Consider the following 72,089-nt stretch of genomic DNA (forward strand, 5'->3'; position numbering starts at 1 on the left):
CAAAGCGGTAATAGCCAATTACACTATTCACCGCGTATTTGTTGACACAGGGAGCTCAGTCAACATCATATTCAAGAAGGCGTTCGATCAGCTGCAAATTGATCGAGCCGAGCTGTTACTCATGACAACTCCGCTCTATGGTTTTACGGGAGAAGAGCCGCTCAGGAGGACAAGGACAACAAACTTCGTGGTAGTCGACTCTCCCTCGTCCTACAACGTCATTTTAGGACGACCGGCGCTCAGCGAATTCCGAGCGGTCTTCTCAACCTTCCATCAGAAGATCAAGTTCCCCGTGGAGGACAAAGTGGGAAAAGTACGAGGAGATCAGCTAGCAGCTCGACGATGTTACATCGAGATGGTCCGAGCAGAGGCCAATTCCGCTCGGAAGGCGCCCCGGATCGAGGTAAACGCCATCACCGAAAAGCCACCCTCTTTAATTTATGAAGAAAAAGAGGAAGCGCAGATTCACCCAACCCGATCGGAGGCCACGACTTTTATTGCATCCGATCTGGAGGAGAAGTAGAAAGAGGAGCTGATCCAATGCCTCCGAAGAAATCATGATGTCTTCGTCTGGTCGACACATGAGCTGCCTGGAATTTCGCCTAGCATAGTGCAGCATGAGCTACATGTCCGACCAGACGCATGGCCGGTGAAGCAAAGAAAAAGGGACTTCAGCGCCGAGCAGAATTCCATCATCCGGGCGGAGGTGGAAAAACTTCTGGAGGCCGGCCATATACGTGAGGTGCAGTTCTCGAGCTGGTTGGCTAACGTAGTGTTAGTCTCCAAGCCTGGCAACAAGTGGAGAGTGTGCATAGATTTTCGGGATCTCAACAAAGCTTGCCCGAAAGATTTTTATCCTCTGCCCCGGATAGATCAGCTGGTGGACTCTACGGCCGGCTGCGAATTAATCTGTATGCTTGACGCCTACCAGGGCTATCACCAAGTGCCGCTCGCCCGTGAAGATCAAGAAAAAGTCAGCTTCGTGACGGCCGACGGCACTTATTGCTATAATGTGATGCCGTTCGGACTGAAGAATGCGGGGGCCACATATCAGCGCTTGATGAATAAAGTTTTCAGAGAGCAGATCGGGCGGAATTTAGAAGTTTATGTGGACGACATTCTCATTAAGTCCGTCCGAGCGGCCAATCTCTTCAAGGACATGGAAGAAACCTTCCGAACGCTACGCAAATATGGAGTCAAGCTTAATCCCCAGAGGTGCCTGTTCGGAGCAAAAGGAGGGCATTTCTTGGGGTACATAGTGACTGAGCGGGGCATTGAAGCAAATCCCAGCAAGGTGAAAGCTCTGCAAGATATACCGCCTCCAAGAAATACAAGGGAAGTGCAGCGTTTGACCGGTCGGATAACCGCTCTATCCAGATTCATCTCCAAAACCGCCGACCGGAGCCTTCCTTTTTTCAAGATCTTACGCAGGGCTACAAAATTTCACTAGGATGGAGAATGCGACCGGGCGTTCGAAGATTTAAAGGCATATCTGAATTCGCTCCCGGTATTAGCCAAGCCGACTATTGGTGAGCCACTTTGTATTTATCTATCTTCGACCGAGCAGGCAATCGGCTCAGCATTGGTGAGGGCGAGCGGAGAGGAGCCTGTGTATTTCCTTAGCCACATTTTAAAAGATGCTGAATCTCGCTACACTGGACTCGAAAAGCTAGCCTTCGCTCTGGTCCTCGCCGCTCGGCACCTTCGTCCATATTTCCTGGCGCATACCATCATTGTCAAAACCAATAGTCCGCTCGGACGTGTTCTACTAAATCCAGAGGCTTCCGGGCGGCTCATCAAATGGACGACGGAGCTAAGTGAATTCGACATCCAATACCAGCCCCACTCGGCGATCAAAGCGCAATCATTGGCCGATTTTGTGACTGAGGTGCAAAGGCCGGAGCCGGAAGCTATGTGGAGAGTATATGTGGATGGGTCGTCCACTCGTCTCGGAAGCGGGATTGGAATATTGCTGCTCTCCCCACAAGAAGAAAAGATGCACCTATCCGTCCGGCTGGATTATAAAGCTACCAACAATGAGGCGGAGTATGAGGCTCTCATAGCCGGCTTGCAGGCAGCACGGCATGTAGGAGCCAGTCGGGTAACGCTTCATTCAGATTCGCAGTTGGCCGCTCAGCAGCTCGCTGGTACCTTCGAAATCAATAGTGTTCGGCTCAAGCTCTACGCTGAAGCCTTCGAGAAGCTCAAAGCCGATTTTAGAGAAGTTATTGTTCAGAAGATACCCAGAGCAGAAAATCAAGCGGCCGATGAGTCAGCCAAGCTCGCGAGCTCAATAACGCCGATCGCCATTCAGCAGCCAATTGAAAAAGTACTGTTGGTGGCCCACGTCGACCGGATGGATGGACTCACGTTTCCAAGCGACTGGAGGACACCCATTATAGAGTTCCTCCGCTCGGGCGCCACACCATCCAATGAGTATGAAGCCCAGCTGCTAAGGAGAAGAGCCGGTCGGTTCACACTCATCGGCGATCAGCTTTACAAAAAGGCTTTCTCACGCCCGTTGTTGAAATGCGTGAGCTCGGAGGACTCGGCTTACATCCTCCAAGAAGTACATCAAGGATCGTGAGGAGGGCATCCGGGCGGACGATCGTTGGTCAAGAAGATCCTCTTGGCCAGGTACTTTTGGCCGATTTTACAAGCAGACGCCGCTCGGATCGTGTCGACATGCCTTTCATGCCAGAAGTACCATAACTTCAACCACCGACCGGCAGAGGAAATGAAGGCATCAACAGTTTCATGTCCGTTCGATCAATGGGGAATGGATATTATCGGTCCATTCCCGATGGCGACCGGACAGCGGAAATTTTTGCTCGTGGCAGTTGATTATTTTTCCAAGTGGGTGGAGGCCGAGCCGCTGGCAAAAATCACCGAACAGATGGTCAAAAAATTCATCTGGCAACACATCATCTGTCGGTTCGGCATCCCTCGCCGATTGATTTCCGACAATGGGCGGCAATTCACAGGGAAGGTGCTAGAGGATTGGTGCAAAAGCTACGTCATCGAGCAACACTTCACGTCCGTGGCTTATCCCCAAAGCAACGGTCAAGCCGAAGTAGCCAATCGTGAAATTCTTCGTATTCTGCGCGCTCGGCTCGACCATTTGGTAGGAAGTTGGCCGGATGAAGTGCCGGGGGTCTTATGGGCCATCCAAACGACTCCTAAGGAAGGGACGGGCATCACACCGTTCCATTTGGTGTATGGCGGCGAGGCGGTTATTCCGGTTGAAGTCGGCGTTGAGTCCGTCCGGATCCAGAGCTATGATGATGGCAACGCCGAACGGAGGAACATAGAGCTGGATTTGGTCGACGAGGGGCGAGCCAAGGCATCCGTTCAGCTGAAGGCGTACCGGCAGCGGATGAAGCAAAATTACAACCGCCGTGTAATCCCCAGATCATTCCAGGTCAGCGATCTTGTCTGAAAGAAAGTCAAGCCGGTCGGTGACGTCAGCAAACTGGAGGCACCGTGGGCAGGCCCCTTCAAGGTTATTGAAAAGCTCCGATCGGGAGCATATTATTTGGAGGATGAAGACGGGCGGCAGCTGGATCGACCGTGGAGTGCGAATCATCGACAGCCTTATCGAGCGGGGTGAAAGGTGCACGAATGTAAATCATTTTTGTATATGTTAGTCGCCCATGTCCTTGTAATGCAGGAAGCGAAATTAATTCAAAGGATGGCCAAGGGTTCCGCCGATAGGCAGTATCGAAGTTAGCCGTAAAGGCCGTCGAGCTCCGACGTTAAATATCGAGAGACGAGCCGGCGTCTATAAACGTCCGAGCGGAAGACCGTCGAGCTCCGACGTTAAATATCGAGAGACGAGCCGGCGTCTATAAACGTCCGAGCGGAAAACCGTCGAGCTCCGACGTTAAATATCGAGAGACGAGCCGGCGTCTATAAACGCCGCGAAGGAAACCGTCGAGCTCCGATAAATATCGAGACGAGCCGTCTATAAACGCGTCCGAAAGACCGCCGAGCTCCGGCGTTAAATATCGAGACGAGCCGGCGTCTATAAACGTCCGGGCGGAAGACCGAGCTCCGACGTTAAATATCGAGACGAGCCGGCGTCTATAAACGTCGAAGCGGAAGACCGCCGAGCTCCGGCGTTAAATATCGAGAGATGAGTGGCGTCTATCGTCGCCGAAGCGGAAGACCGTCGAGCTCCGACGTTAAATATCGAGAGCGAGCCGGCGTCTATAAACGCGCCGAGCGGAAGGTCGCCGAGCTCCGACGACGTTAAATATCGAGAGACGAGCCGGCGTCTATAAACGTCCTAGCGGAAGACCGTCGAGCTCCGACGTTAAATATCGAGAGACGAGCCGGCGTCTATAAACGTCCGAGTGGAAGACCGTCGAGCTCCGACGTTAAATATCGAGAGACGAGCCGGCGTCTATAAACGTCCGAGCGGAAGACCGCCGGCGTCTATAAACGTCCGAGCGGAAGACCGTCGAGCTCTGACGTTAAATATCGAGAGAAGAGTCGGCGTCTATAAACGTCCGAGCAGAAGGCCGTCGAGCTCCGACGTTAAATATCGAGAGACGAGCCGGCGTCTATAAACGTCCGAGCGGAAGACCGTCGAGCTCCGACGTTAAATATCGAGAGACGAGCCGGCGTCTATAAACGCCCGAGCGGAAGACCGGCGAGCTCCGGCGGTAAATATCGAGGGACGAGCCGGCGGCTATAAACCCTCCGAGCGGAAAGCCGTCGAGCTCCGACGTTAATCGAGAGACGAGCCGCGTCTATAAACGTCCGAGCGAAGACCGTCGAGCTCCGACGTTAAATATCGAGACGAGCCGGCGTCTATAAACGCTTCGGGCGGAAGACCGTCGAGCTCCGGCGTTAAATATCGAGACGAGCCGGCGTCTATAAACGCTCCGAGCGGAAGACCGCCGAGCTCCAGTAAAATATCGAGCCGGCGTCTATAAACGCTTCGAGCGGAAGACCGCCGAGCTCCGACGTTAAATATCGAGACGAGCCGGCGTCTATAAACGCGCCGAGCGGAAGACCGTCGAGCTCGACGTTAAATATCGAGACGAGCCGGCGTCTATAAACGCCGAGCGGAAGACCGCCGAGCTCGACGTTAAATATCGAGACGAGCGGCGTCTATAAACGCGTCCGGCGGAAGGCCGCCGAGCTCGGCGTTAAATATCGAGACGAGCCGGCGTCTATAAACGCCCGAACGGTAGACCGCCGAGCTCCGACGTTAAATATTGAGAGACGAGCCGGCGTCTATAAACGCTCCGAGGCGGACCGAGCCGGCGTTAAATATCGAGACGAGCCGCGTCTATAAACGTCCGAGCGGAGCGACTGAGCCGGCGTTAAATATCGAGACGAGCCCGTCTATAAGCGTCCGAGCGGAAGGCCGCCGAGCTCCGACGTAAATATCGAGACGAGCAGCGATATAAACGCCCGAGCGAAGACCGCCGAGCTCCGGCGTTAAATATCGAGACGAGCGGCGCTTATAAACGCCCGGCGGAAGACCTTCGAGCTCAGGCGTTAAATATCGAGAGACGAGCGGCGTCTATAAACGCCGAAGCGGAAGACCGTCGAGCTCCGGCGTTAAATATCGAGACGAGCCGGCGTCTATAAACGTCCGGCGGAAGACCGTCGAGCTCCGGCGTTAAATATCGAGACGAGCCGCATCTATAAACGTCCGAGCGTAAGACCGCCGAGCTCCGGCGTTAAATATCGAGACGAGCAGGCGTCTATAAACGTCCGGCGGAAGACCGCCGAGCTCCGACGTTAAATGTCGAGACGAGCCGGCGTCTATAAACGTCCGAGCGGAAGACCGTCGAGCTCGACGTTAAATATCGAGACGAGCCGGCGTCTACGTCCGAGCGGAAGACCGCCAAGCTCCGACGTTAAATATCGAGACGAGCCGGCGTCTATAAGCGTCCGGCGGAAGACCGCCGAGCTCCGACGTTAAATATCGAGAGACGAGCCGGCGTTTATAAACGTCCGAGCGGAAGACCGCCGAGCTCGAGTTAAATATCGAGAGAGCGGCGTCTATAAACGTCCGAGCGGAAGACCGCCGAACTCCGGCGTTAAATATCGAGACGAGCGGCGTCTATAAACGCGTCCGGCGGAAGACCGTCGAACTCGACATTAAATATCGAGACGAGCCGTCTATAAACGTCCGGCTGAAGACCGTCGAGCTCGACGCGTTAAATATCGAGAGTCGAGCCGGCGTCTATAAACGCGCCGAGCGGAGACCGTCGAGCTCCGACATTAAATATCGAGAGCGAGCGGCGTCTATAAACGCTCCGGCGGAAGACCGTCGAGCTCCGGCGTTAAATATCGAGACAAGCCGGCGTCTATAAACGTCCGGGCGGAAGGCCGTCGAGCTCCGACGTTAAATATCGAGACGAACCGGCGTCTATAAACGTCCGGCGGAAGACCGCCGAGCTCCGACGCTAAATATCGAGAGACGAGCCGGCGCTTATAAACCGTCGAAGCGGAAGACCGCCGAGCTCCGACGTTAAATATCGAGACGAGCCGGCGTCTATAAACGTCCGAGCGGAAGACCATCGAGCTCCGACGTTAAATATCGAGACGAGCCGGCGTCTATAAACGCCCGAGCGGAAGACCGCCGAGCTCCGGCGTTAAATATCGAGACGAGCGGCGTCTATAAACGTCCGGCGGAAGACCGCCGAGCTCCGGCGTTAAATATCGAGAGACAAGCGGCTATAAACGCCCGAGCGGAAGGCCGTCGAGCTCCGGCATTAAATATCGAGGGACGAGCCGGCGTCTATAAACGTCCGGGCGGAAGACCGCCGAGCTCGACGTTAAATATCGAGACGAGCCGGCGTCTATAAACGCTCCGAGCGGAAGACCGTCGAGCTCCGACGTTAAATATCGAGACGAGCCGGCGTCTATAACGTCCGGCGGAAGACCGTCGAGCTCGACGTTAAATATCGAGACGAGCCGCCTATAAACGTCCGAAGCGGAAGACCGCCGAGCTCCGACGTTAAATATCTAGAGACGAGCGTATAAACGTCCGACGGAAGACCGCCGAGCGACGCTAAATATCGAGAGACGAGCCGGCGTCTATAAACGTCCGAGCGGAAGATCGCCGAGCTCGACGTTAAATATCGAGACGAGCCGGCCCGAGCGTAAGACCATCGAGCTCCGACGTTAAATAGACGAGCCGGCGTTTATAAACTTCCGAGCGAAGACCGCCGAGCTCAACGTTAAATATCGAGAGACGAGCCGCTTTAAACGTCCGAAGGATCGAGCGAGCGGGCGTAAGAAGACCGCCGAGCTCGACGCAATATCGAGACGAGCCGGCGTCTATAAACGCTCCGAGCGGAAGGCCGCGAGCTCCGACGTTAAATATCGAGACGAGCCGGCGTCTATAAACGCCCGAAGGAAGACCGCCGAGCTCCGACGTTAAATATCGAGACGAGCCGGCGTCTATAAACGTCCGGGCGGAAGACCGTCGAACTCCGGCGTTAAATATCGAGAGACGAGCCGGTATCTACCGTCCGAGCGGAAGACCGTCGAGCTCCGACGTTAAATATCGAGAGACGAGCCGGCGTCTATAAACGTCCGAGCGGAAGACCGTCGAGCTCCGACGTTAAATATCGAGAGACGAGCCGGCGTCTATAAACGTCCGAGCGGAAGGCCGTCGAGTTCCGACGTTAAATATCGAGAGACGAGCCGGCGTCTATAAACGTCCGAGCGGATAGCCATCCACATGATATAATCAACGATAGCCTGGTCGTTAAGATCAACATACGGCTGAGCGGCTCACTTATCAAAAATATAAGGAAATCCCCTTTGGGGTAAGGCACAAGGCAAAAGTTGGTCAGTAGAAGTTAAAGATATTAGCGTGTAAACGCTGAGCGGCTTCGTTAGAACGCCGAGCGGCTGCTCAGTCGCATGATAAAAGACATTAAAGACAATCGACTTGTCTGGTAGAGCGTGGTGCCGAGCGGAAGAGTTTTAAAGAACACTTCAGTCGTGACGAGAGAAAAATTTCTTGCCAAAACAGAAGTTGAAGGAACAGAAAAGATTATCTATTATGCACTGGGTGAACCAAAAAAGTTACTACAAAAATAAGTTGGGCCGAACGGCTGGAATACAAAAAAGTTCATAAAAAGAAAAAACGCTTATCACGCGTCAAAGTCAAAAAGAGTGTCTGGGATGGCGCCCATCACGGTCGTGAGGTCCTCGGGGGGGATGGCCAGCTCGGCGGGCAGGTGGCCCACCGCCGCCTTGATCGCTTCCTCGAAAGTGAGGGATATCTTGTCGGTAAACTTCTCTCCGAAATCTTCCAAGCGGAGATACGCCTTCCTCACTTCGTCAGAACGGGCCGACTCCCCCTCTTGATATTCTTTGAGCGCGGCGTGGGCAGCGTCGCTGGCGGCTTGGAGATCCTTCAAGTCTCCATCAAATCTTTGGAGATCGGCCGAGCGGCTCTCCTTCTCGGTAGCCAGCAGAGCATCCAGATCCTTGATGCGTTGCTCCAGCCCTCGGATCTCCACCTTCATCCGGTCCATATCATCGATGGCCTGGAGCTTCCAGGTGGTCGCCGTCTTGATCTCCTTATCTCGTTGCTTGATCATCGCCTCAAGCCGAACGACCTTGCTCGCCAGATCGGAAGCCCTTTTCCGTTCGGCTTCCAGTGATTTTTTGGCCTTCTCCAGAGCGGCCGTCGATTGTTGGTTGTCCCCGGCGGCTTTAAGTTTTCTCAGTTCGTCCTCCAGCTCGGCCAACCGATTGCTAATGGCAATCTGCTCCACCCAGTTCTACGAGCAAAGGTGAATAGGTTAAAAACTTAATTCAACTACACGAATAAAGAAGAAGAGCATACCCCGGTGGCCTGTTGGAGGTTGCTGTCGCCGAGCTGCCCAGGAGTCATCGCTTTTATGCGGCGCCGAGCGTCCTCCCACGCTTTTGCAAGAGGGCCCGTCAAGGTGATCTGCTGCTCGGGGACCACTGGCCGATCAGCAGCAGCCATGTATTCCTCTGAGGGGAGGCGCAGAACGGTCTTAATTAAATTCGAGCCGCTCGGCTCGCTCTGAGAGGCATCGGCCTTACCGGTGGACGAGGAGGGAAGCTCGCCCAAACGCCTGATACGGCGCAGAGTTCTAGAAGGGCTGGATGGCGGCACCTCAGAGCTGGCCCTCGGAGAGCCATGTGGGGTCGGAGTACTCTCGAGGGAAACCGTCCCGGACAACATCGAAGCATCCGCGCCCCGCTCGAGCTGTGGCTCATCAAGTGGAGTGGAGGCAGACGCAGATTCCGGTCGGCGACGCTTCCGAGTGACTAGCGGAACATCGTCGGCCGAACGGCCCTCCACCTCGGCTTGGGTAGGAGGTTTTGTGTCGCCCGCTGCCTCCTCGTGGGAGGTAGTAGCTGCTACGGCTTCAGGGGCATTTTGAGTCCCCTCACTTGCTTCGCCGGTCGGATCAGCTAGACCAAGGCCCCGCTCGGCGACCTCCTTGTTCTTCACCGCCTCAATCTGAGCGGCTTTCAATTTGAGCTTCTCGGTCACCTTAGCACGCCACATGACTTTAGCTGCGGAAGCAAGAAATAAATCAGTTAGAACAAAATAAAGGGGAAGATAAGGGAACTTACTCATGCTGCAGGGCAGATCGGCGGGGGTAGAAGACAAGCCGAATATGTGCATGACTCCCGGGAGGAGCAGCTTGTCAATATGATAGCGCTGACCAACTAGCCGTTCGGCTGCATGAAGGTAGGCCGCGTCGCCTCTAAATTTGCCGAGCTCCGGTTGCGCCGGCATCGCCGTCTGCCACTTGGTACGAAAAGTTGGCCGCTCGGGAAAACGTATATAGAAAAAGTGCTCCTTCCAATGTTTGTTGGAGCTCAGCATGCTATCGAAGAGGACGAAACCTATCCTAGATTGAAAAACAAAAGTTCCCCACTCGGCCTGCTTGGGATAGTAGAAGTAGTGGAAAATTTTTGGGTCTAAGGGGATGCCGTTCAGTTTGAACAAAACTATCACTCCGCTCAGCAGCCTAATAGAGTTGGGAACTACCTGGCCGAGCGGAATGCGAAAATAATTGTAAACTTGTAAGAAAAACTTGTGGGGTGGGAAGCGTAGCCCGGCCAAAAATTGGTCTCGGAAAAATAGAACTGTGCCGAGCGGCGGTTCATGAGGCCGATCGGTCAGTGTGGCTAACACTATTTGGTGGTCGGTCGGCAGGTCATAGGTTGGAGTGAGGCGCAAGGCGTCCTCCTCGTCGAACCGGCTTTCCATGGTCGAATACCAAAGACCCGGAGCACCGCCGGTCGACTGCGAAGTACTAGTCATGATCGAAAGACAAGAATGCGGGACAAAAGGGGAAGGTTCAAGCAAGGAATGGATGGAAACCGACTGAAGGAGACGATTAACAGAAAGAAGAAAACGTTGGGAGCAAGAAAAGGGGTCTTACGAGCAAGGAAGATGGTCTGAAGAAGCTGTAGGGTCGCCGGAAAGCCGAAATGCAGGGTCGCCGGCGAAAGGAGGAGCAGCGGGATGTCTGGAAACTAGGAGGTCGAAATGCGGCGAAGAGCAGGGGTCGGGAGCTTTATATGGGCGGCCGCCATCAATTTTCACCGTCCGATTCAGGTCACCGATATCAAGGTCGTCATCCAGCCGTTCATTTCAAACGGCGGCTGTCCCATCGGAAGTGACGCCACCGCCATACGCTGACAAACGCACGATCGCCACGTGTCAGCGGGATACTGGCCGCATTTAATGAGCTCCCCTTACCGTGCGCAGCACACGTGATGGATAGTAGGGGAGAGAAAGGCACGGACAAGATACCGCCGAACGGACGAGCATCCTTATGCCTGGTCGAGCGGCCCAATGCAGCGATCATTGCTCAATCAGATCGGCAGTCCAGTCAGTCGGACTTCGCCTCCTTCGACTAGACTCGAGGGGAAGGCAAGTGATCCGGTTGTAAGAGCCCGGGACCCCCTAACGAGGGGTCAACGTCACGTGGAGGTCAAAGGGCCAGGGGGTCCGTCGAAGAAGGGTGAGCCGACCGGACGCATGAGAAAAGGGCAGGCCGATCGGTCTGCCCGTAAACGTCTGATAGTAAAAGACGCCCTGACAGGGGTTGGGGTTCCGACGCTCAATGAAACAGTAAATAATAACCGAGCGGAAGGCCTAAGAGAAGGCAGGACATAATGGGCGCACCGGCCGACCGGCGCAGGGAATTAAGGTCGTCCGGACGACGCTCTTCGCGTCGGCCGGCCGGACGGATGTCCCGGCCAGGCGGTGGGTGAAGGATAGGAACAGCTTCTGACAGCCGTCAAGTCCTAGGGCTAAGCCATACTCTAAGTCTGACAACAAGGTGTTCTCTTGTCCCATCGAAGACATGCTTGGACTGTAGCAGTATGGCGTCAGGTAAGCTCTCTGACAGGTGCATACCGAGGTATGGGCTGCGGACACGTATGCGCCTCGGTGGACGTGCATTAGTTCTTTCACCGCTCTATATAAAGAGCCTCTTACTTCGCCGGAGGTACGCGTTCGGCGAGCTTTAAAGCCACTCTTTCCACCACTCGCTTACCTGACTTGAGCGTTGGAGGGTCACCGCCGGGAACCCCTTCCCGGCCTGACTTCTGTGCAGGTTCGCCGGAGATTCGTGCGACCAGACGGAGGCCTACACCATCGACTAGGAGTGTGCCACGTGCCCAGCGTCCTTTGGTTCGGCGATTCGGACAGGATCATATGCAATGCTGTGTACGAGACCGGATATCTATTTTGTCGTGGGTATGATTAGCAGATATCAAAGTAACCCTGGACAAGGACATTGGACTGTTGTAAAACATATATTGAAATACCTGAGAAAGACTAGAGATTATATGCTAGTTTACCAAGTAGATGATTTGCTCCCTGTGGATTACACGGATTCAGACTTCCAATCAGAGAGGGACAATAGTAACATCAGGCTATGTGTTTACTTTAGGAGGTGGAGCCATTGCATGGAGGAGTGTTAAGCAGAAATGCATTTCAGACTCAACTATGGAAGCTGAGTATGTAGCAGCCTCTGAGGCAGCTAAAGAAGCAGTATGACTCAGAAACTTTCTAATGGACTTAGATGTGATTCCTGGTTTGCCCAAAATCATCACAATTTATTGTGATAATAGTGGTACAGTTGCAAACTCGAAGGAACCACAAGCCCATAAGGCGAGTAAACATATAGAGCACAAGTACCACCTGATACGAGACATCGTGAAGCGAGGAGAAGTTGTCGTCGCCAAGATTGCATCAGTAGATAACCTAGCAGATCCTTTCACTAAGGCTCTTTCGGCGAAAGCTTTTGATCGTCATGCGAAGGGGATGGGAATCAGATGTATGGCAGTAGATATGGCAACTTAGTCTTTTAGTATAAGTGGGAGATTGTTAGAGTGTATACTAAAAGCCTAGTTTTTGTAAACATTTATTTTAAAATAAAGAATCACATTGGTAAAAAATGTCTACATTTATATGCTAAGTGTAGTTGTTTAATTAATTTATATTATAGATAACATGGTGTGTGGTGTCACACACAGAAGATCATGTTATCAGTTCCTTATAAATTATAAACAGTAGCTCACGACCGAGATGGAAAGGAACAAACCATCAGAACAATCGTAGTTTAATTAGGTGTTAGTTTATCTTGACTATCTAATTACACTAGTACACTTCGAGTGTATTGAGTAGGACCATTGAAGCAGTTTCTTTTTACACTGACTAAATAAAAGAACAAGACCTCGGTTATTATGAAAGTGTGTGCTCTTAATCCTAATATAATGACAAGCACATATATTTAATATTTATTTCTTTAATTTATCAATGAGTGAGATTTAGTTCGATAAATCAAAAGGCCCGATAAGTTGGGAAATGATATTACTTATAGTGTGTGTTATTGATTATAGAAGGAAACTGTGTACTAGTAATCTAGGTTGATAATGTCCCCAAGAGGAGCTCATAAGGATTATCATGTTAAACCCTGCAGGTGGACTTAGTCCGACATGACGATGAGGTTGAGTGGTACTACTCTTGGACTAAGACATTAATTAAAATGAGTTGTCAATAACTCAATTAATTAGTGGGCATTCGATATCTTAAACACAGGGAGATTAACACACTCATGATAAGAAAGAGCCCATAATGTAATTTGGGATTGGTGCGATAGTGCAATAATAACTCTCTAGTGGAATGAGTTGTTATTGATGAACTTGAGTTATGTGTTCGGGGCGAACACAGGATACTCAAGCTCGTCGGGAGGCCAAAACCAATTTCTCCTCTAGGTCCCTGTCGTAGCCTGATTAATGCCTCATATCCACTCATGAAAAGCCCATCTTGGTGTCCAAGAGGGAGCAGGCCCAAGGCTTCTTGACCAAGCCAAGGGTCGGCCACTATCTTCTCTAAAGGGGTCAGCCATAAGTTTTGCAAAGGGGGTCGACCACATAATTCAAATTATGAGAGGTGTTTTGAATTTTTAAAATCTTCTCTTTGTAGATATCTACAAGTTTTAAAAGAGAGATTTTAAATTATAAAACTTTCACTATTTGAATTAGGCCACGTGGTTTAAAAAAAAGTTTAAAAGTTTTAAAACTTTCCTTTTTTAACCATCCTCATGGTTTTTAAAAAGGGAGTTTTAAATTTGAAACTTTCCTTTTTTGTCACCATGTTAAAAAAGTAAATTTTAAATGAGAAGTTTTAAATTTTAAAAATTATTTTAAAATAAAGAAAACTTTCCTTTTTTAAACAATCCACATTTGGAGATTAAAAGAGAGCTTGTAAAATTTTATAAGAGCTTTCCTTCTTTTCTTATAAAATTTTTACAAAATTTTATTTCCTTCCTCTTAGGGTCGGCCACTCTTGCTTGGTGCCCAAGCAAGGGACCGGCTAATCAATTGAATCAATCAAAGAGGAGAAAAAGGAATTAAAAAGGAGGAAAGGAAAAACAAGAGGAAGATTTTAATTTTTTATAAAAATATTTCCTTGTATGCCTTGGGCAAGTATTATAAAAGAAGGGGAGGAGAGGCCTCATGACACATCAATTCTTATTCTTTTGCTTATGCTCCCTCTTGTGGTCGCCCTCTCTCCTTTCCTTTCCCCTTGCTCTCTTTTATTTCTTTGTGGTGGTGGTGGCCGAATTTTAGAGAAGGAGGAAGAAGCGTTTGGGTGGTGTTCATCTTGGAGGTTCATCACCCACACGACGTCCAAGAAGAGGCGAGGAATTTGGCAAAAGATCTCTAGGTTATTAGCATACAAAGAAAAGGTATAACTAGTAATTATTTTTCGTATCATGCTAGTTTTTCTTTGTATGAATTTCAAACACAAGAGGCATATGATTCTAGAGTTTCAAATTTATGATTCGAGTTTGTTTTGTTGTTTTTCGAATTTGTGATTCGATTATTCTTTTTGGTTAAACCTAGAGTTATATAAGGAAATTAAATATTAGCTTTCCTTAAAAGGCTTTGTCTAGGTGGTGGTGGATGATCTCATACCCAAGAAGGACTAGTGCCTCGCCATGTAGTCCTGGAAGCTAATTTTGGAAATTAATATTTAATTGAATTTATAACATAGGTGGATTTGGATCAATAATGTTAAGCATCGTTTGTGATACAAATCTAAACCATTAAGAACAAATAAATTATATTTGGAATCAATAATGTTAAGTTCCGTTTGCAATTCCTAATTTAATTTCTAAAGAACACAATAGGTTGTTTAGGAAAGATTCGACACTTGTACAAAATTTTTGTACAGTGGAGCCGGTATGATCTTCCTAGGACCAACCAACAGCTGATCATCTAATGACGAGTAGCTTCTACATTATAAAGAAATTAGTGAGGGCTTTAGGTTTACATGATTGTTGTATAAACAACTGTTTGATATTTTTGAATGAAAATAGTAAATTGATTGAATGCAAAATCTATACTCATCTTCATTATAAGCATCATAGTTGTATACTAATGTGCATATATTATATATGTTTCTAGACATTCTTTGACGCACATCTACGCAATTCATGAGTATAATCTATGTTTATTGCAACCTTTTTATTATATTATCATGCTTATACTCCTTTCATTCGGAGATTTGCTATTTCCTTATTTTCATTGATAAGACATGATTTGGGGTGAAAATGGAGTAGAAACGAATATAGGAGCGACTTCATAGGAGGCGCCAGCCACATCTCAGCACTTCACACGACCATGCCATGCCAGAGACATGGTTGTGTCTCCCCAGAACCACGCTCAGAAGTCCACACGAGCAGGTCGTGCCTCATTCCAACCAAGACACAAGACCTGGTCATGCCTTAAGGCACGACCCTACCTTTCTTCTCATCTAGACATATGGCACGACTATGCCTCTCATTTCTAGAAAATAACATGGCCCGACCACGCCAAAGGGCATGGTCATGCCTCATCTTCTAGAGAGGTATACGGGCAGGCCGTGCCTTCAGGCACGGCCATGCCACCCTTTTTTACAGGCTGCACTCCCCTGCCATGCCTCCAGGAACAATCGTGTGGCAGAGAACACGAGGGGGGCATGACCCCCAACCTATAAAAGGGGATTTTTCTTCCCTTTTGACCTATCTTTAGCTTGGGGATCCGCCCCCATTCCTTAGGGAAGGGGTTTCCCTCTAAGGGAACCCTAGAGGCTTCATCTTTTCCAATCCGTCCACCTTCAGAGCAAGGAAACATTCCAAAGACACCAACAATCTCCTCGATAAGCATGTCTTCTTCTCTTTCTCATGTTTTGAATGTAAGAATGCTTTATTTTGTATCTTTGGTTTGTAAATCCTTTGTAATGGAGTAGACCACTGATTCTTAGGATGTAGAGAGTAAATTATGATGTGTTGATTGATGTATGAACTATGTTTATGTCATTTCCTTATTCAATGAAGTATTTATGTCATGTTCTATATGTGTTGTGCCTTGTAAATATTGGTGCAGTTATCACTAATGGTCAAATCTAAGTTTTGATGAATGATAAATGGATTAAAATTAGGTATGATATGATCTAAACTTATTACCAAGTGTGTAAGACTTGACGGGTATGGAGGACCTAACACTAGGCTGAAATCTAGTTAGGTCTATTGAACCTGATAGTTGGTGGAAAGTCCAAATAGGTTAATAAGTTGCCCAATATCTAGAGGGAAGGCTGGCTGGGTCCGCGGGACCTGACAGCTGGATGAAGACTAGTTGGGTCTGTAAACCTAACAACGGGTGAGAATACCTGGTGGGTTAAAGGAGAGTCAAGTGATTTTACATGATAAGTAAGGTAAGTCATTGAAGGAGAGTAATCTAGTGAGGTCGAGTATTAATTAGGGACTTTAGACGCTGGTCTAGTTTTGGTCCATTTTGAAAGCTTAAATTGAAACCATGACTATATCCTAGTCTTGGAAAGATCGAATTTAATTAATAATGCCATTTTATTATTGTGTTAATTTTATTTTGTAAGTTACACTTTGTTTTTGGACTGACGTATTTTACAGGAATAAAATAGCAAAAATCAGTCTCAAATGAACAGTGCCCGAGGTGCCTCAGAGTTGACTAGAGATGCCTCGGAACAGGCCAGGAAGCGCCCTGGTACTGTTGGAGGTGGCCTTAAGGAGATAAAATTTGCGTTGTGGGGAGGCACCCTAGAATGCACTAGAGGCACCCCTGATGTGTGCTCGGAGGTGCCTTGGAGTGCTTTGAAGGTGCCCTCAAGTGGATAGAAGCTGAAGTCCACGCTGTTTATCATGACCATGGTTTAAGGGATTAAACTTAAGGTTGGGAGCGACTCCGATGAGCTTAGAGGTGCCCTCAACACTCTTTTAAAGAAGTGTTCAAGCAGCATAATGAATTAATCCCTTCTACGAGCTTCAATAACTCTTCTGATGCTTCAACTACACTCTACTACTGTGCTACTACTCTAAGACATCCAACCGTTGCCGTCAGACTGACATCAATACACGAGCCCGTTTAGATTCTACATTTCTATAATGTTGGTAATGATTTAATATTCTTATACATATTTCATACTTCCAAAAGGAAAGTGTAGGTTGTTTTGTACTTGTATTTGATTCCCTCTTCTGACGGTTCTGGAATAGGTGTATAGTGGATTGCTCGTCAATACGATCTAAGGATTTGTGAGTCTTTAAGTAGGGGTCACTGAAGACTCCGAATCAAGTAACTCCTCGTGGTCGCATTCTGTTTTCCTTTACTCCTTGTTTTTATTTTTTCATTGCGCACTTTGTTTTTAAAAGATTTAAAAGACAAGTTTTTAAAAGACACGTGATTCACTCCCCCCCCCCCTTCTTACGTGTCTCGATCCTACAAGTGGTATTAGAGCCCTGTTCGCTCTGAATTGGCACAACCACTAATTGAGCAAGGGGATTTTTTTATTGTATTTCATTTCGGTTTTAAGTTTTTCAAATTCATCTGAATTGGTGTAATTACTTTTTCAGATAATTTTTTCATTGTGGTTTCTTCGAATCACTCGATATTGGTACAACACCACTCGAGCTTTATTTTTATTCATCTCCCACACTGCTTACCCCAAGACATAGTCTTGGAATTCTTGTAAGTTTGTTTATTTCAAAACCATATGGCCCAAAGCAAAGGTTATAGCACCGTTTGCTCCCCATTCTTCAATGAGGATGACTTTCTGTATTGGAAGAAGCGGACAGAGGTGTACCTCAAAACTGATATCGAACAGACGTTCTCCATCCGACGAGAATACACCGCTCCAGTTGACGAAGCAACAAGAGTGCCAATCAATGTGACGTAGCCCCGAGTGCTCGAACTGTGACGTAGCCCCGTCAATCAATGTGAGCCAGCTTGCTATGAAGATCGACTTTCGACATTCCGGGCTCCCGGACTGCTAGGGCACCTGGCCAGGTGCCCCTCCGGGGCGCCTCTTCACTGAAGGCATCCGGGGCGCTCGGAGCAGCTCCAGGCGCCCAGACCACCATTTTCTGCACTTGTATTTTCTACAAAAATAAGATTAGTCTAGATAAATAATATTTAAAAAATGACAAGTTTTGACAGCCTTTGAACTATCCGATCCTGACTTTGAGTTTTGGTAAAACTCTAGGTCAGACCGACACATACTGTTCCTTCTTCGAGGAATGTGTCATCACCTACTTTTCTTAGGAGAAATTACCTTTTCTCAGACCGGTCCTCCAGACCATCTGAACTTTTGCTCAGCATCCGAGACTTCAAGATTTCATGCTAGACATTCGCTCCATGACCCGTCCAGTCTTCCACCTGGTGTCTGCGGCCCCCCAAGATTTTCACCTAGAGTCCTCAACTCTAGGATTCGTCCAAAGTCCTCGACCCGCCAAGACCTTGCCCAGACCCCCAAACTAGGTCTTCATTGCCTAACCGCAGCTAGGACTTTCCACATGCCTAGCCTCAACTAGGACTTTTCTGCACACTTAGTTACACATGTTAGATCACAAGACTACTTAACTTTGAACCCTTTGTCATAATCAAAACTTAGGTTTGATCATTTAGTACTTTCTGCACCAACAGTATGCTTCGCATGTTGATTAATCTACACAACACATTGTAGTTAACATGTCCTAGATTTTTATACTACAAACACGAAGAATCAAGCATATAAGTAGAAGAGTTTGTACTTTTATTAACTTTAGGTGTAATCACCATTACACTAGCTTAAACAACCCATCGATTACATAACCCTTTCCTAAAAATATTTCATTTTTAGACAGAACAACTCTGTCTGACTCAAAACAATGCAAAAGTCATGCTTACTTAGAAATGATCTAGACACTAGATTCTTCTGAATCTCTGAAATATACAACACATTGTTGAGAGTCAACTCCTTGCCCAAAGTCAGCTTCAGCACCACTTTTTCTTGGCAAATGATGTCCGAGGTTGCTGAGTTCCCCATGAATAATTTATCTTCATTGACTTCTTCAAAGTTGTGCAGTAGCTCCTTGTTGTAGCACACATGTCTGGTGGCACCATTATCGATCCACCATTGCTGCAGATTTGAACTCACTAGATTCAGTTCAGAGACAACAACATAGAGGTCGTTCAAATCTGGTCTCTTGTTCAAGTTGGCACCCTGCTTCTTTTTTTGTTTTTTACACTATGAAGATTTGTAACCTGCTTAGCCACAGTTGAAGCACTTCCTAGAGAATTTCTTGCTTATGCCTCCTTTAGGTCCCATCTTGAAAGTCTTGGGTTCTTCCATCTAAAGTTTGACCGTGCTCGACCATATTGGCTTTCACAGTAGCCTAAGAGAATAATTTTCTCTTCAAACACTTGTTGTCTTCTTCAATTCGAAGTCTAACCACGAGTTCTTCCACGTTCATCTCCTTCCATTTGTGCTTCAGGAAGTTCTTAAAGTCCTTCTAGCCATGATGCAGCTTCTCAATGATAGCAACTACTTAGAAGGTTTCACTCAAAACCATACCTTCTGAGTAGATCTCGTGCAAGATCATCTGAAGCTCTTGGACTTGGCTGATCACCATCTTGAAGTTAACCATCTTGTAGTCCAAGAATAAATCCACAATGAATTTCTTAGCCCCCACATCTTCTGTCTTGTACTTCTTGTCCAAGGACTCCTACAGCTTCTTAGTCATTATCTTCATGCTATACACAACGTATAGCGAGTCGGAAAGGCAGTTGAGTATGTAATTTTGACAAAGGAACTCAGAATGAGTCCATGCTTCCATTGTATTGATGGTATGAACATCAGCATCCTCAGCATTCTTGGAAGGGACATCGGTCAAGAACCGAGCTAGATTGAGATTGGTAAAGTAGAAGAGCATCTTCTGCTACCACCTCTTGAAGTTCAATCCAGTGAACTTCTCTGACCCTCCCCCGTGATTGATTAGCACAGTTTCACTCGAGCAGAGGGGGCCTTCTTATGCTAAGTATATTGTACCTCAACACTTTATTTTTATGTGGTCATCTCAACAAAACCAAATTTGTTTCAAGATTGTTGGACAATCTGTCAGAGATTTTGGTGAATTAGTTGAATCAAAAGTACACCAAATCAAATTCAACATATTTGTCGAGATGACCTAAACAAATAATTTCAGGCTGCCAGCGGGGCTGATTTCTGCTAAGTGCTCAGTACAGACTGCAGAGCGGCCGAGCGATTGAGCGAGTAGAGTAGCAGAGCGGGCCGAGCGGGTGAGCGGACGATGTGATAGAGCTACCGAGCGACAAAGCGGTCAAGCAGTCAAAGCGGTCGAGCAACCAAACGATAGAGCCGCAGAGAGACAAAGCAGCCGAGATAGAGCGACCAAGCGCACCAAGGCCTGCGATGAACGCAGTTTCCTTGAAACATATTCACCCCACCTTCGGTTGTGTTTCGAGATTTTCTCGGGTCGTCTGTTTCCTAGAATATAACGGTCAATTGTGATACACATGAAGAACTGGTGGTCATGACAAAACAGAGAGGTACTCGACTGTTATCACAAGTATACCACCCAGCAAGAGATGCATGACAGAGAAGAGCGAGGGGGGGCATAGGTAGAGAGTTTTTCTATATCCTTTGTTCAAGACCATGGTCTCTCTTTATATATAAGCATCATCCCTCATCTGTATTGAATGCTAAGTAATGACCATTCAATGCTTAAAGATTAATGATAGTCGTTTATCATTACTATTCGGGAGGTTACGAAATCACCATTAACAATGGTTAATGCTTTCGTTACCTTTTTGAGTAGCAAGTAAAAAAAATTCATGTGGTAAAATGTTGGTTGTTCTATTTGGGCAAATTTTACCCCTCACCGGTCCGGCATTCGATGCACGCAGATCGTGCTCGCACATAAGCCAACTTGGTTCAGTGCAAATCTTGACTCTGGATTTGCACCCCCTGCATACCTACATGTGAGAGAGAGTCTCCCCATGTATTTGTTCACATCATCAATATATGTGAATCAATATAAATCAACTAATATATCTTAAAACTTCTAATGTAAAACTAAAATCTCATTCAAAGACTACTTACCTTTGTATTTTCACCTCTTTTTCATTCATATTTCCAACCGTAAGTTGCCTCAAATTTAATATTTTATTGATCAATATTGATTTAATTTAATAGGATATATTATCATATAAATTTTATTTAATAGAATAAATTATATAAGTTTGAATAAGAAAGATTTTGTTAGAAAAAGTTAATCTCATCTTCTTAATTCTTTATTAAGAAATTTATACCATATCCGAAGGAAATTATCAAAGATGGTTATGAATTTTATCGATAAGAGTTTATTTCTGTTAATTAAAACTTGTGAATAATTCATCAATAAATTATTTATTAATTTATCTATCTAAAATTTAATTATAACCTTATTTTTCAATGAATTGCATTTATTAAAGTTTTAAATAAAATAATAACTCTTATTGAGCTAGCTAACAAATAAGTTTAAACTCACGAACACAAATAAAGAAACTTGAATACTCATTTAGTGTCTATACAACTGTATTCATTAACTAATTCCCCTCTTACTCGTGCCCCAATCAAAGTAAATTGTCGCCAGAAATATTGCATGCGATAGTAAGCAAACAGACAAATTTTCCAAGCAACTAATATCTGCAGCGCTAGAATTACTCGTGGTATTGGGTTGTTCCTTGTGTCCCATCTATGCTTTCAGGATTTATCCGATAATCAGTGGAAAAATTCCGTCAAACTGAATTCATCATCTCTAAGTGAATGAATTAAAGATAAAAATATCTAGACACTTAAGCCATTTAATGAATTAATGACAACAAAGATCCAAACAAATTTCTATCACTTTTTTGCAGCAGCATATATGAATGTTGACGCACCTCCTGCACATCTCCTGGAGGATGTGACTTGCGAGCAGCTTCAACCAAAGCTGAGATAGTGCCATTGTGCCACTGAAGAAACAAAGCTCCTATAACTAGGACAAGGGCTTTGGACCTTATCATTAAGGCCTTGGTTGGAAGTTCGTTTTCATCTAAATGAAAGTCCTTGAGAAGAGCTTTCACAGCTTGTTTTTAGATGGAGAAAATATTGCAGATTTACATTTCAAATGTACAAGAAGTAATGCAGGAGACCACACTATCAACCAATAGCGGACGAATGTATTAGCAGCAGTAGGCACTTCAATCACGCGAGAGCTTAAAGTTTAACCCATGAAAGACTCCAAAGGCAAGAACAGTTGGGGACTTACGAAGAAAGAACACAAGTACAAGCCATGATCTCAGCTACGAGAGAAAGAAAACTAAACATAAATAAAAAGAAAGAAGAGAAAATTAACAAGAGAATTCATCACTGATTGAGCCGCTTGAACCAATATCACATCAATCCTGGACACGGACCATCATTCAGACATGTATTGAGCATCGATCTCCATCTCTTCTTCATCCTTTTGCTGTGCATCTTCTGGTTCCTCATCTGCAGTCTCATTGGCTGTCATCTTCTTGTGCAGCAACTCTTCCCCAAATGAGAGCTCGAAACTGCAAAACAGGACAAATGAAAAAACCAGATGTCCTGAAGCTAAATACGTGTAAAAACAGAGCCAGATTGCTTGTCTTGAAGTGCTAAATGCTACATCAACTCACAAATAAAACCAAACTGAAAGAAAGGACTTACTCTGCTTTTCCTTCTTCGAGTGAAGCTGTTTCGCCTCTAGAACTTACTTGTACGCAAGACACTTCAGTGTTCTTGAGCTAGAAGCTGAAGGGTGCTTTAGGAACTCGCACAAGTCTAAACAAGTTGGCAAAGAGGTTGAAATATCCAGCATTAAGCTCTTCAAAGATAAGGAAGATAAATAAACTTAATGAGACCCTTTACTTAATTAGCACAAATGCCAAGAAGATGGAAGGATGTCAGATCATTTTAATACTTTATTATATTCAGCGTCATACTAAAATAAAGTTATTTCTTGCAGACTTTAGATTCGAAAGTGGATCTTTGAGTAACTCTAGACATTAAATTCTAATGTGTCTATTTTTTTTTTCGGTAATTTTTGTTGGTCATAATCTGGTCAGTTAGAATTTTTTATCCTCCAATTAGAATGTATGCATGTACATGCATGTAATTAATGTACACATATGATATTACTAAAATACCCATGTGTACACTTGTATGTATTTATGTAATTAACTGCGGTTTGTAGTGGGAGACGCGCCATTCTGGTTGTTAAGTATTTCAGTGCACCAAGTCAATTCATGTTTTTCTAATGGTTCACTGTTCATCTTAAGGAATAATTAAGTATGGAGGTGCTGTTGTTCTATTTATATGTGTATAAATTACTGACATCTCATTGTTTCAGCATATTTAAGACTGTCAACATAAATTGGTTTGTTTGATGTATTTTGGTTCGACATTGAATGCACGTAGCATTCTGATAATTTCCAGTCAAATTGACTCGATGAACCGAAATTACCATGCCACAGTTAAATAGTAGAATAAGGGAAGATCAAGTTAAAAGGCAAGAGAATATCTATATGATCTTGCTTTCTAACTGGCTTTTTAATCCCCTCTTCAGAACCTTGAAACTTTTAGTATTTATACAGTGCTCAATGTGTTAAAAGGGGAAAAAAGAGAAAGAATTAAAGGTAAAAGAAGCTTGCAGCAGAGCTTTAGGAGAAGAGAAGGGCATGCCTCATGTGCATGGATTTGTAGTACGACGTATCGCACTTGAACAGCATGCAATGCGTGTACGTAAACGTCAAGTTCATGTTAGGAAGGCTTCATTTAACTCTACCATGAACAAAATTACAATCTTGACTGTTAATTGATTAAGGTCGGGTTAATTCTACTCTAATTCCTTTGTATGCAACGGTTAGTGATTGGGCTGTGTGACCTGCAAGTTACTTGATATGGCGATAAAGGTGAACCCCTCAAAAATCGGGTTAAAATGGAGAAGACCGGTTGATGTGACAGTCAAAATCAAGAAGAGATCAAAGGTACCAACAATAATAGGGGTGTGCCCAAACTAGTCGCATGGCGGTTGGACATGAGCATCCGATCGGGTCTCCCGCTCGTCTAAACTTTTGTATCTCAACCTGGGGCAGACATGCCATCCTCATTGTCGATTATTGAGTAACCCGACTAACGACCTTAGCCGATCGGGAATGTGGGTCGATCGGGCACACCATTCCTTTACGGTCAAGGAAGTGGCGGAGTGGAGACCGAATTATTAAAGGCAAGCCATAAGGCCGAACTGACGATCACCTCCAAGTGATAGTCGGTCGGCCTAACGAGGGCCCCACGGATCTACAGTTTCATACTTCTTTTGGAAGTTTGTGCCGTAAAGGATAGAGAATATCCTGCAGATAAATTACACTTTAGAAGTTTCTCACCGGTCCAATCATAGAGATTTGTGTACCCATTTAATGAAAAGTGTCAGTCATTTTATGGCATATACTTTCTTAGGAATACTTTGAAAAGCAAGCAAATGCTTTGCAATATGTGCATAAATACAACAATGGTGGCAAAAGGCGAATACGCTCGTCCCCAGCGCCCCCATCAACCCGTCCAGGGCCAACACGGAGGAGGTAAATCACAGACGGCTACTAGCCTTTGGGAGGTATTTACCCCGACTTTGCCGAGATTCGAACCCCAAACCTCATGGTAGCAACACCTCATGCATAAATACAACAATGATAATATAAAAGGGGGTCTCCATATACATGTAAAGGTATGTGATACTATATATTTCCACACGATCATCGCTACAGTTTACTTCCACTATGTTCTTCTCTTGAATTGCGTACTAAGTCAAGCATCGAAGGGCTAACACCGAGGATCCCTTCCCTAGCTCATACTAACGTTCCGTGTGTTGCAGGATAGTGCAGAGTCTTCATTTGGTCAACAGCAAAGTCACATTTCTAGCCAACCACATTCATCGCTTTTGGACAGGATCATTACTGATTCAAGTCGCAGAAACAATCTTTTACAAAGCAAGATAAGACCATATACAATAGATCCTTTCCTAGGACCTCATATTGATAAGAACTTTGTGCATGCCCGGTGATCGGAGAACAAGTGTGATGAGACTTTTGTCCACACCTTCACTTGCACCATGAATGATATGACGAATAAGGTGAGGCTCCTAATGCGAGGGTCGAAGTCAAGGGAGTTGTTGAATGTGACATTCAAAATCAAGAAGGGATCAACACTCAGGTGGCGGTAAGGTGTACGGCTTGGCCAAATATTGTAGCCGACCAGACCTCTAGTCCGATTGGATCCCCGAGTTCTCCCAGCTTGACGGAATCCCGAGCCGAGTCCTAGTTCAATTCAGAATCAAGTGGCACGGATGCATGGATCAGTAGAATAATCCAGTCGATTGAAACTTTTGCCTAATCAGATTCCGAGTTCTCCCCACTCGATGGAATCCCGAGTCGAGTCCTAGTTCAATTCAGAACCAAGTGGCATGGTCACATGGACCAGCGAAATAATCCGATCAATTAAACCTTTTGCCCGATCAGATTCCGAGTCCTCCAGGTTCGATGAAATCCTGAACCAAACCCTCAGAAGGGTCGAGTCCTTAAAAGAGCTGAAGCCTTCAGGGGGCCAAATCCTCAAAGAAGTTGAGCTCTTGAGATGGTTAGCACTCTTTAGCCGACCGGACCCCATTCGAGAACAAGGTTCGAGCAGACGCTAAAGGGGACTTGGTCGGCCTACCAGCAAAGTGTATTAATGGTCCATTAGATCAACAATCTAAGATCCCTTTTTGGCATCTTATGTAATCGTTGTCAGGGGATATGCTCTTCGGCGAGTCATACAGTGAAAACTTCTGCCCTGCAAAGCATATAAATGGTAGGTTTATTTGAGAAAAGTTGTCAGAATGATAGAACAGTCAGTCATATTTCGGTAATGCATTAATATTCGTGCAAAGAGGAAAAGTAACACAATAAAAGAGGATCTTCACCTACAATCGTAGGTACGCTTCGCCATCAAAGTTTACTTCCCTAGTTTTGGTTTCTTCTTACTCCATCACTTGCCTGATTTGAACGTCGGAATGTCTGCGCTAGGGACACATCCCTGACCTAGTTACTAACACTTTTTTCTCCTAGTTCTTATCTTTGCCATGTAGAATCGTCTACAGTACCAGGTCCCTCCTACCTGGAGTCTTCTCGTAGTTAGTTAATATCAGGGTCACCTAATTAATGTACTATTTTCCCACGTTCAGACAGGATCCATGAACATGAAGGAAGCTACCGCCTACCGGGAGTTTTTATCTGCCAATACAAAGTCCATGACATTTTTTGGGAGGTGAGGCACATGAAAGAAAAGTGAAAAGTTAAGAAAAAGATGCAGAAGATCCAACAGCGCAAAGCAGGAAATCCTAGAGGCATAGTCTTTTAAATTGGTGCGCGCGGTTCAGTCGCCTTGATCGATCAAATTAGGAATAAGAGGCCAAAATGGTCCGGATCTATTAGTAAAGGGCACCCGGTCGAACCATATTTCAAACTGATTCAACCCGAAAAAGGCTCCTTTTAAAAAGCTTTTCCCATATCACACACTTTTGCCCTTTTAAAACTTCCGCTCTGAATTATTTTTATAAAGAAATTTAATCATTTTAAATAAATAAGGATATTATTGAAATTGTAGGAGAAAAAATAATAGGTTATTTTTCTATATCAGATTAAATTAATCAACTTAATCAAGTGATTAACAAGGGGTCTCTAGTAGAAAAATAATATAATTAAACCATCCTCTATAATTTGCTTGATAAACTAATGCTATTTTCCTTTTTAATAAATTGAATGCTTCATTGTAGCAATTGTAGCAAAATTGAATGCTTCATAAAGTATGTTTGAGATGTACAATAATTTTATATCTACTATCATAATCAATTTAAAAATATTGCATTAAATATGAAATTAGAATTTATTACATACTTTAATTGCTTTAAAATTGAAAGCATATATGATTATTTATTAATTTATTAGAAAATATTATTTGCATTGAGCAGTTTATCCTTTTATTTACAATAAAAAGGAGATTGCTGGACACGTATGCTAGTAAATTTAATAGGACAAATATTAAGAGGACTTCTCATATTTATCAAATTTACTTCTTTTTTAAGAAAACCAAGTTTAAAATTTAGAATTTAAACTTTAAAATTTAATCAAATACGCTATTTTAAAAAGAGATATTTGGGGATTATTTGATTTTTACCCAATTTAATAATATGATAAGAAATACAAATGAATAATACTCAAAATAAATATTAAAAAATAAAATGATATATTGTACGATCTACTCGATCAGTCCTTCTAGGTGTTAAATGTTATTGATTATTTATATTTTCTATGCTGAAATAATCGACAAGATTTATAGTCTTTATCGTTCTTTCGTTTGGTCTACAAATTAAGCATCCGTTAATATCTTGAGCAACTCATATATGTATCAAAAGAAGAGGGAGGATATGGTCGTCGAGAATTATAAGTATGGGGACCGCGGATGCCGGCCGAGCGGTCATTCCGCTCGGCCCGAGGACAAGATCGTTGGATGGTCGATACCTGTCCGAGCAGCTCTTCCGCTCAGCCTGTAACAGACAAAAGGAGGATAAGAGGATATTTTTTTGGGAACCTGTGCCGCCGACAGACGGCATGCTTGGCGGCATGATCAGACATAAGATCGTACGATGGAAACTTTCATGTCTTGTCAGAGATATGTTCAAGTCGTTAAGGTATGGTGTCAAGGACACTTCCCTGACACGTCTCTTCAGGGTATGCTTTGAAGAACGTGCACGCATCGAGGAGCGTGCACGCGCTCCCAGAGAGTCCTATATAAAAACCCCCAAGTTTCGACGGAAGTATGCATAATCTCTCTGTCATTTTGCTTCCTCATTTCTTTTACATCACCGGTGTTTGACTTGAGCGTCGGAGGGTCATCGCCGGGGAACCCTTCCTCGGCTCGACACTGACGTTACTGTGTTTGCAGGCTTCATTGACGAGGAGTCCACCAATAATCAACGAGAGCACCACGTACCTAACATCTATTGCCTCGACTCCCAGACAGGATCACCTACAAAAATAAACTGTTGTCGTCGATTGCATAAGTGGGTAACATTACTACTTAACTAAATTACAAAATATCTTCATCTTTGTCAATGTCATCTTTAAAACTACTCCCTTCTTTTCGAACTTCTCATTTGCTTCTTGGTTTGTGATTGTAGTGCGAAGCAATATCTACAAGTTTTTTTTTTCTTTTTATTTCATTAACTTCTTTTGCAGGATTGCCAACATTGGGACCTACAATAAACAACCATGAGACTATGTTGTTTATCAAATACCACCTCCCTCCAGGTCCATCCTCTAATTTGAAACTTCTTATTGCTCTTCAAAAAGGGGCTCATAGTTGTACTACCTTTCATCCCATGTCTCGTTTCCTACCTTATGTCACATTGTGATGTAATTATTCTTCTTCGACTCATTAATCTATTCCTAAGACTCACTCTTGCATTCAAGGTGGAGGCTAAACTATGATTGAGGAAATATAATTGCATTCAAATACTACATACAAGTTGGTGCCTCTTCCTCTCTCCAAGTCCTCCGTATTCACAGAGAAGAGATTACTTATTGGCATTAGGTATCATATGAAAGTTCAATTAGTAGCTAAGTGATACACTAAAGTCTATAGAGTGGATAACCTAGACACCTTTGCCTTAGTAGTTACAATTGTTGTAATATACTAAAAGTATAACTAAGGATTTAAAATAATTAAATATTGATATAATTAAATTATTTTAAGTTAAATAAATATATTTTAACAGATAATTTATTAGGAAATAAGTTTATATGAATTTATTAAAATTTTCTGAAATTTAAAGAATTCCTTTTATATTTTATTGGGGATAAATGGATAGAATAAAAGTCTGTTTTAACTATCCAATTTAAATGAGGAAATGTTGAATTTCCAAAATTTATTTTTCTTTTTCTCCCTAACCCTAAAAGTCACGCCGCTTCTCCTCCTCGCATGTCGTCATCGTGCTTGCTTGCACAGCGCTGCCGTTGGACGACGCAGGTCATGGCCAACCGCCTCCTCATCACCGTCGGCATCTGGCTTCTCCTTCTCATGAGTCATAGCCTATTCCCTTACCATGCGCACGTTGCGATCTCACCATAGTGCCGACTCCCTCCTCATGCACGCACGTTGCGCGTTGCCGCCTGCTGCCGTCACCGCACCGGCTGTCGTGCGCCCAACTACCGGTGCCACTCCCTTCCTCTTCCCCGGAGTCAATAGCCATCGTCTTGCTTCAAACACAAAGAACAAGCATGCCTCGTTGCCTCCGCACCTCTCCTTTGTTGTGTCCACAATGTTGCGAACCTCCTCCTAGCGTCATGTCTTGGTTGATGTCATCATCACTGACAAGCCCCGCCAGACACAAGAAATTTTGGCTGTTAACTCTCTTTGTTCACCCTGTCGTCAGCGGTGGTTAGTCACGGTGACCGTCGTCGCCTGCTCTCCCGACGCAACCCACTGCTGGTACACTTCCCATGCCAATACCGACCGACCGTTACCCTTGTTCCAACGATGGTGTAGAGGTAACAACACTTTAATTACACTATGTTGATTTAGTAATTAGGATTACTTAATCGATTAATATTTGCTTAATTAAATGTAAGAAACTAATGAATAGTTAGTTTACCTAACCACAAAGTGTTGGGACATTGACATCCGCTAGAGGGGGTGAATAGCATCTCACTTAAATCGATCGCTTTCTATAATGTTAGTGCACAGCAGAAATACCAAAATAAATCTAACAAATAGAATACTAAACCTAGAGGTAATAACCAAGACAATCACACCTCTAACATGATTATGTAGTGTGGCTCAGAGATCACTTACTCCTACTCCACGGCTGTCCGTAAGGTGGACGATCCCGATCCGTCGGTGGATGACTCCTCGAAAAATCTCCGGCTAGCTCAAGCTCCTTGTCGGTGGAGAAACCTTGCCACAAACACTTGAATATAAGCACACCGATCACACGAGAGCTTGGGAGACTCTAATAGGCTTTAACCAAGTCTATTTCGTCAATTTTAACCAACCTTCCAATGCTTGGTTATATAATCCACAAGTTGAAAAACCCTGCATACCAGGCGACTGCCAAAACTATCAATCGACTACTCTTTGTGGAGATTCGACTGTTACAGTCCAACCGCTCGATATCAGTCGACTGATACTTCCATCAATCGACTGTTTCATACTAACCGAACGAACAAAAGTATTTTGTTCGCTCCCAGTCGATTGTCCGGTCGACCGCACCAGTCGACTGATGAAAATACCAGTTGACTGTTACAGTAATGTTATAGTACTGCTACATTAACACATAGTACTACTACAGTAACGATATAGTAAACCCTAATCCTAGAATTTAACCCCGAGTACATTCATTCAGCACTCGTTCTTACCCGACCAACCTAAATCTAGCCTTCTAGCCTCCTCTATCAGCCTTGCGTCCCTCGGATGTCTCCCCATCCTTCACATCTTGCCTTCTGGAGCTTTCATCGGCCTTGTCATTGTTGTCAGGTCTTCCTTTGCCAAGAGGTTGCGCCTCCGGGACTTCATCCATTGCCAAGTCACACTTGGATTTACGTTACCAAGACTACATACTTGGACTTACACCACCAAGACTCATCCTTGGACTTTTCTCCTTTGCAAAGATTACACTTGGACTTTCCTTGTTGTACTTGTATCCTGCACACTCACAATGCATATCAAATACAACAATAAACCTAACTTAAACCTTTGCCCAAATATTAAAACCTAGGGCGCTAGATTTCTCCACACAAAGGATTCAAATTGCTAAGTTGAAGATGAACTAATAAGTTGATTAATTAATCAATAAGGTTTAATTGTTGATTAATAGATTCTTAGGTTCCCCTATCCTATATTTGTAAGATTTGATCTCGTTCGATGCGATCTCACGGACTTGAAGACGATTTGGACACGCTACATCAAGGTGGGTAGATTCTGCTTATCTTCTTGATAGCTTTGTTTATAGTGCATGATTATTTACTGTCATATTTTGATGAGGTCGCAAATACTCGCTTACCTTAAGTCTGTCCTATATCACTCCTGAGTTTGATACCTTATTGGTTATCCTTATGTTGATCTATTATTGATAGCTATGTAGTTATGTGTAATATTCATGATAGTGTTTATGGATATGCATGATATTATCATACCGTAGTGTAGGACATTGGATATTCTGTTAGGCCCCTTAGTATATGATTTGACTCTGTATTTATTGTTAGGATGATCATACCGTAGCATAGGACATCAAGCATCTTGCTAAACCTTCATTTATTATTTCATACTGTAGTGTAGGATATTTATTGAGTATCATAATAGACCCTTGTTGTTATTTAGGCCTATAGCTTATATTCGTGAATTTATATTATAGTAGGGTTATATACTTAGACTCATGTCTATAGATCACTGATATCATAAGTAATATAGTTGTATACTGGTGCGAGGACATATATGTTAGTGAGATTATACTGATCTATACTTGTTAGAAATCACTCCCTAGCAGAAGGGTAGTATATTCCACTAGACTTTCCCCTCTGAATCAACCCCTAGGATTACTTGATCTTGATCCTGTTGTTTATTATATCTATGATGATTTCATAGAATTAGTCGAGATATTAATCCTAGGTGACTAGTAATTTGAGGATGTGATTGTCTATTTTCTATCTATATATTAGTAGGATTACATCGTAATACAGGGTACCGAGTATCCTAGTAGACTCTTATTTGTTATATAGGCTCATGCCTATATATTAGTGGAATTATACCATGGTATAACGTTTCGAGGATCCTACAAGACCCTTGGTTGCTATATTCTGTCGACCATTATCTTCCATTCGTGGTTGAGAGAGCCGTCGACAATCGTTGGTATATCCTGTCGACCATTGTCTCTCATTCGTGGTTGAGAGAGTCGTCAGCAATTGTTAGTATATCTGGTCTCCCATGTGTGGTTGAGAGAGAGTCGTTAGTGGCCATTGGTATATATTCTGTCTGCCCACGGGATCATCCCTGTAGAGCGTTCTCCCACAGACAGTGACTAGTTATTGACCCTATCCGTCCACAGGACCATCCGTCGTAGAGCGTTCTCCTGCGGACAGTGACTAGTCATTTACCTTGACTGCCCACGGGATCATCCGTGGTAGAGTGTTCTCTCGCAGCCAATGTTTGTCATATACTTTCTATATATTTGTCATGTATTTGTTCGTGTAGGTTTGGATGTACTGTATGCACTCCTGATTTATTGGTTATTCTTGGTTAAGCAGATTAGTGAAGTGTTATATTATTGATAATACTTTTAGTTAGCTGGTGATTATTTTGGGACATTTACGTTGGTTAGTAAGTATTTTACCTAAGACTGTATCCTTTGATCTCCTGTCAGTATGTTATTCATGCGCTATCTTCTTCTACCCACTGAGTGGTTGTACTCACGACCCTTTGCTTTTCCCTTGACTTTCATGTTAGCAGATAGAGGAGGTGTTGTGTCGCTCAGAGATCCTGGCTGGTAGTCTCGCTCGAGTTGGATTTATGTTGAGTTGTTTCATTTTATTGTTTTCGTTGCTTGTAGTTATTGTTCCTTCTATTTTGGATTTTTGAGTTGTTCACATGTACATGCATACATACACACATTGTCATTTGCAACTTGATGTTATTATTATATCACATTGGTATTTATGTTAGTTTAAATTGATTTGATATCATATTTCATATATTATCATTAAGAGGTACAGTCTAATTTAATGGATAAATATATCTTCAGGACATGATAATTACTTTTGTTCATCCTTACCTTTGTAGCTATTTTTCAATGGCTCCGTCGCTTATTGAATATCAAGGATGTCTTCACGGTAACCTTACAAAGGTATATATGGAGCAACTCCTCGAATTAGTTGCTTAGGGGAGAGTGGCCTGCTATGCAAGCTCAAAAAGTCCTTGAAACATCTTGTCAATGTTGACTTTTCAAAGAAGCTTAATCAAAGGATAGTAACCTATACAAGTGATCGTCCTTTATTTTTTTCACAAATCTATATAAATTTTGACTAATTAATGATTTTATATTTGATTATTGACTTCATAATATTATTTAGGTAGGTCTTTAATTAACGCGGACTTAAAGTAGTCAGGGATACTTGTCTTTGTTCACTTGGTTTAGATATATTTACCACAATAGTTATTTATCGATATTTACCTAGGTTGCTTTAATATTAATTATTATTATACCAATTTAGCAACAATTAATTATCTATTAATGCATTGTCTTTTTTTATAGGTAGTTAAGGATTATAGGTGACATATTACTGTCTTATTTCTTGCATTTCAATATGGTAAGTTTTTAAATATTTTTCATTATGCATTGATATTTTGTGTAATTTTTCATACTTTGTGTTAACAATTATGGTGGATAACATTGACATGATGACCATCGGAGAAATACTGATAGAAGATCACCATCGGAGTATGCTTCAGTAACTTCACAATCCCAATCCCTTGTTGGCGATGTACTTTTTTGCCCCTTAAATTGCAAGACCTTCTCATTCGCAATAAATTTTTTCGCTAGTACCTTTTACAGTACCTTCGCTTGTTCCTTCAGTGCGACACTTAGTTGTTGAGAGCAAAGACAATCAAAAGTTGATAGCTCGTTGTAGAGATTCGTAAGTACTAAAGATTACAAGTTTACATGTATTATTATTTTATTTATTATTAATGTTTTATTTTTTCAACTAACTAAATTTATTTAACATTGTTAGTTTTTGACTTTATGATAGATTTATAAATTCTGTCCGTGTTATTCATGAACTTAGTAGAATAGTGAATAACTATTGACAAGAAGATTCAATGACTTATCAAGTACTTCAAATCTAACAAAAGGGCTATATAAATGGTGGAACGAGTTCAAGATAAGTTATATATCCCAGTTAGTTATGCATGAAATTTAAGTTTCTAATACATTTTTTTTCCATTGCAATGAGTATTCACTTGGAATCCAATTGAAGAGTTGGAAATAATGAGGATTTTTAAGAAAAATAATATAACGATCATATCCATCGTACACTAAATTATGATAAGACTAAGGAAATCCCCAAGGCTATAGTGTCATGGTAGAATATTCAAATTATTATCTAGACATTCGTAGTTCGATCCTCAGCTATGACGTATTTTTAAGAATTTTTCTTCCAAATTAGGGGGGGGGCAACAAAAGGGGCTTCTGGGCTGACCACTACATGCGCTTCCCGATTTATCCTGGTGGCCGATGAAAAACTTCTGTGGGGCCGGGTCGATTACCCCTATGGATAGTCAATGAGGTTGACTGGAATTATCATTTTTGTTTATGATAAGACTAAGGGATTGATATAGCTGAGGTAAATGTCTCCCTCATACGTCAGTCACTATTCTAAAGACTAATAACCACTCGTGTTTTACCTCTTTCGTATTGGCCCTTGATGGATTGATGGAGATACTGAAAATGAACCTAGTCATCTTGTACCATCATAATAAGACTAAGGGAAAAAAAGCCTCCTTACATTACTAAGGATAATTGGGATAAAATTATACATTATTAGGAATATGAGGCGGATAGATACAGAAGTCAATCGAATAAAATAAATCAAGTGTATAATTCTATATAATCGATTATGATTTAGTTTTTATAGGATACATAATGGATGTTGTTTGAGAGAGTTATATCTGAGAGACTATTTTACAAAATCAAAGTACATCTCTGGCCTTTGCAGACATGTAGTGATCCTGTCCGAACTATGAGTTGATGAAAGCTGGGGACGTGGCGCTCTCGACTGGCTTCGTGTAGACGTCGGGATGAGGTGGACCTCCGGCGAACCTGCAACAAAGTCGGGCTGGGAAGGGGTTCCCGGCGATGACCCTCGACGCTCAAGTCAGGCGAGAAGAAAGCTGGAGCAAGATAATGAGAACTGTAGCTACAATGTCGATGATTGCATACCTTCGCTGAAGCTTAGGGGTCCTTATATAGGACCCCGGGGAGGTGCATGCACGCTTCTCGAGGCATGCACGCTTCCCCAAACATACCTCAAACATGGATGTCAGAAAAAACATGTCTGACGCTATTCCGCAACCGTCCGAGCATATCCCTGACGGGATAGTGGAAACTTCCATCGTACGATTCTGTGTACGGTCTGACCGTCGACCATGCCGATTGTCAGCGGCAGCTGTCTCTAAGCCGATCTCCCCAGCTGTCCCTTTTGTCCTTTTTTTTGTCTTTCGTCCATTCCTAGGCCGGGCGGGCCGGCCGCCCGCCGCTTCAGGCGCGCAGGGATGTGAGTGTATCGGACCGAGGGGGAAAGCCCCCGGTCATGTGCTCGGATGAGATTACGCCACCTTGATCTGCGACTCAGCCGGGCGGCTTGGCCGCTCGGCACAAAAACTCCTTTACCTTGCGTCGGAAACCCGACCTGTGGTCGAGCTGTCTTTCGTCCGGCCTGGGAGATTCCGCTCGACAGGACCTTAGGGTCGACCCTCTTAACCTTTGACTCCTACGTGTCACTGACCTCCTCCTGGGCGGGTGCCCCGTCCTTACCACCGGATCACGTGCCTCCCCCTCAAGTCTAGTCGAAGGAGGCGCTAAGTCCGACCGACTGGACCGCGAGTCGGGCCGAGTGACAGCCATTCTCCAACTTTCTGCATCGACTTCCGCGACCTGAATAAAGCGTGCTCGAAGGATTTCTACCCTCTACCCTGAATCGACCAACTAGTAGATTCCACCGCTGGGTGCGAGCTGATATGCATGCTGGATGCATATCAGGGCTACCACCAAGTGTCGCTCGCCTGGGAAGATCAGGAAAAAGTGAGCTTCGTTACTGCGGACGGGACTTACTGCTACAACGTAATGTCGTTCTGGCTGAAGAATGCCGGAGCTACATACCAAAGGCTAATGAACAAAGTGTTCCGGGAGCAGATCGGGAGCAACCTGGAAGTATACGTGGATGATATACTTATTAAATCTTTCCAGGCGGCGGATCTTTGTGCAGATATAGAGGAAACCTGCCGTGATGAGAAAGTATGGAGTCAAGCTGAGCCCCCAAAAGTGTTTGTTCGGGGTAAAAGGTGGACACTTCCTCGGTTACATCGTGACCGAGCGGGGTATAGAGGTGAACCCTAGCAAGGTGAAAGCGCTACAGGATATGTCGCCTCCCAAAAACCTGAGGGAAGTGCAGCGTCTTACCGGTTGGATAACGGTGTTATCGCGATTCATCTCCAGAACGGTCGACCGGAGCCTACCTTTCTTCAAGATCCTATGTAAAGATACCAAGTTTCAGTGGGACGGGGAGTGTGATCGGGCGTTTAAAGACTTGAAAGCCTATCTGAATTCGTTACCTGTACTGGCTAAGCCGAACATAGGCGAGCCGCTCCGTATATACTTGTCATCAACCGAGCATGCTGTTGGCTCGGCGCTGGTGAAAGAGGACGGGGAAGAGCAGCCCGTGTATTTCCTTAGCCACATTTTAAAAGACGCTGAGTCCCGCTATACCGGTCTCGAGAAGCTCGCTTTCGCGCTGGTCTTGGCCGAACGGAGGCTCCGCCCTTATTTCTTAGCACATACGATTATCGTCATGACGAACAGCCCACTGGGAAGAGTGCTCCTAAATCTAGAAGCATCCGGGCGGCTCATCAAGTGGACAACAGAGCTCAGTGAATTTGACATCCAATATCAACCCCGCTCGACGATTAAGTCGCAGTCCTTGGCGGATTTTGTAACGGAGGTATAGAATCCCGAGCCCGAAGCTTTATGGAGAGTATTTGTAGACGGATCATCCACTCGGCTCGGAAGCGGGATTGGTATCTTGCTACTTTCTCCTCATGAAGAGAGGATGCATCTGTCTGTCCGGTTGGACTATCAAGCAACAAATAATGAAGCAGAGTATGAAGCCCTCATAACTGGCTTGCAGGCTGCCCGACATGTGGGGGCCTGCCGAGTAATCCTTTACTCGGATTCTCAGCTTGCCGCCCAGCAGCTCTCAGACACTTTTGAGATAAATAATGCGAGGCTCAAGCTCTACGCGGAAGCCTTCAAAAAGCTTAAACCCAACTTCAGGGAGGTAGTCATATAGAAGATACCCCGAACGGAGAACCAGGCGGCGGACGAATTAACTAAACTTGTAAGCTCGATAACACCGATGATGATCCAGCAGCTGATCGAGCAAGTATCCTTGGTGGCTCATATCAACATCTGATAAAATTGCCTGAGACATCCGATAAAATTGGAACGATACAGAGAAGATTACATGGCCCCTGCGCAAGGATGACACGCATAAATTGAGAAATTTGATCCTGTCCGAACTATGAGTTGATGAAAGCTGGGGACGTGGCGCTCTCGGCTGGCTTCGTGTAGATGTCGGGATGAGGTGGACTTCCGACGAACTTGTAACAAAGTCGGGCGGGAAGGGGTTCCCGGCGACGACCTTCTGACGCTCAAGTCAGGCGAGAAGAAAGCTGGAGCAAGATAATGAGAACTGTAGCGACAGTGTCGATGATTGCATACCTCCGTTGAAGCTTAGGGGTCCTTATATAGGACCCCAGGGAGGTGCGTGCATGCTTTCTGAGGCGTGCACGCTTCCCCAAACATACCTCAAACATGGATGTCAGAAAAAGCATGTCTGACGCCATTTCGCAACCGTCCGAGCATATCCCTGACGAGACAGTGGAAACTTCCATCGTATGATTCTGTGTATGGCCTGGCCATCGGCCATGTTGATTGTCGGTGGCAGCTGTCTCTAAGCCGATCTCCCCAGATGTCCTTTTCTGTCTTTCGTCTATTCCTAGGCCGGGCAGGCGGGCCGCCTGGCACTTCAGGCGCGCGGGGATGTGAGTGTATCAGATCGAGCGGGAAGGCCCCCGATCATGTGCTCGGATGAGATTGCGCCACCTTGATCTGCGACTCAGTCGGGCGGCTTGGCCGCTTGGCACAGAAACTCCTTTACCTTGCGTCGGAAACCCGACCTGTGGTTGAGCTGTCTTTCGTCCAGCCTGGGAGATTCTGCTCGGCAGGACCTTAGGGTCGACCTTCTTGACCTTTGACTCCTACGTGCCACTGACCTCCTCCTGGGCGGGTCCCTCGTCCTTACCACAGGATCACGTGCCTCCCCCTCAAGTCTAGTCGAAGGAGGCGCTAAGTCCGACTGACTGGACTGCGAGTCAGGCCGAGTGACAGCCATTCTCCCACTTTTGAAAATGTCATTCCGCTCAGCCAATATGGAGGCAAGTATCGCCGTTCGACCTCCTCCTGATGATTGCCCTGCTGACCCGCTGGCGGTCAACGCTGACGTCCCTAGGATCTCCCTGTAATGCGTGCAAATCCTTACCATTAACGTTGGGCACACGACCTCTGCCCCGTAATGGGGCTCATTAAATGTGCTCCCGTGACCTGATGCCACATGGCGCCACTGCCGTCATCGTACGGCGGTGGCGTCGCCTCCGATGGGACCTTCAGCGGTTTGAAATGAGCGGTTAGATATGGGCCTCGGACCCTGTGACCTGAATCTGACAGCTCGGGAGGATTGGGCCCAACCTTATAAAGCCCTCGTCGCCCTCCTCCGCCGTATTTTCGCAATCGTGCGTTCAAAAGCCTCCGCTTGCGCTCAGTGCACTAGTGAACTTGCTCCCTAGCATTCCGACGACTCCTCGCCCTCTTTTTCCGACCGTCCTCTTTTCTGTAAGGATCCTTTGCCTCTTACTCCTTGGTTCTCGTGTTTTCTTTGCATTCTTCGCCGTGTTCTTGCTTCTTGGTCACTGTTCCGTTCATCTTCCCCATTGAGCCCCTTGCTTTTTCTTCTGACTTCGCCTTTTCCACTATTCCGGCCATGGCTAGTTCTTCCCAGCCCTCAGACCTCACCCCCGGCCCGTGGTATACTACTATGGAGTCACGGTTCGATCAGCGTGACGCGGAGGGCCTAGTTAATGCTTTTGATCTTCCCTCTGATTTCGAATTTATTCTGCCCTCGCCTTCCGCCCGACCGCACAAACCGTCGCTCGACACTATTTGTTTTTTCCGCGATCAATTTGTGGCCGGTCTGCGCTTTCCTCTTCATCCCTTTATCGTCGAAGTCTGTAATTTCTTCGGTATTCCGCTTGGCCAGTTGGTACCAAATTCCTTTCGCCTTTTGTGTGGAGTTGTTATGTTATTCAAAATCCACAATATTCCCCTCCGCCCGGAGGTTTTTTACTACTTCTATTACCCCAAGCAATCCGAGCTGGGCACTTATCTGTTCCAGTCTTGGATCGGCTTGGTCTTCTTCGATAAGATGCATTCCTCCAACAAACATTGGAAGGAATACTTTTTCTTCCTTCGTCTTCCCGGACGGCTCCCCTTCTTGACTAAGTAGCAGGTCGGACCACCGACCTCCCTCGAGCTGAAGAGGTACAAGACCCGGCTGGACTATCTCCAGGCTGCGAATATGCTGGTCGGCCTCAAGGTCGATATCAATAAGCTTCTACCAGAAGGGGTGATGTATATGTTCGGCCTGAGTCTGAGCCGAACCAAGCTCCCGAACACCTTCGGTAAGAAGTTCATCTTTGTCTGTAATTTGCGTCTAACTGATTTTCTTATTTTTCTTTCATAGCTAACATTGTAATGGAGTCCGTCTTGTTCGATATCCTGAAGAAGAAGGCGGCAGCAATTGAGGTAGCAGCAGCCAAGGAAATGGAGCAGCTGAACATCGCTCCGGTCGGCTCTCACGAAGGTGAGAGCGAAGCGGACACTGGGGAGTCGACCGCTCAGACCACCCCTATGGAGGTGACGGGTGAAGCAACCACCAACAGGGGTCTGACCGCCGACAATTCCGAACCGGAAGATGATCTCCCCCTCAACCGGAAGAGACGCAGGATGGAGGCGCCCCTGCGTTCGGCCACTTTCGTGAAACAAGTGTCTGAGCTAGCGGGCGTTCCTTCTCCGAGAGGGCAGGTGCCGTCTGTTGAGGCCCTCTCTTCCGACCGGACCCCCTCCCAGCTGGAATTGCCGGCAGATCCCATCGCGTTTCAGCCGGTCCGCTCCTTGCCTCCGGCGTCTTAGAGGCCTCGCCGCTCGGCCATACTTTCCGCGTCGTCCGCCCCAGCATCTGATCCCTCCGCGTCCACTCACATGACGTCGGGCAGGCGTCGCACCATTAAGGCCACTTTGCATCTTCCTACCGAGGATTACCTGGCGGAGTCGGATCGGCCCACGACCCCTGAGCACATGATCGCCATTCGGGGGCCGCTCATCGAGGTATGGGCGGATGCCCGAGCTCGTGTTGCCGTAATGCCTCCCGGTCTGCTAGCTAACAGTCACATGCGGCATGCCACCGGCGTAAGTCTTCTGTCCACCCAAACTTCTTTGCATCGCCTCCCCGTTCGACACTAAAAAGCTCCTTTTTCGTTAGCATTGGGTGGAAGACGTAGCGGTTTCCGCTCGTCTGGCGATGCTGGAAGAAGAGCTGAAGCATCTCAAGACTTCTGGCGGGCCATCCTCTTCTCAGGGCCCTTCATATGCCGAGTTGCAGAAGGAACTAGCCAAGACCAAGGAGCTGCTAGAGGCCGAGCGGAAGAAGACGGCCGACTAGGCGTACATGCTGGGCAAGCTCGAAAAGCAAGTCAAAACTTATGATCGTAAGATAAAACTCGCGACCACTCGGAAGAATAACGCTATCGCTGATCTGGAAGCGAAGAATGTGGAGGCCCGCGCCCTGGAACAGCAGGTAAAGGAGTTGGTGGATCTGCTGAACGGCGAGAAGAAGGGTCGTTCGGTCGAGGTGGCGGCTCTCAAGGACGAGCTGAAGACCCTGCAGGAGGCCCTTGAGGCCTCTCGCTCTGTTCTCAAGGAGTATCAGGAGGCTGAGCCAAGCTATTTCGCCATACTGAGGCATAAGTACATCCGCTCGGATGAGTTCGTTCAGAAGGTCTGCGATCGGCTCGTCCATGCCTTCGAGTTGGCTATTATAGCCACGACGGATTATCTGAAGGCAAAAGATCATCTTCCGAAGTCCTTCCTAATTCCCGTCCGCGAGCATGCTCCCCTTCTTACCACTGTGCCGAAGGATGTTTTTGACTTTCTAGAATAAAGTGTTTTTGTAGTTATGCCGCTCGGTCGGCGAACTTCCCCTTTTATTTTATGAAAGTTTTCTCGCGCTTTGCCGGTTTACTCTTTCTGGTCTAACATAGATAATCGTGTATCCCGAGTGGGCTGTATTGATTTCCTCCTGACTTTTAATGATCGCCACTCGTCTCTTGTTAGCTGTTGTGTTTCAATGTTGCCTTTGGGTGATCTTCAGACCGGGGGGGGGGGGGGGTTTATAGTCGTCGGTCCGACTTTGGGATTTAATGTCGCCGCTCAACGGTCTTCCGAGCGGGATATTTATGGTCACCGCTTTGACCCTAGAGTTTAACGTCGCCGCTCGACGGTCTTCCAAGCAGGGTATTTATGGTCGCCGCTTCAACCTTAGAGTTTAACGTCGCCGCTCGACGGTCTTTTGAGCGGGGTATTTATGGTCGCCGCTTCGACCCTAGAGTTTAACATCGCCGCTCGACGGTCTTCCGAGCGGGGTATTTATGGTCGCCGCTTCGACCCTAGAGTTTAATGTCGCCGCTCGACAGTGTTCGGGCCGGGGGGTTTATAGTCGCCGGTCCGACTCTAGAGTTTAACGTCGCCGCTCGACGGTCTTCGGGTCGGGGAGTTTATAGTCGCCGGTCCGACTCTAGAGTTTAACATCGCCGCTCGACGGTTTTCATAGGTGTTCGCCGTTCAGCGCACATGGCTCATACCCTTTGCCTTTTTTCTAATATTTACTCCAGCAGCTAAAGGATATAGACGAACGGGGCATACATGAAATGCATTACACTGGCGTACCTTTCACCCAGCTCGGTACGACTGGAGATGATTTGCGTTCCATGGTTGCTCTAGCCGCCGTCCGTCCCCATCTTCCAGGTAGTAGGCGCCCGATCGGAGCTTCTCGATGACTTTGAAAGGCCTTGCCCAGGGGGCCTCCATCTTGCTTACATCGCCGACTGGTTTCACCTTCTTCCAAACCAGGTCGCCGACCTGGAATGCTCTGGGAATTACTCGCCTGTTGTAGTTCTGCTTCATCCTCTATCGGTACGCCATTAGTCGGACGACTGCTTTGGCTCACGCCTTGTCCACCAGGTCTAGTTCGAGCAATCTCCGCTCGGCATTGTCTCCGTCGTAGTTCTGGACTCGATCGGACTCTACACCCACTTCGACCGGGACGACTGCCTCTCCTCCGTATACCAAGTGGAACGGAGTAACACCCGTTCCTTCCTTTAGGGTCGTTCGGATCACCCAGAGTACGCCCGGCAGCTCGTCCACCCAACTTCCCCCGATGTGATCGAGTCGAACACGAAGAATTCGAAGGATTTCCCGGTTGGCTACTTCGGCTTGATCGTTGCTTTGAGGATATGCCACGGAAGTGAAATGCTGCTCGATGCCATACCCCGCACACCACTCTCTGAGCTGCTGATCGACGAACTGTCGCCTGTTATCATACACGAGCCTACGAGGAACGTCGAACCAACATATTATATGTTGCCAGGTGAACTTCTTTACCATCTGCTCAGTTATCTTTGCCAGCGGTTTGACCTCGACCCACTTGGAGAAATAGTCGACCGCTACTAGTAGGAACTTCCGTTGCTCGATTGCCATGGGGAAATGTCCCACGATGTCCATGCCCCACTGATCGAACGGGCAGGACACTGTAGATGTCTTCATCTCCTCCGCTGGCCGATGGGAGAAGCTGTGATACTTCTAGCAGGACAAACAAGCAACGACGGTCCGCCCGACATCCTCGTGTAGGGTGGGCCAAAAGTACCCGGCTAGCAGAATCTTCCTCGCCAATGATCGACTGCCCAGGTGTCCCCCACAAGTCCCCTGCTGCACTTCCTCCAGTATATATTTTGTGTCTTCTGAGCAGACGCACTTCAGCAACAGTTGAGAAAAAACTTTTTTGTAGAGCTGATCCCCGATAAGGGTGAACCGATCGGCTCTTCTTCTTAACAACTGGGCCTCGCCCCGATCGGATGGCGTGACTCCCGATCGCAGGAATTCGACTATGGCCGTTCTCCAGTTACCCGGGAATGTGAGGCCTTCCATCTTGTCGATATGAGCCACCAAGGATACTTGCTCGATCGGTTGCTGGATCACAACCGGTGTTATCGAGCTTGCAAGTTTAGCTAATTCGTCTGTCGCCTGGTTCTCCGTTTGGGGTATCTTCTGTATGACTACCTCCCTGAAGTTGGGTTTAAGCTTTTCGAAGGCTTCCGCGTAGAGCTTGAGCCTCGCATTATTTATCTCAAAAGTGCCTGAGAGCTGCTGGGCGACAAGCTGAGAATCCGAGTAAAGGATTACTCGGCCGACCCCTACATGCCGGGAGGCCTGCAAGCCAGCTATGAGGGCTTCATACTCTGCTTCATTATTTGTTGCTCGATAGTCCAACCGGACAGACAGATGCATCCGCTCTTCCTGAGGAGAAAGTAGCAAGATACCAATCCCACTTCCGAGCCGAGTGGATGATCCGTCTACAAATACTCTCCATAAAGCTTCGGGCTCGGAATTCTATACCTCCGTTACGAAATCCGCCAAGGACTGCGACTTAATCGCCGAGCGAGGTTGATATTGGATGTCAAATTCACTGATCTTCGTTGTCCACTTGATAAGCCGCCCGGATGCTTCTAGATTTAGGAGCACTCTTCCCAGCGGGCTGTTCGTCATGACGATGATCGTATGTGCTAAGAAATAAGGGCGGAGCCTCCGTGCGGCCAAGACCAGCGCGAAAGCGAGTTTCTCGAGACCGGTATAGCGGGACTCAGCGTCTTTTAAAATGTGGCTAAGGAAATACACGGGCTGCTCTTCCCCATCCTCTTTCACCAACGCCGAGCCAATAACATGCTCGGTTGATGACAAATATATACGGAGCGGCTCGCCTATGTTCGGCTTAGCCAGTACAGATAACGAATTAAGATAGGCTTTCAAGTCTTCAAATGCCCGATCACACTCCCTGTCCCACTGAAACTTGGTAGCTCTACGCAGGATCTTGAAGAAAGGTAGGCTCCGGTCGGTCGTTCTGGAGATGAATCGCGATAACGCCTTTATCCGACCGGTAAGACGCTGCACTTCCCTCAGGTTTTTGGGAGGTGACATATCCTGTAGCGCTTTCACCTTGCTAGGGTTCGCCTCTATACCCCGCTTGGTCACGATGTAACCGAGGAAGCGTCCGCCTTTTGCCCCGAACAAACACTTTTGGGGGTTCAGCTTGACTCCGTACTTCCTCAGCGTTCGGCAGGTTTCCTCTATATCTGCACAAAGATCCGCCGCCCAGAAAGATTTAATAAGTATATCATCCACGTATACTTCCAGGTTGCACCCGATCTGCTCCCGGAACACTTTGTTCATTAGCCTTTGGTATGTAGCCCCAGCGTTCTTCAGCCCGAACGACATTACGTTGTAGCAGTAAGTCTCATCCGCAGTAACGAAGCTCACTTTTTCCTGATCTTCCCGGGCGAGTGACACTTTGTGGTAGCCCTGATATGCATCCAGCATGCATGTCAGCTCGCACCCAGCGGTGGAGTCTACCAGTTGGTCGATTCGGGGCAGAGGGTAGAAATCCTTCGGGCACGCTTTATTCAGGTCACGGAAGTCGATGCAGACCCTCCATTTGTTGCCTGGCTTGGAGACTAGCACCACATTTGCGAGCCAGCTTAGGAATTGCACCTCCCGTATATGGCCGACCTGTAGGAGCTTCTCGACTTCAGCTCGGATGATGACATTCTGTTCGGCGCTGAAGTCCCTCTTCCTCTGCTTCACCGGCCGAGCGTCCGGCCGAACATGAAGCTCGTGCTGCACTATGCTCGGCGAGACTCCCGGCAACTCGTGAGTCGACCAAGCGAAGACGTCGCAGTTCTGTTGGAGGCATTTGACCAGCCTCTCCTTTTGGCTCGCCTCCAGGTTGGATGCTATGAACGTAGTGGAGTCCGGTCGGGCAGGCTTGATCTGTACCTCTTCCTTTTCTTCATAAACCAAGGAAGGTAGCTTTTCAGTTATAGCATTACCTCGATCCGTGGAGCTTTTCGAGCGGCCTTTGCATCGACTCGAACCATTTCCACATAACATCGCCGGGCTGCCAGCTGGTCTCCTCGGACTTCCCCCACTTGGTCTTCGACGAGAAATTTTATCTTTTGACAAAATGTTGAGACGACCGCTCGGAACTTGTTGAGAGCCGGCCGCCCAGGATCACATTGTATGCGGAAGGGGTGTCAACCACGATGAAGTTAGTGGTCCACGTTCTCCTGAGCGGCTCCTTCCCTAGTGAGATAGCCAGTCTGGTCTGTCCGATTGGGAGGACCTCATTGCCCGTGAACCCGTATAACGGGGTCGTCATTGGCAGTAGCTCGGCTCGGTCAATTTGAAGTTGATCGAACGCCTTCTTGAAAATGATGTTGATCGAGCTGCCTGTATCAATAAATATGCGGTGAATAGTGTAATTAGCTATTACCGCTCAGATGATGAGGGCATCATCGTGGGGGACTTCGACTCCCTCGAGGTCCCGGGGCCCGAAGCTGATCTCGGGCCCGCTAACCTGCTCCTGGCTGCAGCCGATCGCGTGGATCCTGAGCTGCCGAGCGTGTGACTTTCTGGCCTTGTTCGAATCTCCTCCTGTGGGGGCCACCGACGATGATGTTGATTTCGCCTCGAGCTGCGTTGCTTCTATTCTCTTCCTCCCGAGCTGAAGGTCTTGCTCGCTCTTGCGAAGCTTGGTGATTGACCCTCGGTTGCTGATGCCGCTCGGGCGATTCCCTAGCCCCACGCCATTCGGTATCCTGGTGTCGGTGTCTACGATCGGGTGAAGGGGATCAACGGCGATAGCTTCAGGGCATGGGGTGAGCAATCGGCGGAAGGCTTCGACAATCTCGGGTGTTGTGGGTGGCTGACTGGTGAAGCGAACAGAACATGGGAGCCCATACCTTTCCCTTCGGTTTAGGTCGATGGGCTGCTACATGCTAGACCGCGTGCGGCCGGGGTTCGTGGTGTGGCCTTGCTCCCTAGGCACGAGGTCCCCTCGGTGGTTGGTGGCTGGCTGGGGGCTTCCGCTCGGCGGTTGCCGGTGGCTCGGACGACACTTCTTTTCTCCTCGCCGCCTGGGCTTCCTCCACGTTGATGTATTCATTGGTCTTGTTCAGCATGTGGTCGTAGCTGCGGGGTGACTTTCGGATGAGCGATTGGAAGAAGTCGCTGTCCACGAGCCCTTGCGTGAACGCGTTCATCATGGTCTCCGAGGTGACCGTCGGGATGTCCATGGCCACCTGGTTGAAGCGTTGGATGTAAGTTCGGAGCGATTCCCTCGAGCCTTGTTTGATGGCGAACATACTAACGCTGGTCTTCTGGTATCGCCTGCTGCTCGCGAAATGATGGAGGAAAGTCGTTCGAAACTCCTTAAAATTGGTGATCGATCCATCTGGCAGCCTTCGGAACCACCGTTGCGCCGATCCCGAAAGGGTGGTGAGGAACACTCGGTACTTTACACCATCTGTATATTGATGTAGTGTGGCAGTGTTGTCGAACTTACCCAGATGGTTATCCGGGTCGCTGGTCCCGTTGTATTCTTCGATTGCCGGGGGCGTGTAGTGCCTCGGTAGTGGGTCTCTCAAGATGGCTTCAGAAAATTGACGGTTGATCCGCTCGGGGGATGACTCCGTTCGGGGTGCCTTGCCCTTCCGGATGTCATGGATAGGTGCCTCGTCGGATGAAGACCCCCGGTCGAGGTTGGCCTGCACGACTTCTGATGGTGTCTGGAACAAAGCCCGATGGAACGGTATCGGGGCGGGCGGTGCTTCCACTTGAGTGCCGGTTGGACCTTTGTTCTACCCCCATATCGAAAGCTGCTCTGGTCGGTCTTTCGGGGTCGCTCGGCCGCCCGAAGCCGGCGTCGCCTGTTGTGCTATCCGCTCGGCTGTTGCTCCACAATCTTAGCCGCTCGCGCTTGGATGAGCGTGTCGAGTTCTTCGGGTGAGAGCGTCACCATGAGTTGGCGTCCAGCTTCTTCCATCTTCTCTGCTTGGATTCAGGTGCATTCCCACAGACGGCGTCAATTTGATCTTGTTCGAACTATGAGTTGATGAAAGCTGGGGACGTGGCGCTCTCGGCTGGCTTCGTGTAGACGTTGGGATGAGGTGGACCTTCGGCGAACCTGCAACAAAGTCGGGCCGGGAAGGGGTTCCCGGCGACGACCCTCCGACGCTCAAGTCAGGCGAGAAGAAAGCTGGAGCAAGATAATGAGAACTGTAGCTACAGTGTCGATGATTACATACCTCCGTTGAAGCTTAGGGGTCCTTATATAGGACCCCGGGAAAGTGCGTGCACGCTTCCTGAGGCGTGCACGCTTCCCCAAACATATCTCAAACATGGATGTCAGAAAAAGCATGTCTGACGCCATTCCATAACCGTCCGAGCATAACCCTGACGGGACAGTGAAAACTTCCATCGTACGATTCTGTGTACGACCTGGCCGTCGACTATGCTGATTGTCGGCGGCAGCTGTCTCTAAGCCGATCTCCCCAGCTGTCCCTTTTGTCCTTTTTTTGTCTTTCGTCTATTCCTAGGCCGGGCGGGCCGACCGCCCGATGCTTCAAGCGCGCGGGGATGTGAGTGTATCGGACCGAGCGGGAAGGCCCCCGGTCATGTGCTCGGATGAGATTGCGCCACCTTGATTTGCGACTCAGCCGGGCGGCTTGGCCGCTCGGCACAGAAACTCCTTTACCTTGTGTCGGAAACCCGACCTGTGGTCGAGCTGTCTTTCGTCCGACCTGGGAGATTCCGCTCGGCAGGACCTTAGGGTCAACCCTCTTGACCTTTGACTCCTACGTGTCACTGACCTCCTCTTGGATGGGTCCCCCGTCCTTACCACCGGATCATGTAGTATTTGTACCGTTTTGATTTTAGCACCTTCCAAAAAAAAAAAAAAAAAAAAAAAAAAAAAAAAAAAAGCAAAAAACAAAAAACAAAAAACAAAAGAAAATTTTAATATTTTAGTTATTGGTGTCGTTCAATCATTTACTAAAAAAATTATATTTTGACAAACTGCAAAATAAGTTATTTTAAAAACTTCTGAAATGTTATATCACTTAGTGGAATAAAAATATTATTTTTTTTTCCATAATTCTAATTTAATATTCTGCAGGCTTTTAAAACAATAAATTTTAAATTGATTTATTTTAAAGTAAAAATAATCACCACATATTAATATTAAATAATTTTCTCATATCAAATATAAATGGTTTCTAGACACGTTTATGTAATAGAAGCATATTTAAAATTACAAAGTTGGTAAAGTTTATTATAAATAAACTAAGACTTTAGAATGTTTTGACTAATTTTAAAGCATGCCGAATATAATATTATAAATAATATATTCGTTAATGAGTTTGTGCCGAACCAAAAATTATCTGCATTTTTTTTCTCTGAAGGTTGACGTTTTAGCGGAATCCTCCTAGAAGATCGTGAACAAGTTCGCGTCGCCAATAATTCTATTTTTAGATTTCTTCGTTTATCTAATCCACTTCCAGACCCTCGACGTGGGTGGTGGTGTTGGTGGTGGTGGGTGAGAACTGAGGAGTTGGGTTGGCGTTGGTTTAAGTGTTTCAATATATGCAAGCCAGACCCACCCCGGTCAATTTTAGTGAGCGGTCCAAATTCGGAGCCGTCGCTATTTGAAGAAACAGTCAAAGTGACACATCATCGTGTCGTGTGATCCGATCTAATGTTTCGGAAATGGACCGGCTCGTCAAATGAGATCGGGCCGATGCCTGCTAATTGTTCCTTGTCAGGTTCAACCGCCCCCATTTCCCACCCACCGCAACCACCGCCTTGGCAAAAACGCATACCTGGACGTCCATGGGCAGACCGGTATCGGGTAGGGTTCGAATAATTTTAATCATTTGCCCAATCCGGTCGCCATCGCCCACCAACTCACAACGCTGACCTTTCAGCTTCTCCGACTTAACTCACGACTCGAGACTCGGTTGCAGATCTCGGCCACGCGATGGCATCGTTAATTCTTTATCCGGATCGCGTCTCGAGTAGTGACGCAGAGTCGGTCGCTTCGGCTCGTCCACCAACCAACCGCACCCACTCTCGCCGTCTCTTCGGCGCGCTCGATCGTGTTTCTCCGGTCCTTCTTTTTTTTGGGTATTTAAGGGTCCCTTGATCCGCTCTGAAACCCAGCTCGCTTCGTTGAGCTGTTTGAATTGATCCGCTTTAGCTTTATCTTCTTCCTCTCACCTTCTGCAGGGCACAGGTGATTTTTGCCCTTTAATCGTGTTGGTTTGGAATTTTTTTTGGTTCTTCTTCTTCTTGTTTTAGGGAGAATGGATCTACGGTTTGCTTTTTCGGGTTGTATCGTCTGTTTTTAGCATAAGATTTGTTTTTTTTTTCCCAAGGAACGAATGGTTTTTCAGCTTAAATTCTAGGCTGCGGAAGTGAGATTTTGTTCTACCATTCTCTTTTGCTGATTGGACGATGGTCCTGTAGGTTTATATATGTTTTTCCCCCTTTGTATTCGTTCTTTTTTTGGCAAAATTTAGCTTAATTTTTTTTATCAAAGATAAAAAAATTGGGGTTTTCCTCGGCGTTCGTCGCCGGATCTTGCGTCGGTATCGAGGAATTGTGCTTCTTGTGGATAAAGTAAAGGGAGATTAGTTTGCGTGTTGAAGTCATGATGTGTATGTTCTTGGTGGTGATCACTGAACGGTTCTGACATGACGATCCGGTCTACCTTTTGGGTATTCGTAGAAGGCGCGTGAAGAGAAATCTTGATTGTAGCCATGGTGGTGATCAACGTGCGGCGATCGACGATGGTGAGGCCGGCGGAGCCGACGCCGCAGCGAAGGCTGTGGAACTCCAACCTGGATCTGGTGGTGCCGCGGTTCCACACGCCGAGCGTGTACTTCTATCGTCCGGTTGGATCGGCGAACTTCTTTGACGCGGAGATGATGCGCGACGCGTTGGCCCGAGCGCTGGTGCCCTTCTACCCCATGGCTGGGCGGTTGGCCCGTGATGAGGACGGACGGATTGAGATCGATTGCAACGGCGAGGGGGTTCTGTTTGTGGAGGCGGATGCAGAGGCGACGGTGGATGACTTCGGCGACTTCGCACCCACCATGGAGCTGAAGCAGCTCATCCCAAAGGTAGACTACACCGAAGACATCTCCGCCTTCCCGCTGTTGGTCCTCCAGGTACTTACCGCATTCTGCTGAATTCTTTTAATTTACCTTCGAGTTGTTATTTTTTTGTGACACCTTGTGATCCAATTTTTGTCATAGTCTCCGTTGCTAATATCCTCCTAAGTTTCCTGTTGATACTTTGTAGCTTTATTTTTTTTTTAGAAAAAAAAATTAAATCTATCCTTTCATTTCTTAAAATTTATAGTCAGTATGTTAACCATTATTCAATGTATTATTCATGTTGCATTTTAGTCTCACATAGGAGGATTTCAGTGCAATATTGTAACATTGTGTTGCAATCCGTGTGCCTCATTCTACTTTAAGAGTTTATTTTTTAGTCCTCTTACACTTAAAAAAAGCTTCTTTACCTCTAAATACAAAGCTATAGTAATTCTAAAATATAATAAGTATCTCGGCTAAGATTATTCCTTCTTATACCAAAATAAATATTGTGCATCGAATGAGCGCATCTGTTGTTACGGCATTCTACTAAGATTCATTTCACAAATTTCTAACATTCATATTAAATATTGTTCATAGGATATTTAGTATTGAAATTGATCTCTCCATGAATGCACAAATATATCTTGATTAAACTTAGAGTTGAATTTGGATTGACACAGTTGAAATTGAACAACATTTATTGTTAAGGACATGAAGAGAACTTAATTAAACCAACTATGGCATCACTTCTCGTTACTACTACTGGTGCTTTGGTGCTTTGGTTGATGTGTCACTTCTTATCCTATCCTCACTTTCTAGTGATTCATCTCCTTCCTTGATTAACGATTGAAGTCAAAGGATATGTTATAGGAAGAGAATTCTTCTTGTCTTGGCAATATTACCCATTGGTGTTTTCCCTCTTCTTCCTTCCTCTCTTTTTAGTGTTTTATCTTCTTATGACTGACAAACAAAATTGAATTGAGTTATAGGAAAAGAAATTGAATACATTGAGATTTACTCATACTAACAAAGAATTGCTATTGGTTGGCGACTAAATTGTTATATTTCAGTTTGTCAGCTAATATACATCAATACTTGAAATCATGTATTTACCCATGTTTAGTTGGATCAAAATAATAGTGATATATATCATTTTAAGATACTGTCATCTCTGATAATGAAAAATGATAAAGTTTATATTAATTAAAATGGACATGCGTAACTTGTTTAATTTGTTTGGCTGATGTTTAGGTATATAATTATACCAGTTTGGTCTTAAAAGGAGTGTTTAAGAATGGTGGTTATCCTGTTGTCGAATATTTAAAAGTCTCAAAATGTTAGGTTATATGTATGTTTAAAGATTGGTGCTTATAGATAAAGTGATTTATAAGAAATAACTTGTTTTTGTGTGGTTGTTGTAGATTAGGTCAGATGTCAATTTTGGTGAAGTTAGATGGGGCTGTCACTGTGAACTCCCTGTTTTCCTTTTATTCTAAGATCTTAAAGGGCCATATACTTTTCTGCTCAAAGTAACTTTCAAGTTGTTGACATTTCAGGAGGAGCAATTTATTTCTTGATAAGGATCTCTTAATTAGGCTGAACTCTTTAAATAATAAAGTTTTAGAAACACACACATGGTGAACCTCCTTGGTTGGCAAGAGATATGGGCATCTCATATATTCTCATCATACATGGATGTGAATGTGGACCGCATGTAAAATGTACGGCCTACCAAACCAATTGTTGAGATTGCGCTGCAACAATAACGAAGAACTGCCGAAGAAGAAATCGAAGAGGAGGAAGAAGAAGAATCGAGAGAGAGCGAGAGATAAGAGAAGACTAAGAAATATCGTGGTTTGGCGATGTGCCTACTCCACAAGACGGCCAAGAACTCTTTATTAGAATTATCTCTCCCCTTTTATGCTCTGTTTACTAGAGAAGACAGATTCAAAAACTAAAGAAAGTTTTCCGCGTGGAAAACTTTTCTCCGTTTATTTCACAAAAGAGAATGGATTTTATATCCTTTCCCTTGTTACTTGTTATAAAATAACAGACGGATGGATTTATAAATCTCCGTTTATTTCACAAAAGAGAATGGATTTTATATCCTTTCCCTTGTTACTTGTCATAAAATAACAGACGGATGGATTTATAAATCCATCCGCTGATCCATTTGTGAACATAATTTCATCCATCCAAAATGAGGCGAAACACATTTCCTTCCTTCCTCGACATGTCTTGCGCGCGTTGGCCTCTATGGCAATGGAAGGATAAGCACCACAGAGTTGTCGGCGTCGTGATCATGAGGCGTTTCATCCTCTTTTGAGCCTTCTTGGCTGTCCGCCACTCCAACACAAACCCAAACTCCTGGAACGCAGACATGGTTGCAAACTTCATCGATTGACTCAAGTTTTATTTGCTCTTAATCTACTTTCGTCTGATTCCTTTTCTTTGGGAGGGAAGATTTTCAAGTTTTATCAATTAGAGAAATTTGTTTAGAAAAAACCAAAGGCGGAGAGCAGTTTGAGGATCTACTGTATTATGTGGTTAATGGCGATTCCAAGATTCTTAATTTCTCATAATTAGCAATCCAATTTCTACATCAATTGTAGGAATCAAATGTTCTATAAGAAGTCATTGCTGCAAGGAATTGATGTAGCAGACATCCATGCGTTGGTGGAAGTGAAGTTAAAGAGAGTGAAGTTGTAGGCATCCATGGAGTTTATGAGGTTGAAGTCGGGCCACTTTACCCGCCCGATGGTGTCGGCGCTGGGACTATAGTTTTTGGAACTCGCCGTAGTAGAGCATGTAGAGCGCAAAGGCACCACTCCACTCTAGCCACTCCATAGGATCCACCGCGTCGTTTATGAAGGACTGCATGACCACTGTGCACAAGTAGACTTTCCACAGAGATGGCGCGCACTATGCAGTTGTAGATGGTGATCCCTGTGGACTATTCCGGCATGGTGCAACCTTGTGCTATGACGACATTAGATTGATCGTGGAGAGGGAGGCACGCATAGAGGTTGTAGTTCTGGAAGATGGCGATAGCATTGTCCAAAGTGAAGTCGATGCTACCGTAGACATCGCAATCGCGGTAGAACTGGCAAAGAGTGTTCTGGTAACCGAGGAAGCTGCAGCGGTAGAAAATTCATAGGTTGGTGCTATTCCACACCATGACCTTCCTTGTGTTTCTTTCATTTTGTCTTCCATCGCTAGGGGTTCTTTTCCCATCTTTTCTTACCTTTGTCCTTTCTTTTCCCTCCCAATAGGGATTTATTTCTTTCCTTACTTTCTTTCCTTCCACAATCCACACCTCCGAGTAAATAGTGCATTAGGGTTACAATGATCCTATTTATACAACCCTATCAATACATGGTATTTGAGATAAAAATACCAAGTAAAACCTAAAAAATCGCTCAACTCAGTGTCTTAGGCACGAGGCACGGGCCTGTCGACTTTCCAGAATGGGGCACACTCGTGCTTGGGCATGCCGACTTTCCAGAATGGGGCATGACTAGTCGTTCCCGAATGTATGCTTGTGCCAGGGCATGCCACCTTTCCAGAATAAGGCACGCCCATGTCGCGCCCCTGGGCACGCCCATGCCGCGCCCCTGGGCACGCCCATGCCGCGCCCCTGGGCACGCCCATGCCGCGCCCCTGGGCACGCCCATGCCGCGCCCCTGGGCACGCCCATGCCGCGCCCCTGGGCACGCCCATGCCGCGCCCCTGGGCACGCCCATGCCGCGCCCCTGGGCACGCCCATGCCGCGCCCCTGGGCACGCCCATGCCGCGCCCCTGGGCACGCCCATGCCGCGCCCCTGGGCACGCCCATGCCGCGCCCCTGGGCACGCCCATGCCGCGCCCCTGGGCACTTCCATGCCGCACCCCTGGGCACGCCCATGCCGTCAAATTCGGACACGGTCAGGTCATTCATGGTCGTGCCTCTTGATCACTAGATATGAATCATCCTCACAATCTCCACCTTGGCGAGTATCTACTCCTTTGGAGAACCACGAGTGAACTCCACTTGGAATGCCTAGTCTGGGCTGCCTCCCTCTAGCAACTAGAGAAATGGATCAAGTTCAAGCAATGCTTGAACTTCTATGTGGTAATTGACTTTGTCAATATATTTGTAATGTTTTTAGAAGTGTGGACCTTCTCAAGTAGTATTTTCCTTGAAAAAATCAGCTCCCTGATTCTGTGAAACCTCACATTAATACGCTTGGTCTTATCATGATACAATCAATTTTCACCAAATAGATTATACTCTGGCTATCGCAATACGACTCTACTCCATCTTGTTGAACACCTAATTACTGACCAAACTTGTAAGCCATAATGTTTCATCGCATGCTTCAACTACTGTTATATACTCTGACTCAATAGTGGACAATGCAACTATAAGTTGTATTATGAACTTCCAACAAATATGTCCTTCTGCCATACTGAACACGTACCTCATAGTAGACCTTCTGTCATGTATATCTCCTGCATAGCTTGCATCCATATATCATGTAACTGAAGGATTACCTTGTCTACTGAACTCAATGCTATAATCTATAGTATTCCTCGAGTATCTAAAAATCCACTTGACTATATCCCAATGTTGTCGACCAAGATTTGAAAGAAATTTGCTCATCGTACTAACAACTCACTCCAAATCAGGTCTTGTGTAAATCATGATATATATTAGACAACCAACTGCACTGCATAGGAGGAACCTTTGACATGTCTTGGATCTCTTCATCCATCCTTGGTCACTTTGTAAGAGACAATTTGAAATGATGCGCCAGAGGTGTACTTACAAATTTTGCATTACCCATGTTGAATCTGTCCAATATCTTCTCAACATAGCTCCGCTGAGATAGACATAATCTTCTAGAGTCTGTCTCTATGTATCTCTGTACTAAAAATCTTCTTGGCTGCACCCAAATCCTTCATGTCAATTCCTTGTTTAGTAGGTTCTTTAATTTAATGACCTCCTTCATTCTCTTCGCGTCAGCATATCATCCACATATAGTAACAAGAAGATGAGTGAATCATCATCAAGACTCCTCACGTAAATGTTGCAGTCATACTCACATATTGTGTACCGCTGTCTTGGAGATTGCTTGAACCCATAAAATGACTTTTTCAATTTACAGACTAAGTGCTCTTCCCTAAGCTGACTAAAACCTTGTAGTTGTGACATGTAAATCTACTCCCCCAAATCACCATGAAGAAACACCATCTTCATATCCATTTGCTCCAACTGCAAATCATGATGTGCTACCTAAGGACAACACCACCCTGATAGATGTATGTCTAACCACCGAAAAAAATATCTCATCATAGTCAATCTCTTTCTCTGTGAGTAACCCTTCACGACTAGTTGTGCCTTAAATTTCTCCTCCTTTTCTAAAAGGGCTTCTTTCTTCTTGTACACCCACTTGCATCCTATAGCCCTCTTCCTTCAAGAAACTCCACTAGATTCCATGTTTGGTTCTTATGCAATGACTCTATCTCCTCTACCATAGTACCCATCCACTTGTCCTTTTCTGAACTATGTACTGCTTTCTAAAAAGTAGTAGGATCTCCGCTGCTAGTGATAAGTGCATAAGCAAACCAAGTCCTCAAAACCATACCTTATAGGTGACTTGATTGTACGTTTGCTCTTGTCTCCAGCAAAACGATGTAGCAGAAAGGATGAATATGGTATAATCAACTTGAGACATCGAGCTTTCTCGATTATACCCTATTCATCCTTTCTGCTACATCGTTTTGCTGTGGTATCTTACGAAGTGTCTCTTGATTCTATGTTCCTCACAAAATTCCTGGAATTTTGAATCTGTGTACTTAGTACCATTATCCAACCTAAGGCATTTGATCTTTCTTCCTGTCAATTCTGTACTTCAGTTTTTCAAAACTTTAACATTGAGAAAGTTTCTGTGAGTAGTCGTTAATGAAACACAAAAATTATACTTGTCCTTTAGGAGATGCTACATTGGCTGGTCGAGAGATCCGCATAAACATAGTGTATAATTCCCTCCGTCTTGTGTGTGGGACTGTCTTAAACTGCACTCTGCTTTGTTTTCCTATAATACAGTACTTGCAAAACTCAAGTTTTCATATTTTGACACCCTTCAATAAATTTCGTTTATGAAGCTCTAGTATCCCACTTTCACTCATGTAACCCAGTCGTATATGCCACAAGACTGCCTTATCTATAGCGGCATCTCCACTTGCAATTGTAGTCCCCAACAATCTGTATGTGTTTCCTGCTAGTTTATGTGCTTTCATCACCATTAGAGCACCTTTACTAACCACAGACTTGTAATAGCAACCGCTATCATCCAGCGTGCCCAATGAAATCGGGTTCTTCATCAGATTTGGCACATGTCTAACATCACCCAACATGCTGATCACACCATTAAACATCTTGATTCTAACATTCCCTATTCCAATAATGGTGTAGGATGCATCGTTATCCATCATAAACCTGAATTCACCAACTTGTAGGTGTCAAACCAACCTTGTTAGGCATCTTGTGATAGGAACATACTGAATCCAAGATCCAAGATCCAAGATTCTGTCGATCGCTTTCAGCTTGATGAAATTGAAAACATATCACATCACCACTCTCTAAATTTTCTTCTTCCATTATGTTTGCATACTTCAATGAACCATCTTTACTCTTGCATTGGCTTTCTTACTCTGCACAATCTCTCTTGATATGACCTTTTATCCCATACTTGTAGTACATGATCATCTTCTTCTTTCTCGATTTAGATCTGACTTTATTTTCATTGCTCGACCCATATCGAGTCTTGCTCCTCCCACGTTGTTGGTTACTTCTCATCATAAGTCCTTCACCTTGCAAATTCTCATCGCTAGCTTTCTTCTGTTGATGAAAATCCAATAGCGCACTTGTGCCCTCCTTTAGCTTGAGGGTTTTCTTTCCCTACATTAGAGTTGTAACCAAATTCTCGTACGTAGGAGACGATGGTAGAGAATTCAACAATATCAGCGCCTTGTCTTCATCTTCTATCTCCACATCAACTCGTTTTAGATGACTTACGATTTGGTTGAAAATGTTGATATGTTAGCTCAGATCAGTGCCTTCTGACATCTTAAGTGTGGACAATTTTTTTGCTTAATATAGAGTTTGTTCGTTAAAAATTTGGACATGTAATGACTTTTCAGTTTCTACCAAAGTGTCACTGGTGATTCCTCGTCCATAATGTGATATTCCTCGTCCATAACGTGATACATTGCGTCGTCCATTAGATAAAGCCTAATCGTTGTCATCGTCTTTGCTTGTAGTTCCTCCCAATTTGACCTTTCCATCACTTTCAGTTTCTTTTCGCCTAGCCCTTCGCCATGCCCTGTTACACCAGCAGATCTTTAACCCTCTGCCACAATCCGAAATTTCCAGTTCTGTTGAAAATTTACAATGTCAAATTTCGTAGAAGAGATCTCATACATGATGCCTTGGTTCTAATACCACTTGTTGAGATCACACCGCAAAAATAGTGAAGAATCGCTAAAGAAGAAATCGAAGAGGAAGATGATGAAGAATTGAGACAGAGTGAGAAAGAAGAGAAGATGAAGAATTATTGTGGTTTAGCGATGTGCTTTATAATAATTATCTCTCCCCTATTTATATAGCCCTAGCAATATATGATATTTCAGACCAAAAATACCAAGTAAAATCTAAAAAGTCGCTCAACTCGGCGTCTCCGGCACGGCCAGGCCGTGCCCCTGGGACGTCCGTGCCTAGGTGTGCCGACCTTCCAGAATGGGCACGGAAATGTTGTGTCCTTGGGCACGCCTATGCTTGGGCGTGCCACCTTTCCAGAATGGGGCACAACCATGTTGTGCCTCTGGGCATGCTCATGCCTGGGTGTGCCACCTTTCTAGAATCGGGCATGACCATGTCGTGCCCTTGGGCATGCTCATGCCTGGGCGTGCTGACTTTCCCGAATGGGGCACGCCTGTGCTTGGGCATGCCCGAGGGAACCCTCAGATCCAGACACGGCCTCGCCCAGGCAGTGTCTGGTGGCACGACCATGCCTCTTGATGACTAGATAGCAGCCATTCTCAACACCATAATTACTTGCAATGTCATTTAGTTGACTGCCATTACCAATTCAGCCTACTTATCTAAGTAATTTACTTCTCCTACAAGTTAAATGGATTATGAATTAATGGTTCAAATGTTTCTTCTATTATTTTCTTGGTGCAGTTAGGCCATTCAGAACATGAGCCAAAATCTTCACTCATGAACTACTTCACCCCTATGATCCAATCAACTTTAGAGTCGATAGATTCTTGTTTGAGAGTGATTCATCCTTTCCTAAATGCAGCATACATATTCATTGTAGTGCACTCTTTAAATGTGCTTGTTTCCCTTCTCACTTATCGTGATAAATCTTTGTCAAATAACTCCCCCCCAAAAGAAGGCGTTATTTCTCAATCAGTCCTAAGCACTCTCGATCCTTTTCTTGAATCTGTTTGTGGTTCAAGATAATAGAAGATAAATAGACGCATTTGATTGCACTAACAGTAATGGTCCTTGTAATGACTGAGGGGGTTGAAGACCAAGAAATGAGTGATTTAGATTGTAGATGCAAGGTCAACTATGTCAGAACCTTGCATTATTGTTGAGGAACACATTACTGAATTGGGTGGAGGGTAAGACATTATAACTACTCTGATGGTTGGCAGTCCATCCCTGAACCATTTGGCTGCCTATGCCTTCACTGGGGACTAGTGGTACCAAACACATGCTATTTGGGAAACTGATGTTCATGCTTACCAAGTATGAGCTGATCTATTTTGTTTCTATTTAGAGTTGCTTATTAATGGGATTTATTTTTTGATAGGCGAAGTAGGTTTTCTCTTTTCAGGTGTCAGAATTATTCTTGTATATATTTAATTTATCTGAAACTAGTCCTCTGAGCCTAGAATTTTTCTCTTAGTGACAATTTTTTTTTAAAAAACTTAGTAAGTTAAGGATTTGTCTGGTTTTATGTGCTAGAAAAATTTAATTTACTTGTTCAATTGATGAATAATGGCATTGGTCGTTTGTTGCATTACAAGGGAAACAACGCTCTTTATTCCTTTGCTTTCACATGTACAGAAAATTTTACTTTTGATAGTTGCTATGCATGGTCTGTCTAGATACAAACTTCGCTTGCCACACATGATCTATGATAGCCTTAAAACAAAATACAACATCAAATCTAACTAAAATGCATACCTCAAAAGTAAACAGTACACCTTAACTGCCTGAATGACACTTGCATTTGGAGGTCAAAGAAGTCTAGAAAGTGAGTGCAAATCGTGAATAGGTAAATAGGAAAGTTTTACATAAATTTAATATTAATTAATAGATCAAGAGAAAAAAAGATCAATAAAAAATTTCATTATCTTTTTAAAGATCTCATTTATGATCTTTCATTTTAATATAGATAGTCCATTATTATTTGCATTTCTCTTATTTATCATAAATTAAAGTCAACAACTATTCTTTTTATTTATTACCCATTTTATCTCAAAATAATACACTTTTAATTATCATCTTTTAATCATCACCAATAAATATATCATCATTAAATTTATCACCGATAAATCCATTTAGAAGTGAATCACTTGACTAGTGTAATAATGCTCATATGAGCTAAAGTCATCACTACTGCATACAATGATATAGTGTCATCATGCAAATAGAAACTAACTATTGGTGACATCATGCTATCACAATTTCATGTGGTCGGGTGAGTATTCTAATAAAAGAAGGTTCGAAGTTTTCACTTTTTATAATTTATATTCATTTGTATTTTACTTTGAATGTTTTTTTACACCATTTATTTCACCTTGGAGTCACATTTTTAGTAGTTAGTTTAAGGGACTAATCTATGTTATCACTTGGTAGATTAGCAGCTGGTCCTGACATAGGATTATAACATCAGAAAGCTACATAAAACAACATATAACATGGGAAGGAAAGAAGTTTAAAGATAGACAATTAACAAAAGAAGAGTAATCAAAGTATCAATTTTAAAGTTTTGAAAACAAACTTATCTCATGCTACACTATATCATTGCACCTAGGTGGTGAAACAAGAGCACAGATCTCCTGGACCACTTTTTTGTGGTCCAGGGGATGTGCCACTCGCATTTGCGGTCGGATCACGGCCGCGATCCAACCGCAAATGATTGCGATCCCTTTTTGGGTTCACCGTCCCCACCAGGTTATAGTTTTTATTCGGAGCGGACGACTGGAGGCCGCCCGAAGGCCTCCGGTGGTGGATAAGTGGCCAGGTTACTGGGCGCCGAGCGAGGGTGTCCTCCGAGCTGCCTCCGACCGCCCGCTCCGAATAAAAACTATAACCTGGTGGGGACGATGAACCCATGAAGGGATCGCAATCATTTGTGGTCGGATTGCGACCGTGATCCGACCGCAAATGCGAGTGGCACATCTCCTGGACCACAAAAAGTGGTCCAAGAGATATTGCCTCGTGAAACAAAGTCTAGACATGTTTTATGCAGTACTTGACACAATTAAGAGGGATTAAAGTTATCAAGAAGTCTTTTGTGTTAGTTTAATTTGATTTTTTTTTTCTCAAAATTTTTTCCAAGTTTTTAGGTGTGTCTCGATTTTTTATTTTTTCTGAAATGAAGTAGAATATTTAATTGTGTAAGATGTAAGCTCTAAGTATATGTATGAAACTTGGTTAATGGAAGTAGAAAAACTAAAAAATTGACCTTAGCCTGAATTTAAGCCCGAAACACAAATTAGGACCCAAAAAGTGTGACATTTCAAATAAGATGAGTTCAATCTGCTACTTCTTTTAGAGGTTTAAAGTACACAAACTATATGTAATTGAACTTTGAGATGTTAAAAAGTATGCTTTTCCTAAATTGCCATGTGTTGAATCAGCAATTGTCATTCCTCGGTTGTAATCTCAAGCTGTGACATTGCCCCAAGCATATTCTGTATAGGCTAATCTTGTAGGCTGTGATTCTCTTATTGTCATCTACCAGTCCCGCCCGCATTTTGTGTTTGTTACTAGTTTGTCATAATCAGGATTCTATTATCCATTATATTTATGTCATAGTACTTTGTGTTTGTGTTTATTTACTTTTTAATGATTTGTCAACTTGTAATTCCATTTGTATCGATAATCATGACTTATGTGACTATATATTGTTTACGCAGGTTACACACTTCAAGTGTGGTGGTGCAGCTTTGGGTGTTGGTATGCAACATCATGCAGCTGATGGCTTCTCTGGCCTTCACTTCATCAACTCTTGGTCCGATGTTGCCCGTGGCATAGGCATCACTATCCAACCATTCATCGATCGAACCCTCCTCCGTGCTCGTGACCCACCCAACCCCTCTTTTACTCACATTGAATACCTGCCCCCTCCTTCCATGAAGGACTCTCTCCCTTCAAACACCATGCCCCCAACCATTAACTCAGCCAAAAGCTCAAGCTCCACCACTGCTGTCAACATCTTCAAGCTCACCCGAGAACAGCTTAACCTCCTCAAAGCTAAAGCTCCGCCAGGTGGTAACTACAGCACATATGTCCTCCTTGCTGCTCATGTATGGAGGTGTACATGCATAGCGCGTGACCTCCAACCAGACCAGATGACCAAGATGTACATTGCAACTGATGGTCGGCAGAGAATACAACCACCACTTCCACAAGGCTACTTTGGGAATGTGATCTTCACAGCAACACCCATTGCACCAGCAAGCGAGGTGGCCTCTTCGGAGGGTGGTCCTTCCCCAGCAGCCAAGACTATCCTGGAGGCTTTGTCGAGGATGGATGCCAGCTACTTGCAATCAGCATTGGACTACCTAGAGATGCAGCCGGATTTGGGGGCTCTGGTCAGGGGTGCTCACACATTCAGATGTCCAAACATCGGGCTCACTAGCTGGGTGCGTCTACCAATCCATGATGCCGACTTCGGTTGGGGTCGGCCAATTTTCATGGGTCCAGGTGGCATCGCTTATGAGGGTCTATCATTTGTCCTGCCAAGCCCCACTGGGGATGGTAGCCTCTCATTAGCCATCTCCTTGCAGCCTGACCACATGCTAAAGTTCCAGAAGCTCATCTATGATATCTAAACCTACGAGATTGTTGGAGTAGTGGGAGCAAAACTTGAACTGTTTTTTGTTTTTCCTCGGATGGAAGTTCCAAAGGTGTCTGTGTTGTTCTGTGATGGATTCTTGCTATATGAATTCTTCTGCAATAGGTTGTTTTTATTGTATAACTAGTATAGGGTCAAAGTTTACACCGAAGGAAAGGAATCAATGTCAACTTTCAGCATTAATTCATACTTCAAAGTACCAACTACCAACTGCAGATGTACCAGTATCCAACAACCATACTTGAAGGTTGTCATTCATCACTTGAAATACTGAAGCAAATTGTTACCTTGTTTATCATTTATATACTATTTATTTCAGGGTTTAAGAACACTACTTGTTGCCTAAATAATTTTAACTTATTTGGACCTTGAATGTTTTTGTATTCTAATGCCCTTTCCTGGTTTTTGAAAGTAACATGATGTTTTCATGTACAGAAATCTGCGTCTATGAACTTTATGTGATTATAATGGCCATTGTTCTTGCACCAACTGGCCCTTTCCTGGGCATGTTGAACCATCTTTTTACAGAGCAGTTACACCACCAACCAAATAGAATGAGGGGAGTTATGAGATGGTCATTCTTTTTTTTCTCACTTAGAATATAGGATCCTGGATTATGCAGCTTCAGTTTCTTTCTGATGATGGCATTTGATGAGTCTCTCTCGACTCTAAAATGGGATTTGCTGATACAGCTTCTGCCGAGTTCAAGGTGAAATTAATCAGTGAAGATTAAGTTGACTTTTCTTCAGACAGAAATAACAAAAACACATCTTCAAGTACATAATGAATGGAAAGATTTGAGGTGACACATGAGAGGTTGATATACAAGTACAAATATGGATTGCATGCTCTTGTCTCATATCTTCCTCCTGATCGTGAAGTTCGAGATGATTCGACGAGGCTGAATGGCTGAATACTGCAAAATGCCGTGGGCGATTGAAATTCACAACTAATTAGTTATCTGCATGCTCTTGCTCGTGTGGCGCGTAAGAAGACAAACCACATGCAAAAGGTGTCTGTAATATCAATTAGTCGGGAAAAATGTCTCTTTCGGGAAAATGAAACACGCCCTATTCTAAAATTTCTACACAACTATCAAATTATTTAAGATTGTTTTAATATTGATCAAATATTATTATAATAGTTTTATTTAAAACTACTTTTAATATAGGATAATTTGATTAAAATTATTATATATAATGTCAATTAGTTGAATTTTGACTAAAATTATTATAAGAATGTTAGAATAATAATATTTTTAAAATAAAAAAGAGTAGTCTCTCTGATATATATATGTTTTTTAAAATAGAGTTTTATTCAACAACAAATGTTTCTTTTGTTGTTGGATTTTACTTATAAAATAAAATTTTCACAACAATAATATACAATCCAACCGATAATAAGTGAATAAACTATTCTATAGTACTATTAGTAAAAAATTTACAAGAGTAATAAAGAAGACCAGAGTTTAATCTTAAATAGGATGAATATTTTAACGGTTGATTAATTATGCCCTAGACTAATGCCGGTGAATTAGGAGCAAAGTCATGTATCCCCAAATTAGTTCGAAGTTCAAAAAACTAGATTATATATATATAAAATGCACCTTTCATCTGCATACACAATTACTCGTTTTTCCTCTCCTCCCATATAAGATGGTATCAATTTCTACACAGCATTAAGGTGATGTTCATTTCTACAAAATAACACTAAGATGATGCTAATTTATACAAACAAGTACGAAGATGTGGTGCTGGTTTGTAGCCGTAGTACTAGTTTGTAGAAATCAGATTCACCTTGGTGCTGATTTCTATAAATCAATACTAGTTTGTAGTCTTAGTGCACCACTTAATGCGGGTTTCTATAAACCAACATCAAGGTAGTGCTGATTTGTAGAAATAGTGTTGATTTCTATAAATCGGTATTGGTGCTGGTTTCAATGGCAAAGCCAAGTGAAACACTACTCGGGCTGTAGCCCGAGGCCGTTTTTTGTAAATTTGTAGTTACAATTTAATTTTTTCTTTTAATTTAGCTTGGGGTACATTTTTTTTAAAGTTTACAGTTTAGATGGCATCCAAATCCAACGAAGAGAGAAGGAAGGGAAAAAAAAAACAAAATCTCTCTTTTTTCACATCTGCCTGGCATCCCAATCCAACAAAGTAAGAAGGAAGGAAAAAAAAAAAAAAAAAAAAATCCCTCTGTTTTCACATCTGCTCGATTCCTTCTACGGTTCTACCTCTCTACCCTGCTTGATTTCTTTTTGATTCTTCTTCTTGCTCTTCACGTTTCGCTCCTCTCTCGATTGCCCGCTTGCCCGAGCTACACCATCCTCAAGGAAGTCATCTTCCTATTCACCGAGAATCCCCACATCTTGTCCTCCCTCTTCATCTCTCTCTTCGCTAGCTCCCCCTTTTTCTCTGCCTTTGAGTTTTCCACCTTCTCCTTTTTCGTCAGAAACTTCGCCGCTTTAGCTACCAGTCCACCACTAACCCCAGGAGCTCTGCCTACTCTGAACTCCTCTACCGGCCAGGTAGAAATTTTTTTGAAGAATTTTTTTTTTTTTTCAAATTTAGAGATTTTTCTATGTGTTGCATTCAATGGCGGAACGAGGAATTGAGTTCTACTCGGGCTAAAAAATTTTAATAAAAAAAAACGAGCTGAAGCCTTTGACATTGAGACACTTAGATTCCAGATGATAACTGCTAAAAGCAATGAGATTGAAACTCTTATCACTAGAAGTTGCATTTCATTTCCCTTGCCTCCATAAAAGGTAATCGACTCAGCATTTTCATGAACTCTCACGAGTCCATATTGGAAATCTACTTCTTTCTTCTTGCATAAATTCAGAGTGACTAAGCCCTAAGTAGAATGGCAGTGTGTGTTGGGAGAACATAGAGTGTATGCAATAAAAGTGCAAAGTGCTAAAGTGAACATAGGAAGCAATTGAGAAAATTTACCTTACTAAAAAAACTTAAAGGTTGTATCGCCAAGAGAGTAAACAAAAAATGTATAACCACCACATCAGTGCCCCTTGAGTCGGTTTCACGGATATGGAGGGAGATAAATATAAACACATAGTTGAAAGCGCATGATAAACCAAGAAAGTAAACAAGAAGGGCTCCATTGTGGATGTGGCGAGAGGGAGCTCCCTCAATTTCGAAAAGAATTGGCTCCCAGTTTTGGGAGCCACTTCTTCCCTCCTTTTTTTTATTTTTATTTTTTAATTAAAATAAAAATTTAATTTTAATTTAAAAATCAATAATTTTTTTTATTTAGGTTATTTGATGTAATGTAATTTATTTTTAATTATTAATATTATTGAGTGGCAATTTGTGAATTTAAATTTTATTTATATAAAAGGTAAAATATAATGAAAAGTATGAGACTTCTAAAGGAGTTGTTTAGAGTTTTTTTTTTTTTTTTAATAATGGAGAGATATATAGGGATTTTTTACTTTTGATGTGACGATGCTATGACTCTTTGATAGTGGAGAGATATATAAAGATTTTTACTCTTAATTATCAATAATTGATTGAGATTGACTACTTATTAAAATAACATTGCATGTAGGAACTTGTTGATCCTGTCTGAAATCTGAATCAGATGAAGGTCTGGTGAGCTGTTACTGGCATTGACGGAGGGGCGACTGAGACACCTTTCTCGTATATGCTTCCAAAAATGGACTCCCACGTGGTGTTGACAGACGACGATGACTGAGCCGGCAGTACCTGAGCTCTGTGTATACTCAGACAAGCACACATGCGTTAGAGGCCAGAAACTAGGTAAAAAGTCCCCGGAGCAGGCCCTCTGACGCTCAAGTCGGGTACTTTTTCCCTAGAAGAACAATGTACGAAGGAGAAAGAAAGTAGAACACAAGTACAAATGTGCGAGAGAGCGTACTTGCATGAGGGAGAGGATCTCCCTTTTTATATGACCGTGCGTACCTTCTGGAGCTTGACCGATGTTAGAGAATGTCGGATGTTAGGCCTTGTCGGGTGATAGAGTACACGTGACATCCTCTTGTAGCCTGAAGGAAGGTTCCATTCGCAGGTGACTGCAGACCATCGAAATATTCCCTGACATTTAGCAGTTATTCTCTAACAGACGGTTACGATTCCCTGACCTTGTTGTCTTGTAGCGCTTTCTGTCCCGACTAGGAAGGAATAGGGCAGCCCAGGATGATCAATCGGGTATAACACTTGGCCTAAACCTTGAGGGGCCAGGGCCATGGAGAGATCGTCTAAGTGCTGGCCGGGAGTTAGCTGACCGGGGGTTTTAGCTTATTGAGAGCACCGTGCCTGAGTACGGCCAGGGTGTGATAGCCTAACCCGTCAAATCCTGGTCAGGTGTCATCCGACTGTCTACTCAGGTGTCTCAGATCTGGAGTTCCGGTCTATGGGAACCTGATCGGGAATCAGGTTGCTGATGTCGTTCCCTAGCCTTGCTTCCTCTTTACATACCAGTTGACTGCCACGTTCTTTTAACTTCTGACTGCCACATCCTCTTGACTTCTGACTGCCACATTCCCTTGACTTCTGACTGCCTCGTCCTCTTGACTCTTGACTGCCAAGCTTTATCGGACCCCACTGTTATGCACCTTATCATAAGCCTCCCCCCAAGTCTAGTCGAAGGAGGCTTGAGTCCTACTGACTAGACTCAGGCTCTAGCTTACTTGTTCCATCATGACGTCTTCCACCATGACGTTCTTAAATGCTGCTCCTTTCCCCAGATCCTCGGGTATATCACCCAATCCACCTCGAGAGAAGGACCTCACCAACCCTTTGAAACTGACTCTTCACATCTCCCTCTTTAAAAAGGGCTGAGTCCCCCCACACCATCATACTTTTATTGCTGACTTCTTCTGACCATGGGCTCTACCTCTGAGCTTGACGAGGTATCACCTCTACACCAACAGCTAGCCCATTTGACTCAACTACTCGCCCAAAAGGACACTGCTTTAGCAGAGATGATGTAACACCCCAAATTTCATGATTTGGAGTCCCAAAAGACCTTATTAAAATCTAGAAATGCTATAAAAAATTCTAGAGATTTTTAGGAATTTTTAGAATATTTTTACGTAATTTTTGAAGTTTGTTTGGTATTTTTACCAAGAGAAAGAAGTTTAAAAATATATATATATATATAAAAGTGTTAAAGCTGGGTTTTGAACCCAAGAGCTCGGACCCGAACCAGATTTTAACAGACTCAGCCAACCAACTGGTCTACAAACGTTTTGTTAATTATATATGGAAGTGAAATATATTTAAGCTATAGTTGGAACGTTTAAAATAAATTGGAATAAAAAGTGCGCGGCGGAAGAATCGAAGCCTAACCCTTTGATTCGGTTAAAAGCCGGCTAACCAACTGGGCTAGCAATTATTACTTGATTAAATAAAGGAAGAATTTTATTTAAGTAATAGAAGTTAATAGCAAGAAATAATAGGAAGAAAATAGGTTGCAGCCAGGATTTGAACCAATGCGCCGAGCCTTAAGCAGAACGCAGCCCACCAACAGACCAGCCGAACTTTTCTTAACTAAATCTATATTGAAATATATTTAAGTAGTACTAGTTAACAGAAATATGAGAGTAATAAAAGGAGAACTTAGGTTTTAGCCAAAACCAAAATTTCCCCTCCTCTCTCACGCTCGCGTCGGCGCTTCTCGTCGGGCGAAACCGCAGCAGCAAGCAAGGGGCGTTCCGGCGGCCGGCTAGGGCGTTCTCCGAAGATTTCTTCACCATCGTGATCACCTTATCGAGGAGAACAAGTGGAGGTGAAGGAGTTGCCGAGAGCTTGAGTCCTCCGCAAGCCCTAGAAGTATTAGAAGCCACCTTCTTTGGCTGTAAGTCCTAGAACAAGAGGTAAGTTGCTACTCACCTGCAGTAGGATAACTCCGAGGTTTATTCCTTGTTCCTTTCTTTGTGTCCGAAGCTTTGCACGAAACCTTAGAGTTTGTTTGTAAGTGAACTGTTGCTAGGGATTTGAAGGAGATTCCCGAAGCTTTGCATGAGTTTGTTTATATATTAGAAGTAGTGTTTTCTTTCTGGTGCTTGCCGCCGTGAACCCTAAAGGAAGAAAGGGGATAATTAGTTTAGACAGTGAGTTGGTTCTGTATTTTCGATTAAGCTTTACCTAAGTTTTGAATTCTAGCAGATTCAAGCATACTATCATCTTCATGTATCAATTTCTTTTATCGTAATAGCATTCTTTCCTTATGCCTTGCTTTGCTGGAAACAATTCAGAATCTGTAGATGATCTAGTTGCATTTCGTTTGGTTTCTGTGAACATTGTTTGAAGCTGGGGTTTGATATAGAATTGCCTCTCGAGATTGTTCGTTTTCTTTGTTAAGGAATTCGATCTCTGTTTTGCGTTGTTGAACCCTTACAATTGAGTTTTATGATACTTGCAAGTTGTTGCATTAGTAAATTTAATGTAGATACTTCACCTAACTTCTTAGGAGTTTTGGAATTATGGAACAATTAGTGATGTAGTATATATTTTATCATGCACTAATAGATTTCATATTCATTAAGTGCAGATTTAGTTTAGTTTCATTAAGCAAATGCAGATTTAGTTTAGTTTCTAGCATGTGCAGGTTTAATTCCAAGATTTGATTTCCTTCTTCTAATTTCCATTGTAGCATGTTGAAGAATTTTGTTTTCCTATCTATTAGTATTGCCGAAAATTAGATGTATGATCATTAGTGGTTTAGGATTGAATGATAGATGATACATGTTGGTAGTTAGGAATTTAACTAGTTAGGGATTTAACTAGTTAAGTTTTCTTTTTATTTCTATGGAAGCATGCTTAAAGTATCGCAGTACAGATTTTTATTAAGTAGAGCAGTGCAGAATTTATGTTAAGCTTTGTATGCAGACTTTTTGTTTAAGTATTGCAGTATTAGAATTTGTTTAAACATTTCAGTTTTTAAAGAAGCATTTTTTTAGAAGTATTAACAAGTATAAGAAGATAAAGAAAAGAAAGAAAAATGCCAAGGCCTTAAGTAGATCCCAAAGTCAAGACTTTAGGGATCTTGGCACACAAGGTGCTAAAGAAAATGCCGAGGCATTATATAGAAGTATTAAAAGATAACAAGTATTTTACTGTGCTGGACTCTCAGTTGTCCTTGGGTTGGGCTCCCATAGTCGTACCTAGGTTTAGATAACCTAGTAGTAACGGCTCGGCCGACGGTCGACGGTCGACGACCATAGGGTCGCCAAATGGGCCGCCAAATGGGCCGCCAAATGGGTCGGGTCGTTACAAAAGTAAAAGCACAGTTGCCGGGCCCAAGAGAAGTTGATTATTATTTTGAAGTATTATAAGTATAAGTTTTGAACAAGTAAAGCAAGTTTTACATAAGTATAAAGTATTTAAAGAATAAGTCTTTAAACAAGTGAAATAAGATTCGGAAGGTGTTTAGAATTTAGTAAGCTTAGTTCTTTATGCAAGCATGATAGTATAGACTTGCCTTACATGTTTAGCCTTTCAGTATGTTTCTTTACTAATAGAAGAGCATGAGTTAGTTTACTGTTCTTTGCTATTTATGAGCATGATTAGCTATACATGTTTAGTATTTCAGTTAGTATGATTCCTTTGCTATGTATGAGCATGAGTAGCTTTACATGTTAGCATTCAGTTTTAGCATGTTTTTATTTATATACATGCATATCGAGATTTTGTGAGTTAGATAGCGCTTACTAAGCAAATTTTGCTTATAGACTACACTTCCTCTTACTGCAGATACAGGAAAGAAAAAGATATAGAAAGGAAGGCGACAAGGAGGTGTTCAAAGGATGTGTGATGCCAGGACTATGGAAGCCTTGGGACTAGGAAAGAAGTTTTAATTTTAGTTTCCGCATTTTAGTTATTGTAAATATTTGAGTTGTATTTTAAGTTCATGTCATTTGAGATTATTCTGTTTAGATTGCATGTAGGATGAGTTCAGTTTAGCAAGTAGACATTTGTGTGTTTGATACTTATTTAACTGCGTGGTTGATTGATATGTGTTCCAGCCGCTTGTGGCTGAGTATATATTGCATGTATTGTTGAATATGGTCACCGGTACAGGGGAGATTTTGCCGAAATTTTTCGGTAGGGTTTCCATGTGATTTTTAATCATACCGGTTAAGTAGAGGTTGTAGTCAAGTAACGGTCATCCTTAGAGTGTAGTAGTAGTAGTAGTAAAAAGGGTGGTCGTTACAGATGATGCAGGACAGAGATCTTCAGTCTTCTCTCCGTCGAGACATTGAGGAACTTTGGCTAGTCGTGAAGTCTCAAACCCGGGCTGAAGTAGCACTGAAGCGGAAAGCTTATGCAGACCTGAAGAGCTAGACCCAATTCTTGATCTATCTCAAAGAGAAACATGCTGCCTCCATAACCCTTCTTCAAGAAGAGAACCGGCTCAAAGATGAAACTATTGCTCAATAGCGTCGCATTATTCAATTCTCCATGGCAGAGCTGGTTCAAGCGCAATCTTACTCAGGGCAGGTAGGTCATGTGGAACCTGTTGGTGCAATCGACCTCCAAAGTTTTAATGTCCGACAAATATGTTTAAGTATGTTTAATGGAGCTTGATCATGGGAAGTCCTAATCATGGCTAGGCAAGGGTGAGAAGTCAACTGAGTCTTGAAAAGTCCTAGTTGTAGGCTAGGCAAGGGAAATCTCGGTATATCGTGGAAGCCAGGTGGATAGGTCTGGAGAACCTGATCCCTGGATAGCCGAATACTGAGGTATGGGAAATCTCAGTATATCGTGGAAGCCAGGTGGATAGGTTTGGAAGACCTGATCCCTGGGTAGCTGAATACTGAGTTTTGGTGAGTGAAGCCAGGTGGAGAAAACCCTAGGGGGAGATAACCTTAGGTAACGAGAAGTCTTGGAGGAGTGAACTCCAAGCAAGGTTGATCGCGCGGTCGACCGAACTAGCGGATCTCAATAAATCTAGGTTTAGGTTTACCATTATATTCTGTATTACTATTATTGTTGTTGGCTAATATAGTATTGCAGGAAAGGTCTTAGTGGATCAGGCGATCAGACATTGAGCAGGCAAAGTCCAAACATGTTTGGAGGACCATGTTTGGCAGGTAAGTTGAGGTAAATAACTGGAGGAGCGACAGTGAGGTCGGGTTCATGAAGGGAGCAACCTAAGGTCGCTGATCCAACTGAAGAAACTGGGAAGGTTTCCAAGTTGAGATCAAGACAGTTTTACTGTCTAATATTACTCATGCATTATATATATTACTGTGCTAACCTTTGTGTTGCAGGGATACTTTGTTTAATTCTGTGTTGCAGGTTCGGCCAGATTGGTCAACCGAACGTAGGGATCGGTCGACCGAACCAAGTTGACTCAGCACAGGTCAGTTCATCAGCATCGATCAGAAGAAAAAAGAAATAGAGCTGATCGGTCAACCGAACCCTTGGATCGGTCGATCGAACTAATCAGCATTAATGCACAGTAAATATGAATCTCGGCAAATCTTAACGAACAGGGAAGGAGCCTGTTCGATCAACCGAAAAATGGGATCGGTCGATCGAACCCTTAATGAGCAATTAATGCCAGAGATCGAGCCAGTGTCAAACTCTAGCCGGAAGGAAGGGAGCTGGTTCAGTCGATCGAACAGAGGGATCGGTTGACCGAACGTGCATTACACCTATAAAAAAAGTCTTGAGGTTTGAGGCTGATACAACACCTTCTGATCGACTAAAGTTCTCTTCTGTAAACTACTCGTGCTACAAGTCTTCATCAGCTCTGCAAGTCACTCCGTCCGATAGTGCCAACCAAAGCTTCAACTCCATTACTTGTCAGTATATTTTATTAGCTTG

General features: G+C 44.4%; 1 protein-coding gene, 1 long non-coding RNA gene and 1 pseudogene across 2 annotated transcripts; 2 read left to right on the plus strand and 1 right to left on the minus strand.

Annotated features, from left to right (window-relative positions):
• Positions 1 to 22,025: 22,025 nt before the first annotated feature.
• Positions 22,026 to 22,779, minus strand: LOC121968167. The gene is made up of 2 exons (XR_006107976.1): positions 22,559 to 22,779; positions 22,026 to 22,422 (listed from the first exon to the last, which is right to left on the minus strand). It is a non-coding gene; the product is annotated as an uncharacterized LOC121968167 (long non-coding RNA).
• A 14,373-nt stretch (positions 22,780 to 37,152) lies between these two features.
• On the plus strand, positions 37,153 to 37,262 carry LOC121968742 (annotated as a pseudogene).
• Positions 37,263 to 49,098: 11,836 nt separating this feature from the next.
• LOC122056267 (hydroxycinnamoyltransferase-like) lies at positions 49,099 to 62,602 on the plus strand. Its single transcript, XM_042618141.1, has 3 exons — positions 49,099 to 49,257; positions 49,752 to 50,194; positions 61,331 to 62,602. The coding sequence occupies exons 2-3, from the start codon at positions 49,784 to 49,786 to the stop codon at positions 62,246 to 62,248; spliced, it is 1,329 nt and encodes a 442-aa protein (XP_042474075.1). The 5' UTR covers positions 49,099 to 49,257; positions 49,752 to 49,783; the 3' UTR covers positions 62,249 to 62,602.
• The last annotated feature ends 9,487 nt before the right edge of the window (positions 62,603 to 72,089 follow it).

The sequence above is a fragment of the Zingiber officinale genome, chromosome 3B (genome assembly GCF_018446385.1).
Source record: "Zingiber officinale cultivar Zhangliang chromosome 3B, Zo_v1.1, whole genome shotgun sequence".
In the NCBI taxonomy this organism is placed as follows: domain Eukaryota; kingdom Viridiplantae; phylum Streptophyta; class Magnoliopsida; order Zingiberales; family Zingiberaceae; genus Zingiber; species Zingiber officinale.

Coding starts and splice junctions, on each gene's coding strand:
- LOC122056267 (XM_042618141.1), top strand. CDS start 49,784: ATGGTGGTGATCAACGTGCGGCGATCGACGATGGTGAGGCCGGCGGAG. Junction 50,195..61,330: donor TCCCGCTGTTGGTCCTCCAG/GTACTTACCGCA, acceptor TTGTTTACGCAG/GTTACACACTTCAAGTGTGG.